Source organism: Heterocephalus glaber, unplaced genomic scaffold (assembly GCF_053883595.1).
Source record: "Heterocephalus glaber isolate CG9 unplaced genomic scaffold, H.glaber_assembly_v1.0 deba00001454, whole genome shotgun sequence".
In the NCBI taxonomy this organism is placed as follows: domain Eukaryota; kingdom Metazoa; phylum Chordata; class Mammalia; order Rodentia; family Bathyergidae; genus Heterocephalus; species Heterocephalus glaber.
The window spans coordinates 7,488,408-7,560,496 of record NW_028258303.1 but is presented as its reverse complement, the minus strand read 5'-3'; the positions used below and the strand labels follow the sequence as shown (position 1 = coordinate 7,560,496).

The 72,089-nt window shown below is 34.6% G+C and overlaps 1 pseudogene; it reads right to left on the bottom strand.

The window, feature by feature from the left end:
- Window positions 1-41,779: 41,779 nt before the first annotated feature.
- LOC101702747 (DNA repair protein RAD51 homolog 3-like) lies at window positions 41,780-44,556 on the bottom strand (annotated as a pseudogene).
- Window positions 44,557-72,089: the final 27,533 nt, after the last annotated feature.

Genomic DNA, 72,089 nt, shown 5'->3' with positions numbered 1-72,089 from the left:
GCACTGCCAGTTTCCTTTAGTTAGTTGTATAACAACTCAGGGCAGTGCTGGCTAGCATCTCATACTTCTTCTAGAAGCCTTTTTCTTTAAGGACACAGCCTGTTACTAACTCGCATTTTAAAAGATGCTTGAGATATATTTTGAAGAAAAGTAAAAATCCCTGTAGATTGGATTTGTGCTTTCTGTGATAGTGCATGCTGACACACAAAAACCAGCATTGATTACTGTAAATTAAATGATTGAACCTGCGGTGAGGCTCCATGGTCTTTGTGAGAAGGTGAGTGTCATGAAGCTGCTTGTATCAAGGCACAATGGTTATAATTAGTAGTTTGAATTATGATCTTTTAGATAGTATTTAATATTTTAATTATTTTTGTATATGTCCTGTCTTGAATTACCATCCTTTAGTGTTTTAAAACCCATTCTTTTAAAAATCCTACCAATAAAACTTCTTGATAATTAAAACAAAAAACAATTCTCAAGATGACTAACTAGCAGGAAAGTGCAAACTACAATGAAATATTACCTCACCCCAATTAGAATGCTTCTTATCAAAAGACAAAATACACCTAATGCTGTTCAAGGAAGTGAGAAAAAGGGAACTCATACATTGTTGGGAATGTAAATTAATAGAGCTGTAATAGAAAATAATATGGCAGTTCCTCAAAAAACTAAAGGAACAAGTTCCTCCTAATTCCTAATATTCATCCTCCATTTTACTTCTTATTTACACTTTGGGTTTCTCACACGAGAGGAACAATGTGATATTTAAATTTATGTATCTGATTTACTTCACTTAAGATTGTAAGGATGGGGAAGAGAAAGGGATTAAAAAAGAGAGAATGGAAGGATAAAATGGAAACCTAGTTTTTGTAAGTGGGAAGGGGAAAAAAGGTTGAAGGGAAGGTAGGGGAATGGGAAAAAAAAGAATTGAGGTATATTATGTACAGGTAAAAATTTCCCATGATAAATGTGATTATTATGTATGGCAAATATGCTAATAAAAATAAAGTAAAATAAAGCAACATTAAAAAACTAAAAGTAGAACTACCTCGTGAATCAGTAATCCCACTATTGGGTTTATACCAAAAAGAAATGATATCAATATTTTGAAGAGGTAGTTGCACACTCATGTTTATTGCAGCACTATTCACAATCACCAGGATAAAGATACAATCTAAATATCTATCAATGGATATATATAATATATAATTATTATATATATTATTAATACATATATATATTATTATATATTATATATGTAATATATATAATTCAGCCTCAAAAAGCATTAAATTTATCATTTGCAATCACATGGATAGATACGGAGGACATTATGTATTTGAAATAAATCAGGCACAAAAGACAAACACTGTATGACCTCACTTATAAGTGGAATCCAAAAACACTTTCTCAGAATTTGAGTGTAAAATAATGTTTACTAGAAAGGGGAGAATGTAGGGGAAAGAGGAATGGAGGGATATTGGTCAACATGCACAATGTTATAGTGATGTAGAAAATTTAAATATGTAAATAAGAATTAAAATTATTAAAACAAATAATTGATAATTTGAAATAAGAAGAAAAGGTCCAAAGGGGCAGGGGTAGTGGGAAGGGAAGGGGAAAGGAAGGAGGGAAAGGAAAGATTATGAGAAAAGAAAAAAAATGGAAACAAAGTCTATGTAATTAGTGAAAGGTGGAGGGGGCGAAGGGCGCACAGGTAATGGGGAAAAAATAAGAACCAGGATACATCATGTACAGGTACAAGCACCCAATGATAAATGTAAATGAACTGTTTACCTAAAATGTACCAATAAAGTAATTTAAGGAAAAAAAAAGAACAATTAAGTATGGTGCTCTATGACACCAAAGGGTGTATATAGATAACAATAATGTATTTTATTTCTCAAAATAGCAAATGTTGAATAAACCCTCAAAGTTATGATAAAACATTTAAAGTAAGAGACATTTAGAAGACATTTAAAGTAATAGTAATAGATCACCTTGATGTGATTACTGCCCACATGAATCAAAATGTTACACTGTATCTTATAAATATGTACAAATATTATCTCATTTAAAAATATAACTAACCAAAAAATAAATTTTAGAATACTAAAGTATTTCATTACAGAAAATTCAAGCTTATAAAATATAAGAAAAAGAATATACAAAGTAGTACCTTATAGAAATGTAGAGTGCTTAAATATATTTTATTGATATTTTGTGTGTGATCATGTGAACTTTGTATTTTAATGTTGTTTTGCAGTTTATATAGTATTTTTCACCTGAGGAATATTTGTTACTATGTCTTGAATACCGTGAAGATCAAACATTTTATAACTTGCCTAAACAATTGTTAGCATTCAATGATTAACTCTTTACTCTGGTTATTGAAGTTACCCCCAAACTTCATGGTTTCTAAGAAATTAGTGTATTAAAATTCATGGGAAATTATCTGATATTGAAGTTGACATTGAATGAAATCAGTTCTGCTAACTGTTGTTTCTGGTCAATTTTTCAATTTTCAGAGTCCATTTTTTTTACAGTTATTTCTAGAAGACAAGTTCTTCTCATTCATAACTCACAAACCCATTTTGTCACACACATGTTATTTTTAGTTCTCTGGGAAAGCCTCTTTCAGCTATAAAGAAAATATTTTAGCACAGTCAGGTAAAGACAATTCAGGCAAGGCTGAATTTTTCACATGACATGCAGTACGGATACACACACTATTAGGCTAGAATAGAACTTAAGATACCTCTATTTATTTTCATTTCACTGAATGCTTTAAAATCTCTTCAATTCTAGTTTCATTAAAGATATTTATAAAGATAGCATCATAGCCACAAATATATTTTCATGGATAAAATTGAACTATTATTTTGGATTACACAAATGACTATAAATGAAGAGCCTATTAACATCTTAAAATTGTTATTAAATAAATTAGGCACTTCTGAAAATTTATGAAAAAACTTTAATTGTTCTCAAATCTATTCCCAGTGTGATGCATGATGGTCAAGTTATCTAATTCTTTTCCAATAAACCTTAGCATCTGCTTTGTTGCCACATAATACATCTTATAGGCAGCAATCTCCTTGTGATTTTTGTTTTTAAATCTTGAGATTAGGTTATAACAACTTGCTTTTGTAGGAAAATACATAGTTTATTATATCAATGGAAATAGGTTATTGGAGATATATATATATCCAATTATCATATATATGTATATATAAGCATTGTGTTGAAATAGTAATTTTTATATTCATCCTTTCATCTTTTTTATACACTTGATGAGTATATCATATTTTCCAGAACTGAAAGGACAGTATGGCACAGTAACTTTTTACTTGTAAATATAGTGATGATATTAAACTATATCTGAACACTATGCTCATAAGAAGGAGCAGCATTTAAAAAACCAATGGCAAAAGCCTTTTCCATTCTGTTATGGTCCAAAACATGAGTACCATAAAACATCACCCTCTCCTCATATATTCTGAGGTAAACATGTCACGATCTTTGCTCTTGACTTCCATAAAATTTGGGATTATAATCTGCCTTTGTAAAACCCCAAGTCCCCTTCCTTTCTTTGAAACCTTCCTCACTAATTTGCATTCCTTCCCTTGAAATAGCATGAATAAAATCACATCATTAATCATCCAAGATATTCTGGCTTTCAAAGTTTTGATGCCAGGGCTTGAGGAGGATTGAATCTCACTGTGGATTTCTTTTTACTCCACCTGGGTCACGAAGCTTTGGAGCCCCCTGTGCTGTGTTTGTGAGTGGCAATCTGGGGACTCAGTCATCAGTTTCAATGATTTGGTTGTTCTTTTTGAAAACTCTTAACTTCTTATAGCGTTATTTGCTTACTCTTTGGTGAACTCTGTAAACTAATGGTTATAGAGACTTTTGTCTCAGTGAAAGATGACAGGGAATCTAGGATGGTAATCTTTTGTTGTTGTTTATTTTATCTATTTTGAGCAAAAGTCAATTGAGCGGTGCATACCCCCTGGTACACCGGGACAGGTGAACATCGTATTTATATTTTTATTATGGACCCATCACAGAAATTGAAACTGTGTACTTTTTCTCTCTTCAAGTTTGATTGTGTGAGTGCATAACATTTTGCTCTCTGTGTTTGGTATTATTACAAATTGCATAAAAGAGATCTACTCACATTGACTGGGAGATAAATAAGGTTTTTTATAAACTGAATATTTCTGGATGTACTCAGAAATCAAAAAAATTGAAACTCAACTTTCAGTGTGAAAATGTTGCCATTAAAATTAACTCAAACATTTTAAAGATTCAATTTTGTGTAACTGAGGTAAATATTTAGTAAAAGGATTAGTCTAACAATTGTGGTTTAATAAAGAAAAAGCTATGTTTTCTCATATTTATCAGCATTAGTTGCAATTGTATAATTTTATTTTGAGTAAGCATCAAAACAACCATAAATTTACTTTATGAATATATAGGATGACTTCTACTTAATGCTTGAATATAAACAATGTAAATTTCTGTTAAACCAAATTGAATCACTGTTCTGACAAGCTTCGCTTCGATAGCAAATGCTTTGTAACATGTCAGCTTGACAATAATTTCCAAAACATTTATTTTACTCAACTTTGGACAAACATCTTATTGAGTTAATTTATGGATATGTATTAGATATTTAGATGATTTCTAAGTAAGGTAATGCTAAGACATTACTACTTAATGTGATTCACGTTTATGCATTTCATTTTCTATGCTGTAAATATAAATGTAAAATACATAGAATATTCCTGAAAGAATATAACTATATATGACATGTTTAACATATATTATTAACATATTTATATCATATATATGTAATTATAAAATAAATATTGGTCTACACTTACTTTCCTTTTTTACATTGAAAATCTGTACTATAAGTAGTATGTACAGAGGTGTAAAATTGTAGTGAGTTTGATGAAAATGATTTTTATCATGTGCAAAACTAGCTAAGATTTCATTCTGGGTATATTGATAAGATTTTTTAAAAAGAACTTATCACTAAATGTAATATTGATATACAAAATTAAAATTTAATTTTTTCTGTTAAAATTTCAATTAATTCTTAGAAAATTATGTCCCTAACAAGAAGTTATAAAATGTTTTTCTTTTCCTATATTATTATTCCTAGGTAATATAGATTATATGTCTCAAAAGAATTTATATATTTCTAAGTAGCATATTAGCTTTATTACATCCTTGATGACTTAAGAAAAAGAAAATCATCTCATATTTAAGAGATTCGATCATGTAACATCTTACATTTATTTCAAAAATTTTTATTGTCATTTGGTTATATAGGAAACCAAGTTTTTTCCCCTGTAACGTTTAATTTTTTTTTTTTTTTTTTTTTTGGTATCGGGGATCGAACTCGGGTCCTTGTGCTTGCAAGGCAGGCAGGAGAACCACTGAGCTAAATCCCGGGCCCTGTAACCTTCAATCTTATCTTAACCAAGATTCCAAAATATACTTTGATATTTTATTTTCTGTGAAAAAGAAAAAAAATAGAGAGCCCCTTGTATCCACAGAATCTGCATCCACAAATTAAACCATTGTACCAGTAATGAAGCTGTATAATTTTCCTCTCATTATTCCCTAAACAATACAATATAGCTACTATTTCAATATAACAAATAAAGAATTTACAATATATTAGTTGTTAAAGCAAACTAGAGATGACTTAAGGCACACAGAGGTTGTGTATATGTTATACACAAATGTTGTGTCATGTAAATGTCTTCAGATTTCAGTACAGTACTTGCAGTGGGTCCTGGCACCAATCCCTCATGGGTGTTTAGGATGACTGTAAGTGGACAGATAGCCCATGGTTATGAATAAGAAGACTCAGTATTGTTAAAATGTCAGTTCTTTGCATCTTGATCTATGGATTCAATGAAATCTCAGAGAGTTGCTTGATGGTGTCAACAAATGATTCTAAAGTTTATATGGTAAATAAGAAGATTCAGAATGCGATAATGAAAGAAGAGAATCAAGTTAGAGGACTGATGTAACCTGATTTATCTTACTCTAAATCTACAGTAAGCAACAGGACAATGTCCAACTGGCAAAAGAATAAATAGATGGGTGGAATAGAGCACAGAACCCAGAAATAGACCCAAACAAATATACTCAGCTGATCTTTGGCAAAGAAGCAAAAACAATCAAATAAAGAAAAAGTCTTTCCAGCAAAATGTGCAGCTAGTTTTAAAAATGTAGCTAGACACTGATCTTACAATTTTACAAACATTTGCTCAAAATTAACCTAAATGTAAAATAAAACCATAAAATTTCTCAAATATAACATAAGAGAAAATCTTAATAATCTTAGATCTGGAAATGAGTTTTTAGGTACAACACCAAAAACATGATCTGTGAGAGCAGAAACGATAGTTTGGACAAGCCATAGACTTTGAGAAAATATGTGCAGAACGTATTTGATAAAAGAAGACAAAAGGTTTGTATCTAAAATATACAAAGAACTCTTAAACTCAACAATAAAATGTAACCCAATAAAAAAGCAGGACAATGAAATGAACAGACATTTAAAGAAAAAACATACATGGTTTTATTTTTATTTTATATATATATATATATATATATATATATATATATATATAGGTACATTTTAGGTATAAAATACATTTACATTTATCATTGGGTGTTTGTACCAGAAGATGATGTATTTTAGTTCTTATTTTTTCTCCCATTACCTGTGCACCCTTCACCCTCTCCACCCCTCCCCATTTACACAGAGTTTGATTCTATTTTTTTTTCTTTCTCATAATTTTTCCTTTCCCTTCTTCATTTTCCCCTTCCCCTCTCACCATCCCCAAACCCTTGGAGCTTTTCTTATTTCAAATTATCAATTATTCATTTTAATCATTTTCATCCTTATTTATACTTTCAACTTCTCACACTAGAGAAACTACTCTGTATTTACACGGGTGTCCTATTTATTTCATTTAAGACTATGGCCTCAATATGCATCCATTTAGCGATAAATGAAACTAGTTTCTCAATCTTTATGGCTGGGTAGTACTCCATTTTATAAAAAAAACCACATCTTCTTTATCCAGTTTCCAGTCGATGGGCGCTTGGGCTGTTTCCAAGCTTTAGCTATTACAAACTGTGCCACTATAAACATAGGTGCACATATATTGCTGTGGTATGATTCTTTTACTTTTTGGGGGAAGATTCCCAGTAGAGGAATAGCTGGGTCAAATGGGACCTGTAGTTCTAGTTCTTCGAGGTATCTCCATACTGATTTCCACAGTGGTTGCACCAATCTACACTCCCACCAGCAGTGGAGAAGGGTTCCTTTCTCTCCACACCCCCACCAGCATTTGTTATTGGTTGATTTCTTGATACAGCCATTCTTTGTGGGGTGAGGTGGAATCTCAGTGTTGTTTTCATCTGAATTTTTCTAATGGCCAGTGATTTTGTACATTTTTTTCATATATTTATTTGCTGTTTTCACTTCTTTGTCTGAGAAATGTCTGTTCATTTCGGATGCCCATTTTTGAATTGGGTCTTTGAATTTGGGGGGTCTGATTTTTTTCATTTCTTTATATATTCTCGATAGTAGACCTTTGTCTGAGGTTCAGCTGCTAAATATTTCTTCCCACATTGTAGGTTGTCTCTTAGCTCTGTTGGTGGTTTCTCTTGAAGTGCAGAAGCTTTTTACTTCAATGAGATCCCAGTGGTTGATTCTTTGTGCTAGCTCCCGTGCTACTGAATATTTGTTCATAAAGTCTTTTCCTATGCCAGTGTCATCAAGAGTTCTACCTAACTTATCTTCCAGCAAGTTTACTGTTTCTGACTTAATATTTAGATCTTTAATCCACTTTGATCTTAGTTTAGTGCGTGGTGATAGGTATGGGTCTAGTTTTAGTCTTTGGCAAGTTGAAATCCAGTTTTTCCAACACCATTTATTAAATAGGCTATCTTTACTCCAATGGTGGTGGTTGGCTCCTTTGTCAAAGATGAGGTGGCTGAGTGTGTCTGGAGTTGCTTCTGCATGTTCTAATCTATTCCACTGATCTTTGGGTTTGTTTCTTTGCTGGTACCATGCTGTTTTTATCACAGTAGCTTTGTAGTATAGTTTCAAGTTGGTCATTGTGATACCCCCCAGCCATGTCTCTGTTGCCTAGAATTGCTTTTGCTATTCTAGGTTTTTTCTGCTCCAAATGAATTTTTGGATTGTTTTCTCTAGTTCTGTGAAGTATGTTGTTGGAATTTCAATTGACATTGCATTGAATCAATATAGTAGTTTTGAAAGTATGGCCATTTTCACTATGATGGCTTTTCCTACCCAGGAACAAGGGATATCTTTCCATTTTCTTATATCCTCTTCAATCTCCTTTTTCAGAGAGCTGTAATTTTCAGTGTAGAGGTCTTTTGCTTTGTTAGGTTAATTCCTAGATATTCCATTTTTTTAGATGCTATTGTAAAAGGAATTATTTCCTGAATTTCTCTCTCGGTGGGTCTGCTATTTGCGTATAAGAAGGCTATTGGTTTTTGAGTGTTGACCTTGTATGCAGCTACTCTACTGACGCTGTCAATTAGGTCTAGAAGACTTTTGACAGTTTTTTGAATCTTCTGTGTAAAGTATCATATCATCAGCAAATAATGACAGTTTCACTTCTTCCTGTCTTATCTTTATTCCTTTTATTTCTTTCTCTTTTCTAATTTCTGTGGCTAATGTTTCCAGAACAATATTGAACAGGAGTGGTGATACTGGGCATCCTGTTTTAGCATGAAACTTTTCAGTTTTTGACCATTTAGTATGATGTTGGCTTTGGTTTTTCACAGATAGCCTTAATCAGGTTATGATAAAGACCTTCTATTCCAATTTTCTGTAGCGTTTTTATAATGAATGGGTACTGGATTTTGTCAAATGCTTTTTCTGCATCTATTGAGGTGATCATGTGGTTTTTGTCCTTGACTCTGTTAACATAGTGTATTACATTTATTGGTTTACGAATGTTGAACCATCCTTGCATCCCTGGGATAAATCCAACTTGGTCAGGGTGTATGATCTTCTTGATGACACTCTGTATTCTGTTTGCCAGGATCTTGTTGAGGATTTTTGCATCTATGTTCATTAGGGAGATTGGTCTACAGTTCTCTTTTTGGGTTGGGTCTTTCCCTGGTTTGGGGGATCGAAGTAACACTTGCTTCCAGGAATGAATTTGGAAGCCTTGCTTCCCTTTCAATTTCCTTGATGAGTTTAAAGAGTAATGGCATTAGTTCTTCTTTAAATGTTTTGTAGAATTCAGCAGTGAAGCCATCAGGACCTGGGCTTTTCTTTGTTGGTAAGTTTTTTATTACATTTTCAATTTCACTCATTGTTATTGGGGTGTTTAGAATTTCTGTATCTTCTTCATTTAATTTGGCAATTCATATGTACCTGGGAATCTGTCCATTTCTTCTGTGTTTTCCATTTTATTAGAGTACAGTTCTCAAAGTAGGTATTGATGATTCTCTGTATTTCTGCTGGATTTGTTGTGAATTCACCTTTTTCATTTTTAATTGAATGAATTTGAGCCTTTTTTTTCCTTTTTTTGATCAGGTTAGCTAAAGGTTTATCAATTTTATTTATTCTTTCAAAAAACCAACTCTTTGATTCATTGACATTTTGTATCATTCTCTTAGTCTCCATTGCATTGATTTCTGCTCAGATCTGTATAATTTCCTTTCTTGTATGAGCCTTGGGTTTGTTATGCTCTTCTTTTTCTAAGAGCTTGAGGTTCTGCATTTGGTTATTTAACTGAGTTCTCTCTGTTGTCCTAATATGGACATTCACTGCTATGAATATCCCACGTAGAACTGCTTTGATTGTGTCCCACAGATTCCTGTATGTTGTACTGGCACTATCATTTACTTGTAGAAACTGTCTAATTTCTTCTTTAATTTCCTCTGTGACCCATTAGTTGTTCAGGAGGGTGTTGTTCAATTTCCATGTGTTTGTGGGTGTTTTGCAGTTTCTTATGTTATTGATCTCCAATTGTATTGCACTATGGTCTGATAATATACAGGGGATAACTTTGATTCTTTTACATTTACTTAGATATGTCCTATGAGCTAGCAAGTGATCTATTTTGGAGAATGACCCATGTGCAGCTGAAAAGAATGTGTATTCTGATTTTGTGGGTGGAACACTCTGTAAACATCTATTAAGTCCATTTGTTCAATAGCTTGGTTCAGTTCTAGAATTTCATTGTTAATTTTTTGTCTAGATGATCTGTCTATTTGTGATAGAGGGGTGTTGAGGTCCCCCAGTACAATTGTATTAGTGCTTATTTGGTTTTTCATGTCCATTAATATTTGTTTTGCATAGTTGGGGGCATTCGTATTTGGTGCATATGTATTAAGGATTGTCATCTCTTCCTCTTGGATTGTTCCCTTCACAAGAATGTAGTGACCATCTTTGTCTCTCTTAATTAGTTTTTGTTTGAAATCTACTCTGTCTGCAAATAAGATTGCTATGCCTGCTTTTTTCTGGGTTCCTCTCACATGGAGAACTGTTTTCCATACTTTTACTTGCAGTCTGTGGATTTCCTTTTGAGTTAGGTGTGTTTCTTATATACAGTATATTGCTGGGTTCTGCTTCTTAATCCATTCTGTCAGTCTGTTTCTTTTGATTGGTGAATTGAGGCCATTACCATTGATAGTTATAATTGAGAGATATAGACTCATCCTTTTCAAGATGTTTTACTGCTGTTGGCGCTGTTATTTCTTATTTTCCCCCCTTTTGCTTTAGTGTCTTACCTAGCATTTTGCCTTCTCTCTGCTGGGCCTCATAGAGTTGTGACCTTCATTGTCTTTTTCTAGGATATTGGTTAAAATTGTTTGGAGTGCTGGTTTAGTGTTCACAAAATTTCTCAGGAGTTCTTTTTCATGAAAGTATCTAAATCTCCATCGATTTTGAAAGATAATTTTGCCAGATACAACAGTCTAGGTTGGAAGTTATTTTCTTTTAGGGCTTGAAATACTTCATTCCAGGCTCTCCTTGATTTGAGGGTTTGTGTTGAGAAATCTGCCATGATTCTGTTGGGCTTTCCTTTGTAGGTGATTTGTTTCTTTTCTCTAACTTTCTGTAGAATTTTGTTCTTCTTTTGGGTTCCTGGGATCTTGACTATTATATGTCCAAGTGTAGATATTTTTGGTCATGGCAGTTTGGAGTTCTATTGCCTCAGTTATCTGTATGTCCAATTCTCTACTCCTGTCTGGGAAGTTTTCTACTATTACTTCTGTGAACAGTTTTTTATGCCAATTGTACTTTCTCCTGTTTTTTCGTGGACTCCTCTGAGTCTTATGTTATTCTTCCTTGCATCATCTAGCAGCTGTTGGATTGATTTCTCATGGTCCCTTACTATCTTTAAGAAATCTCTGTTTTCATGGTCCTTGACTACAATCTTGTCTTCTATATCTGGTATTCTATCTTCAGATTCTCTTAGTCTGCTTTGCATGCTTACAATGGAGTTTTTAATCTCCTGAATATCTTTTGAATCTGTTTCATGAATTCCATTTCTTTCTTATGTTGGGCGATCATGTTTTCCATTTCTTTCTTATGTTGGGCATTCATGGCTTCCCGCATGTTTCTGATCTCATCTATTTTCTTATCTGTTTCTGCTCTAGAGCTTCTAATCATGTCTTTCACTCTGCTCACCATGTATGTATTTATCTGGGAGATTAATTCTGTTTTGAATTTTTCTAGAGCCTCATGCATCTGCTTTATTCCTTCCTGTGCTATCAGTTCAGGGTGTCCAGGTGGTTGATTATCAGACTTTTCCTCCTCATTTTCCCCAGAATTTCCTTTTTGTGGCATGGAAGTCTGTGTTTGTGCCTTGCTTAAGTGTCTTCTCATTTTTGTTTTTGGTACTGTCCTTGGTTTAATTCCTGGGTTGATATTTCAAGATTGCTTAATGTAGGTATCTTTGTTGCTTGTGTTTAAAACCCTTGTGGAATGATTGCTTTTTACAGATGTCTTCCAGATTTAGCTTGTGTTTAGGTTTTGAGACTCTAATGACTCTGAGGCTATTTTATTTTCCTTATACCAGGAAGGAAAACTAATTAGATCAATCACAACATGTTAGCCCAAATGACATAGTCAGCAATACCATAGCATCAAGCACAGCTTAGAAAATGACAATTTGTGGTAGTTATTAATCTATCACTTTTAACTCTGTGAGTTAAATTAAAACCAAGGACCAACCCAACATACATTTATAATGAATAAACTCTTCAATATAGCATCTTTTCCCTTCAGGGTGGGGAGTTAAAAGGAGTTGGGGAGGGAGGGACAGGTAGAAAGAACAGGTAAGATTAGTGGTGAGGCCAGAACACACAGAAAGATCACACAAACTCTAAGAAGTTATTAAAGCCAAGAGAAAAAGGCAGAATGAAAGAACAAAGATGTGAATAGAATCACGTAACAGCAACAGGGAGGCTAAATACTGAATTTACTTTCCTTTAAGCCTAATGATAATCAAGAGAAGGAAAAAGAGAAGAAAAAACAATAAGGGGGAAATCCAAGTTCAGTGCAGAAAGGAACAAATGGGGAGATGAGGAGCAATGTAGGACAGTGAGAGAATGAGTGAGAGAGCGAGAAAAAGAAAAGATAAAAGAAAGAAAAGAAAGAAAAGTAAAACCTTGAAGAGTAGAAAAAAAGTAAAAAATAATTAAAAATAAGAGAAAATTTTTTTTTCTTTTTTGCAAATAGCAATAGAATTTATGGGCCTCCAGGGTATGTCTCTGCTGTCACAGTAGGCAACGTAGGAATCCGTGTGCATATATGAGTCAGTGAGTCTCAGGAAGCCAGCAGCAGACCAAGTACAGTGGTCTAATGTGCTTTTATTGTAGAGGTTCTCTTTAACTTTCCGCTGAGCTTCAGTTTTCCTTAAGGAGCCTGAGAAGCCCTCTTTCTGTTACTAACTTCTGTTCTATCTTGTGGCACTCAGGACAAGGGTCTTTATAATCTCCTGTGCCTCTGTAGTGTGGGTCCAGGTAGCAGAAAAGCAAGAAGGCCAGAGGCACATGGTGGGGAGGTGGTGTGGGGAGGGGGGCCTGGACCTTGGCGATGCCCGTGCGGCTAAGTGGACCTCACCATGGCATGGGTGGGGACCAGGACGACTGTGGAGCTTCAAGGTGCTTGTCTCACCTGGCAGGTCTCAGCTTAGAGAGCGCTGGATGAGGTTGGGGCTCCATACATGGTTTTAAAGAAAAACACACACACACAGTTGTCAAACATAAATAAGATGCTCAACATTGTAAGTTGTAACAAATGCAATTTGGAAAATTTCAAAACGAATTCTTCCAACTATTGAGGAGGATGTGGAGAACAGAAATTATCATTGTTGGTAGGAATGCAAAAATGATATTGCCACTTTGAATGGTCATTTGTGTTTCTCATAAAAATGAGCATATTCTTTATCAAATGACTTGAAAATTTATGTCCACACAAAACCCTGCATATGAATGATTATAGCAGCTTCTTTTATAGTTTCTCCAAATAGAAAGAACCAGGATGTCTTTGAATAAATCAACTTATTAAAAACAAAACATAACTGTGAAACAGCCGTTGGAATGTCATTCAGCAGTATAAAACAAATGAGCTATCAAGCCACTAAATGACTTGGAGTAATGTTAAATGCATATTGTTAAGTGAAGGAAGCCAGTGTAAAAGATCATAAACATTATGATTGCCACTATGAGACAGCGTGGCAAAGGCAAATGTAGAGATATTGAAAAAGTCACTGATTCCTAGGGGCTCAGTGGTGGGGAATAGAAATCAGTAGCCAGAGGACAGGGGAGTTTTAATGCAGAGACATTATTCTGTATGATACTATAGTGGTGGATACAGGACATTATACATTTGGAAAACTTATAGGACTGTACTACACAAAGTAAACCCTAATGTGAAATATAGACATTTGCAATAATAATGTATTAATATTTGTTCATCAATTTTAAAAAATGCACTAGAACAATGAAGAGATTAATAATTTTTAAAACAGGATGGGGAGAGAAATCTCTGGTTTTTTGGGTTTTTTTTTTTTTTTTTTTCTCTTTTGGAGGTTAAGAATAGGAAAAATTTATTGAGAGAAAGAAAGCTTCTGTCTAAGAGAGACAGAGGGGGACTGGAAAATAGGTTGCCCACTCACCCAACTTCTCAAAGGTTTTTTATGAGACAAAGCCATGAGGTGAGGTGGGTTCAACTTTGGACAAAACTATAGTCAATTAGTAAGATTACAAGTACAGTCACTTAGGTAATATTGATCAAATGAGAAAGCACAAGGTGGACAAAACTATGAGCCACCAATAAGATTATGACAAGTATAATTGCTTAGGTAATATTGATTAGATGGGGATCCAATGGGGAAACAATTCACTGTAGCAAAAGTACAAGGAATGAGCAAGGATATTTGGTGGAAAGGGATGGGTCAAGGATCCTTCCTGGAAGATTTTTGTCCCCCACCCAGGTGATTGATACCTATTTAGAATATCAGTCACTGCTGTTCATCCTTAGGGAAAGCACATGGGTGTGGTAGTTTCTCTTCTTTTTCAATGCTGGCTTTCAGTGAATGTGTCTTGATTATCCTCCTTCTTGGTTCCTCTTATTCTCCAAGTTGGCTCAATTGTCATCCATGTTGGCTCCTCCTGTGCTGGGCTTGTCTAACTGCCTACAAGATATCTAATTAACTTACTGTTAGGTACTTCAGAACCCCCACAGAGCAAACCCCCTCCTCTTCTTTCTCCTTGCCCCACTCCAGCTACAGGGAACAGGGAACTTCCACATAACTAAGGCATGACCTCCCTTTGTTAGTGACTCTCTGCCTAGTTAAGGTTTTTCTGCCCCACCAATTTCATAGTCAGATGTTCCAGTAAGATAGGGGCTTCCCGAAAATGATTACTCCATTCCCTGGACTGAAACCTGTTGCTACGTACCCCAGCCCCAATTACCTACTCCTACCAATGGACTAGTGCTCTCCCACCTGCAAAATCCCATATAAGCCTCCAGCTCAGCCCATGCTGTGGCTGATCTCCCTCCTGTGAGTCAGTCTGGACAGGCTGCAGACTACCGCCCCCAATAAAAGCTTGCTGCTTGAATGCCCATGTGTGCCCCCTTCTTCAGCGACCCTTTCACTTACCTATCTACAATGAGAAAGCTCTGTATTTCTGTTCATTTTGTCCTCAACTAAAACTTTTTGCAAAGTCTATAAATTTGAAAATAAATAGAATCATAAATGACATCTTTTATACTTAATAGTATCTATATGATCTTCCTGAAGGCTCCTGGAAAATCATAAAGGATTTATTCCTTCACTTTGTAAAGTGATGAGTTGCAGAAATAATTGGTTTTATTTACTATGTTTCTGTGAATAAGTTGCATAGGAAGAATTGTCAAAATGGAAAAGATCCTTAGACTTTGTTGAGTTAGATTTGTGTTGAGAAAGTTTTATTAAATCTTAGAGTCTTGTGACTGCTTTGTCTGATGTTAGACAATAGCTCAGTAATTTGATTCATAATTCCACTTATTTTTAAAATATTGACTTGATTGTTACTTTAGTTCTTTAATTTAAATAGAGAATCTTCCAGGCCATTGTTGGTCAGCTGTGGATTCACATTTGTAAAGTGTGGATTTTTATTAATTTACAAATGTTCAGAATCTCTATTTTACCTTTCTGGTATGCTGGCCATAGGCTTAGTGTGCTCATTCTATGATGTATCAGATATTCATACGTTCTAATTAAAGACTTTTTTCTGTAAATATTAGGCTCCTTCATTACTATACATGAAAAATTAGTTATTTTTTAAAATAGTTGAATTGTGTTCATAAATATTTGGCCTCAAAGTCTTTGTATTGACTTTTATCTTGTTTGCATGGCATATGCACACAACCAAAGTTTTTTTCACTTGCTTTATTCTTGAAATGAACTCTTCTCAGATATTTCACTTTTAAAAGTTATCAGTATTAGGTTAACCACAGCCCTTTAAAGTAGGCAAGTAGTTTTCTTTGTATTCTGTTGCTTTCGTGAAAGCACTTGCGATCAACTATAAGTGAGAATGACTCAGATCTAACAGAGGGCTATGTCAGTGAGCCTTGGAAAAGGATGATTTAAGGTACTTTTAAAGAGTGTCTTCGGACAACAATGCTTAAAGGACTTTAAAACCATTCCATTGGGTTTCTAGAACTCTGAGTGTAAAGCTTACAGGCTCATATGAAGCTTACTTAATAGATAATAAATGGAATTAATTATATAAGCCTGAGGGAATTGATGGGGTTTTAGTTGAGATATTTTCAATTTTTTATTGTTCCAGGTTTCTGGGCATATCCTGAATCTGCTTTTCTTTTAAAGTATTTATAACAGCAGTCCCCAACCTTCTGGTACCAGGGACAAACTTTATAGAAGACAATTTTCCACGGATCAGAAAGGAAGATTGCTATAGAATGATTTGAACTGTGATGAGTCAAACACAGTAAATTTATTTAAATTTCATTTCTATTATTATTACATTGTAATTTATAACAAAATAATTATTCAATTCTTTATATACAGAATCATTGGAAGCCCTGAGCTTATTTTTCTCCAAATAGATAGTCTCATCTGAGGGGAGTGGAGTCAATGATACCCAAAGTGTTGTTACTTATGTCTACTCTACTCAGTAATCTTGTTTTGTTTACTGTCACTGCAGAAAACACTGGTTCATATAGATATGATGCTGAAAGTGCAGGCTTTTCAGTGCTTTTGTGGAAATCTGGGGATATTCTTTCTTGACTTTAATCCAGAACATAAAGAGATTTCAAGTTGTGTCCAATATACATATAAGGCCACTGATATTTTCTTTTCAAGCAATCGATCCTCTTCTGGCATAGACAAAGCCAATTCATCTGGCCTACTCACAAATGGGTTATGGATTCATTCCTTCACAGTTCAGGGGTCTTTCGTGGTTGAGAAGTAATGATCAAACTTTTTTAAAAGCTATGAAGGCCCTGGCTCAGTCTCTTTCAAAATGTCTGCTAATGTCTGAAACATACCCCAAATACCAGTGTGCACTAGTTTCCCTTAAAATTCCAGTTCGACTTTGAATGCTTCCACTTTATCTGCTCATTTGGACACAGTTGTTTACTTATGAAATAACATATAGAGTTCACTGAGCAGGTCAAATATATCACACAAATAAGTAAGGTTTGTGACTTTATTGTTTCACTGACATGTGCTGTCAGTGGTGACTGTTTTGCCAAAAGAAATTTCTGGAGTTGCTATCATAACTCAAAAACTCTGATCAGTGATTTACCTTTAGAAAGTAATCTCACTTTTTAGTATATGAGAGGGCATATGTATTTTGCATCCATCTCCTCAGACAGCTGGATGAACTGACTTGAGTTAAGGGCTTGTACTTTAATGTGGTTCAATTAATCACAACCTGTAAAACACTGTCAAGTTCAAGTGACATTTTTCGGATAGCCAACATATATATATATATGAGTGACACAGTATTTATACTCTCATTCAGAAGTGACCTACTTGATTTAAGTAGTGAGACCCATGCAGTCATGGCAGCTGCTCCATCTGTGCATATACCTGTACAGAATGAACAGTTCAATTTTCCTGATATGCAATAATTCCAAGACTTGAATAGTTCTGTCATTGTGGTATTGGTTGGCAACAAATGTGCATATAACACCCTCATGCACAACCTTCTGAAAAACATTTTTTTCCTTAAATTATTTTATTGGTACATTTTAGGTATACAATACATTTACATTTATCACTGGGTGATTGTACCTGTACATGGTGTATTTTGGTTCTTATATTTTTTCCCCATTGCCTGAAAAACATATTAAAGAAAAGCAGCCTGGTTGCCTTCATGCTAACATTGCTAGACTTGTCTACCTGAGCTGCATTGACTTGTTAACCCTCTCTAAGAATCATGCCTCAATTTCCTCTGCTGTTTCATCAATTTTTGTAGTTATGGCACTTTCTGAAACTGGAACACATGTCACTCTTTGAACTGCAACCTCTCCTAAAACTCTATGACAAATGCCCTCCAGGGGGTAAGATCAACTCTTCACCAACATTTAAGGACTTCTTAGCATTAGCAGTGTGGTTAGGAACTAAGAATGATACTCTTAGGGCAAACATAGTGATGAAGACTTGGCCTTTGCTAATTGCTGCTGTTCTTTGTATTTATCCTTTTTTTTCATTTGAAATACTCCAAAGGCTTGTATTTTAACGCAAGGCATTTGGTCTCCAGGTGACAAAGCAGTTTGGAAGGTCCCGTGGCTTTGTTGGCTAGTCAATCACCATATGTGATACAAAGCTGGTTTGTGAATCATCTGTTGCAATGAAGTTATAATTTGAGTACAAGTCTTGGTATTTTCTCCAAATTTAGCTTTCTTTTTGTTGGCAGTATCAGAGTCTTCTGCTGTCTCATGATTGGATTTCCCTCTTTTCAAAGAAGCTCTCTGGTGTCATTTGTTTTTACTCATTTTGACCAGAGTTAGCTTCTCAAAACTATGACTGAAACAAGTGCATGGCTTAGGAAAAGTAGAAGGATGGAAGTGATGAAAAAAATAATAGTTGGGGCACATGCAGCCCAAATTAGGTGTAGGATTCTGACTTAAAGCCTGCCACTAATGAGGCTATACATTTGAAGAATATCAACTGATTTGCCACTAAAAAGCCTGCCACCAGATGCAGCTTGCCTCTCACTGAGAAGGTTGTGATATGAACCTGTTGGCAATTGATTTAATATGGATTTATTATTATGAATTGATTTATTAATGTGTTCATTATTATTTATGTGCAGTCAAACCTCTCTGCTCCATTAACCCATATTTGCAGTCACTTCTCACCACTAGCGTCACCGCTTCAGCTCCACCCCAGATCTCCAGGCACCGGATTCTCATAAGGCGCACATCACCTATCTCCATGAACAGTAGGGCTCATGTTCCTTTCAGAATTTAATTCCACTGCCAATCTGCCAGAGGCAGAGCTCAGGCAGTAAGAAAAATGATGCGGAGCAGCTCTAAATGTAGAGGAAGTTTGACTCTCTGGCCTGCAGCTCAGTTTCTGCTGTGTGGCTTGTTTCCTGTGAACAGGTAACATTGTGTGGGCCTGCAGTTAGGGACACCTGATTTAGAACTCATAACTATGTTTTTTGCTGTGGTTTTCCATCTGAGAATTCATTTAATCTTTTTGAGTATTCTTATTTTTGTGGGAATATAATTATTTGAACATTCAATAAGTATGTCTTTGGTGTTAATAGCACATAATTGGAAACATATGGAACAAAAGCCTTGCCTGGGATATTATATTTGAGGATGATGTTCCTTTAATTAGAAATGGCCAGATAATTTTAGGGACTTAAATTTGAATTTATGAAGACAATGATCTTAATGTCCTCTTGAATAAACTAAAGTTTCTAGCCCAGCAGATGAGTAAGGAAGATGAAATCCTTGCGAGACCAGAAAACTAAGATATTTTGGGGTCTTTAAGAAGCATTACCCATATTTTTAGGTATTTCAAGGAATAACTACTTTGTTAATTATCTCTTGTTCCTATAACAAATTAACACAAATTTGTAACCTTAGGACAACATGATTTTATTATGCCACATTTCTGTACTTTAGATTCCAAAAATGGACCTTATTGGGCTAAAACTAAAACAATAGCATGTCCATATTATTTTCTGGAATATCTAGGAGAGAATTTACTCTTTCCTCTTACTAGAATCCATATGCCTTCATTCTTTTGTTTATGATCACCTTTCTCCATCTTCAAAACCAGCAAGTAAAGGTAGATTTCTTATCATTCACTATTTGGGCAGTGTTTCTTCTGCCCTCCTTAAAAACTCTTACAACAATATTGAACACATCTGGATAATCCAAAATAATCTCTTTCATCAGCAGTTTATTAGAAAACTATAAATTGGCATATTTACCTGTTACAGAGATTAGGATATACAGAGATTGTGGATACCTTTGTGGAGGACAGTGTTTTGTTTTGTTCTGTCACTATACCATTCTAATCTTGATTCTACACTTATTATGCTTTTAAAAATCCAATCTTGGCATTTTTAATGAGAATTTCAATGAACACATAGTTCATCCTTTTTTTTTTTTCTTTTTTTTTTTGGTACCAGGGATCGAACTCTGGACCTTGTGCTTGTGAGGCAGGCAGCGGCACCACTGACCTAAATCCCCGGCCCTAGTGAACACATAGTTAAGGCAAGGAGGGTCAAGTAATATTGTTTTTGCCACTATGTAAATAATCAGGTCAAGTCTAATAATGGTCTTATTTTGTGAACAGGAATAAATTCCCTTTGAAATTAATTTCTGAAGGGTTTTCTTTATAGGAAATTACCCTAGAGAGAAATTTTGTTTCAGTGGTATCAGTTATCAGATTCTAGTCCTTTTCACTCTGAGCTACTTTGATTTCACAATCATTTTGAGATATCTTGTACCTTCATATAAATTGCCAGTAATTGACAGATATGTAAATCCTTTCTTGCCTGGTGGAGAGTCAATTGACTTCATACATATTTGTGTAAATCAATTTTTTACTTACCAGCACATTAAATAGATTTTCTTTCCTTACCTAAACTTCCAAACCCTGATAACAATAATAATAATAATAATAATAATAATAATAATAATTTTGTTTCCTTTAATATGTGTCTAAAATCCTCCAGACAATTTTTTTTTAGTATTTCTACTTTTTCAGTGTCACCAAGATATAAATCTTGAGTGCCTATGTCTCTCTCTTGATTCTGTATTGCCTCAAGGCTGGCCCTTTTCCCTAGGACCTGAAGATGATTAACTGAAGCCCAGCTACTTGATATAAATTCCAAAGGAAAAACCTCTACAACAGACCATCCATAGGCCAGGACTCTTCCTGGACAAATTGCTATCTGGACCACTAAGGAAATTCAGTTAAATACTCATGCCATTCACACAGTGGTAATGAAGATATTGGTCAGTACCAATCAGTGCATCAATTTCCTGCCTGGAGACTCCAGCTTCAAACTGATGTGTTCTGTAACTGCTAATGACCTCCTATAATCCATTAGACTGGTTCATTTCAGTTAAACTCCAAATTTTATTTCAATATAATCATTTATATTAATATTTCTCTTTTTCATATTAGGTATCCCTTTTTTAGAATGCATGGTCTACAGGAAAACAAACCCTTGTCACAACTAAAGTTCTCATTCAACGGTTGGTTCAACTACTTTTACAGAAAAAAAAAAACAACAACAAGAATCCTCCTGAGACTATTTCTTACAAACTTCTTTGCCTCATTCAGAAGGTTAATGATCAATTTCAGTTGCTTAGCAATGAACAACATTTGTCTTAACAGAAAGGAGAATTGACAATACCATCAGCAGGATCCCCAGAAGACTCACAGTAACATATTTGCTTACTTGCCTCTATAAAACCCCACACTTAGTTCCTTTCAGATACTCCTCATTAGTGAATATTCTGTCTCTGATGATAGTGTGATTGAAATATCTCCTTAAATGTCTGCAGCACTTTGTGTTTCACAATCTAAACATTTTATATCAGACATTTTTACCAATGAATGATTATATAAATAGAATCATAAACATCATGATGATGAAAACAATATCCAACACTGAAACTGCACTTATTTTACGTTCTGAGTATGTTTTATAGAACAATGAACAAAGACATGAAGTAACTATTTGAATGTCACAGTGTGCAAATTCTATAGCTAGGTTTCATGGTATGTGCTTTTACCATTTATGCGAGAAAATATTTTTTTTTTCATCTAGAGGACACTTCATTGTGCTTCTGTTTTTGCAGTCTCATGTGTGTGTGTGTGTGTGTGTGTGTGTGTGTGTGTTGCTGGAGATTGAACCTAGGGCCTTGTGCCTGCAAAGCAAAGCTCTACCACTGAGCCACATCTCCAGCTCTCTATTTCGATTTTTGAATCCCTATTGTGTTTACCTTTCTTAAGGTGATGCGATGTATCTGCCATATATAATCCGCTCACTGGGTCTGCACATAAGAGAACAAATTGTCACATCTAACTCCTAGTCAGGGAACTGAAGGTGTTGTCTGTGGGGGATGAGTATCACTGCTTTGCAGTCCAAGCAGCCCACAGGGATGGTAAACTCAGTCCTAATAAAAATTAAAGGGACAAAGCTTAACGAAAGGAAGGGAGAGGAAAGGAGAAGACAGATAGTTACCCTGATAAGAAAGAGTCAGGGTAGGTCCTCCTGAAACATGGAGGACCCAGGCCCTTTGTTCCCCGCTGTTTTTATGGTACATGAGTGACGCTAACCACCCCCCCCCCACACACACACTTACACACACAGAACTTGCCATAACCGGATTGGCTTCCTGGCACCTCTGTCTAACATTATTTCTTCCAGGGTTCTACGTGCACCTTCTGGCAGTTTATTTGTCCTTGACCTATGTTTTAAGGCCTTATCTTAGGGGTAGGAGGCTGGTTGGCAAGAGGGTGACTTATCTTGGTTAGCTTAAGAGTTAGTAAGGGGGCTTGTGGATGTCTCCTGTAGTCTATGACCCTAGAGTGAGTACACCTGTATATAAGTGTGTGTGTGTGCGGCAGCACATAGGTGTGAGTACACACTGCCTTAAAGTTACTCAGCCCCCGTGTTCCCTTATATTCTATTGCAGGTGATGGCAACTTATCGTTTGTGCACCTGGCTTTCTCCCTGTGTCCTGCCTGTCAGCTCCTTTTCTGTTGTTTTGGTGCAAGTCCCAAGCCATTTAGTGCCTTTCTTTATCTGGTTTTTCTCTCATTTTTTATTCCTGTCTTTGGCCTGCTTCCCAGGGGAACTCTCTAGTAAAGTTTGCTTTCAAATCCTTCTAATCAGGATTAGCTAGAAGCCCTGATGAGGTCCCTGTTTTTTGGGGTTTTTTTGGTACCAGGGATCGAACTCAGGTCCTTGCGCTTGCGCAGCAGGCATGAAACCACTGAGCCAAATCCCCGGCCCAAGGTCCCTGTTTTATTTTCTCCTCTACATAGCCCTGCCTCTACAAAATGAGACATACTTCTTCCACTGAAGTCCTTTGTGACAGTTTTTATTATTTAACTTTTATTTTCATAATGTATTTTATTAGTCATTGTATTCATATTTGAAAATCATATTTGAATATAATTATTATGAACATTTTCTCTAGAATTTGAATGCCCTGGTTTAAATACCTACTCCAAACAAACCAGGTTCCTACTAAGTTGAACAGTCACTCTAAACCCTTGGCACTATCCTCTGCAAACTCAAAGTGATAATGGGAATCACCTCCAGAAGCAGATGAACTATTTAGTGAGGAAATTTAAGCAGTCAGCAGAGTGCTTAGAACATGAAAATCATGTGATCACAGTCATTACTTTTTTAACCTTACATTTTTCTACAAACTCTTTGAGGTAAGTAGTTAGTTAACATCTCTCTTTTTAACTAAATTTTAAGAGAACAACTTGAATTTACTGTATTTTTAAGCAACAAAATAAGTCAATTTGACTGACAGCAAAGTAAAATTCTTTATAATTCCTACTTAAACTTCTTACATAGTTTTCACACATAAAGTTATATTATGCTCTGTGGTTTATCATACAATTAAATCTTGAAAGATCTTTATTTTTTCTAAAAACTTGATGGCCTTACTGCACATATTTTTATAGGTTAAATACTGATATGCATATGTTGTACATATGTGCACATATATAAAACATGTCAATCTTAGACCAGGGATAGTGACTCCCCTCCCCTCTCTACATCATAGGTGTATTATGAGAAAGAAATTTGATAATGTATATGAAAATACTTGGGTAAATACTACACATAAATTTAATGCACTAATATTTAAAGGATTAGTATCCAAGGATGAAGATAAGAGTGAGGAAGCAGGAAATTGATCTACATCAAGATATCTTCACATGGACATATAACATCCCAAAGATTTCCAAAACTTAAATTGTGTTTATCCCAGATATTCAATTCATGTACCTAGCTCAAAGTATAAAGTACATAAAGAAGAATGGCTCTTTCTCTTACCTCATTCCAATACTATAACTGTCAGTTTTTTCTTATTCTTTATATCTAAAAATCAGGCTTTTAATGCTTTTTATTGATTTTTGAATTCAAGTCAATATTTACCATGGAAAGGCATTTGCTTCTGTCCTTGTGTGTTGCTAACTCTAAGAGGAACATGTCCCCGTCTCAGTGAATCCACATGATTTTTTATTAATTCAATACTCAGTGCTTTTGTTTCAAATAGGTTTTGCAGCTCAATCGCAGAGTAGGTTCTATTGCTTGTATTCATTGGAATCGATAATTTTGTTTCCCCTTTTTATTCTTACCTTGGCCCTTGTGCTACACTGTGACCACACTTTATAATACAATTTACCACAGGCTCCAGTAGGTTTAGGTTGAGTTGCTCTTTGAATGATGCTCCTGCAACAATTTGTTCTGCTGCTTCTACATAGACTGGCTGCCCTCTAGCCTGCTATAATAGATTACGTCAGGATTTCCCTTTATGATTATTACCTGGAAATTCCATTGTTTTCCTTGTGTGTTAGATCCATTATTTCCTAATGTGTATGTTTTCCTTTGTTTTTATTTCCTCATTTACATTATCCTGGAGAATTCCAGAATAAAATTTTGCATTTGATGAATTGAAACTCTCCCATTTTACACAGAATCTGTGTACATAACTCCATGCACTATGCAGCATATATCACACCACTCACACCACCACATAGCACACCACATACACCACCACACATACACACATCTTTGACCCTCTTTCCACAGGCAGAAATGGCAGGAGAGTTTCATTTCCTTCCAGGGACCTCAACCAAAAAATCTTAATGCTGTGCTCACCAAAAAGTAAAAACACTAAAAACAATTCTATTGTTTATTGGAGTGAACATATTAAAGAAAGTATTTGGAACTGAGCAGTGATAAATTGATAATGGACACAGCTGAATATAGAACTCTGGGTTTTAAGAGATTTCATTTTTAAAGTATTTCTTCATTGCCTATTTCAGTATTTATGATGTAAGTTTAATGGCATTCTGATTTGAGAATTTTACTGTGAGTTGATTTCTCCCTTCTCTAGAAGATCTAAGATCTTTATGTATTCTCAAGACATATTTATTGAGTATATAGGGTCTTCTTGAGCCAGAGTCTCTTTGTCTTCTTGTTAAGTATTCTGACAGTTTATCATGATTTCTGTGTCTATTTATTGTTTGTTTTATCTTCTTTCATTCACTGTGCTCAGAATTCAATGACCTTTCCAATCTACAAATATATTTTCTTTAATTCTAGGAAATATCCAAATATATTTATTTAGTAATTTTCTTCTTTCTATACTATTTAATTTTTTTGGATTATCAATTATGTAGAAATTGAACAACATAGACTGGTTTTCTTGCTTTATTATTTCTCTATGGTATTCCAGAAAATTTTTATATTGTAATTATACTTTCTAGGGTGTTCCATCTAGAACCTTTTCACATTTGATTTCCCTTACTAAAAGAAAGGTTCCATGAATTTAGAGATCTTTATTTGCTTTGTTCACTGACTTTTTCCAATTTCTGAAAATATTCTATGCCACAATAGGTGTTCAATAAGTGTTTTTGAGTAACTACTGAGTAAATATTGAATATTACATTTGGTTCTTCAATTTTCCATTCCCAATATTTCTTTTTTACTCTCTGAATTTTCCTTTTATAATATCTTCCTTTTATTATTTGGAACAGTGTCTTTTATTCCTTTGGACTCTAATCACTATTTCAAGTTCTTTTTTTTTTTTTTGTCCTCTATATTGAATGTTTCCTCTAAGTGTCTTCTTTTCACAACTTGTTTTGTTTCTCACTTACATTTGATGTTTTCTAAAATAACTGGTAATCTATGTCTGGCCAATAACATTTTTTCGGAACTTTGTGGGAATGGGATGGGGTTATGAGCAGGTAGAACTTACTCTAAGTTAATAAATTAAGAAGCCAAGAGGAAGAGGAGGGCAATTTTGCTGTAGAAAAAGAAATACACAAAGTTGAAGTCTATCGTGTGATTCATATTTTCCTAATTTGACTTTAACAATGAGTGTTATAGGCTTGGTTTTATTAATAATGTGCTTTCATTCCAATTCTGCAGGTATCCTTTGCATAGAGTTTCCTAATCAGGAAAAATTATTATGACTAATTTCAAAGAACATTCTCAGCTTCAGACTTTATTATTCTAAAATCATTAAAAAATTTTAACATCTAGTAAAATTCAGTAAAAATGAGAAGACAGAAAGTTTTGCAAATTTGATTTTACTGTTACAGAAACTGGGTGAGCAGGTATTCTAATGGTGCTACTCAGAAGATAGATGATGTATGTATGAAACACATTAAAAACTCTAGATTTCGATGCTGGACTTAGAGCCATAAACATGGGACTAAATAATATTATAGACACCAGATGTGATTCCCAGATGTGACCATTTCCTCTGACATACTGTCCTGCCATTGCCATTCATCACTGTCCATGGTCCATGCACCATGCCTTAAACCTCCAAACTTAGAGCTAAATAAGCATTTCCTCTTTATAAAGTTATTTGTCTCAGGCACTTCATTGTGACAATGCAAAGAAGAGTAGTATATTCTTTTTGTTATGTAAGGCAACATATTCCTAGACAATTATTAGGATGAGTCCATCTGTGGGCTGCCATTACTCAGCCTACTAACATTTTTTAGTCTGTATTTAAATCAACAGACTAAGGCAAGATTATGCATAAACTAAATTATCTAGATACCATTCTATCTTCTTATGTTTGTAATTCTTAGAAACTCACACTGAATGATGCAGACCAGACATTTAGGGAGGACCTGAGGATGAAATTCTAATTGTTGCTTATTCTTAGTACTTTGAACCAACAACCTCAGGACCACAATGTTAAGAGAAATAAATTAGACAGAGATGCACAGCTTAAATATCACATAGTTTCTCTTAAATGTGAAACTCGCAATATAAATGAAGAGCAAAAGCAAAGATAATAGGAAGTAGGGTGGTAGATCTTTTTCAAGGGAGAAGGGGTCAAGGGATGGAGGGAGTGGGGAGGGAAGGGGAGAAGAGAAAGAAAACAGAATTAACGTGTGTTACATACCTGGACCAACTCCACACAAGGAATGCAATGTTATGTACTACACACATGGACTAATAAAAACATAATCTAAGGTGCAATGATAGGAATTTGTTGAGTACTTTTCCTTTAGTTCTTGTAGTATTATTACTTACTTATTTGTTCCTTAAAACTGTACTATGAAGTTATATGTCAAACTCAGTACCAGATGCAGAAAATGCAAATATATGACATGTTACTACACTCAAGATAAACTTGCTACAATGACAAAAGTATTTCTATAATCAAAAGTTACAGGTTGGGGATTTAGCTCAGTGGCACCACAACTGGGTCATAACCAAGGTCTTGGGTTTGATCCCCGGTTCTCCCCCCCAAAAAAGTTACATTGCACTGCACTTAACATTCTAGATATGCAAAAAGGTCCATTTTTAGTTAATTTTTAATTTTGCCTTCTTTCCTTTTTGATTTTTTTGTCTTTTATAAGCTGTATTATTATTCTTTGATACTTAAGTGTTTCATATTGTGTATTTATTATCTTTATATGAAAATAATATTGTCCAATAATAGGAACAATTTACTTTAGGTTAAATTCATCTCTGCCTCCTCTTTGAATGTTCACTAGCTAAAAGCTTGAGTTATTGCATCCCACTCTCATTGTGTCTCATCAGTGCCACCCTTGAGAGAACAGTGCTGATGGAGTCAAATATCTAGGACATATGAAGAAAGTAGGAGAACTCCTGCAGGGAGAGTTAACGGCCTAGTGCCCCTCCCTCTCACCATCAACTCCGATGATTGTTGTGCTCTGACCAAGTGTACATTTGGCTGAACTGCTGAACACCTGCCCCAGTTGCAGTCTCCCTGCTGAGTGTGCCATGCTCGAGTCACTTTACTGATTAATTATTACAATTCCTTAATGTTTTATCTCCAAGGCAAGCTTTGAGGATAATGCAGGTTTAAACAGATTCAAATGTTATACAGGGGTAACTGAAATATACAAAAGAAATGTAAAATGAACCTTCCCATTTGTCACCTGTCAGACAGAAAGCAGCATTCCCTGTGACGATTATCAGAATTATCTGACTGCAAAAGCAGAAACTCGTTCTATCTAAATGAAGCAAAATATGGGCTGGGGATTTAGCTCAGTGGTTCTGCCACCTGCCTTGCAAGTGCAAGGTCCTGAGTTCGATCCCTGGTACAAAAAAAAAAAAAAAAGAAGCAAATAGATGTTATGGAAAGGACACTTGAAACACAGAGTCTGTTGGATACTAGAAAATTAGACCTAAAATTATAGAAACTAAGATATCTCTAAGGTCCAGAAAATAGATAGAAAATAATACTTTTTTAGTAAAATGATTACAGTCAATATTATACTCTTGAGATAAGTGTGAATCCAACCATTTTCAGTCTCATTGCCATTCTGTCCACTATCCAGTTTTCAGAAGTAATAACATATTAGTGTAGTCCAGGAAATGTGCCATTGGTTAGTGGACACAGAGGGGAAGAGTAAACTTTTCTAAGTGAATTTGGGTGTGGTAAATAGCAATATATCTTAGATAGAAAAAATATTAAATGTATACTATGGAAAACACATACTTCCATTTTCAAAATTATACTCTAGATAAAAAGATTCTCTTGTCTGTAAGAGTAAGCAGGGCTCAATTAAATATATACTATTTATAAATGTTTTACATATCCAAACACAGCTTCCAGTTTAATCTTAGAGACATTGTGAGCTAAATAAAAAGAGAAAAACTCCCACCTTTATAACAAGAAAACATTGGACTTTCAGTAAATTAATAAATATTTAGGGAGCTATTAAATAAGATCTATGAAACAAACAGCCATAACAAAGGGAGACAGATACCCACAGATAGAGAAAGGAACCAAGCATTTGCCTAACTATGGAAAAAAATTGGATTCCACATCCTCTGAGAGGAATATTCAACTAAAAAATTGCATGCTGTCATGGTGGAGTATAATGAAACTGAGAATATCTTGGTGTATAAACAAAGACGGATCCCACCATTTTCCAGGGTTTTCTTCAAGAACCCTACCAGACCTTCACAGGAATGACAAGGAAATGCACTGAGACACTCAGCAGGGGAGGGTGGCCACTTAAATCCTTGCCTTCTCAAGCAAAGCTTCAGTCTGCAGGAGAAGACAGACTGAGGACACATACTATATTCACTCTCAGTTAAACAAGGCACTTCAGTCAAACCCCCAGTCTCCTGTCTGTAATGGTTTGCTACAGCTTTCATAACAGTGACCACAGGCTGGGTGGCTTAAACAATAGAAAACTTATTTTCAATACAAAATTAGTTCTGGAAGCTAAGAACCCAAGATCAAGGCATTTGGAGCTTTGGTTTCTTCTGAGGCCTCTCCTTGGCACATAGATGGCTACCTTCTCACTGTATACTCACAGGCCTTTTCTCTGTGAATTTACATTCCTGGTGTCTCCTTGTAAATTCCAATTTCCTCTTATTTTAAGGACACCAGTCAGTCTGGATGAGAGCATCATTTTAACTTAATCAGTCTTTAAAGCCCTGTATCAAATGCATTCCCATTTGAAACAATAATGTTTGCAGTTTCAACATATTAACTTTGGGATGACACAATTCAGCACACAACACTGTGTTACCTAAGAAGAAAGCTACAAATGCTTCAATCAACAGAGAAGAGCACCTCAAACCCATTTTCTAAGAGTAGTGATGGACATGATTGCAGCTGAGTGAGAAAATGGGACAGTAAAAAAGAGCTGTAGCTATGGAGGAACATTTTTGAACCCCATGCTCCCAAGACACAAGCTCTTTTTTACACCATAGACAAGAAACTTATTCAGAACATTAACTCCCTCTCCTATATATTTCTGCTGCATTAATAAGCCTTTAGCAGAAATACCAGTGGTTTATAGTTGAGAGGCCTAAAAAGACAGATTCTGTGTGAGTAATGGTGGGAGGGTAAGTCCCAAAACTAAGAACAAATATTAAAAATAGTCCAAGAATATGTGGCCCACAGTGTTCACAGCAACAACATAACTCAAACACAGCACAAAGTTGGACTAAATTAGCATAATTTTTTGCTTAAGAGGCTGATTACCTCAGTACCTATAACCAAATAAAACATATCCAGCCTTCATCAAAATATGATGAGGAAAACCAAAGAACAGGAAGAAACAAAAAGGTAAAGCAATTGTCAGAACCAGAGTTAGATATTACACATATATTGAAAAGATCATATTGGAATTTTAAATAACTGTAATTCATAGTTTTAAAAACTAATACAAAATGTAGTCAAACATGCCAGGTCAGCTATAATAATTCAAAACAAAGATGAAACCTCTAAGAAATAATCAAACAGAAATACAGAAATACTAGAAAATTTTGTGTGTGTGTGTGTGTGTGCATGTGTGTGTATAGGGAAAGAGAAAAAAAGAGACAGAGAGAGATATTAAAAATTCATTTGATGGGCTCATTAGTATAATCATATACCCATTAAAAGAATTAATTAACTAGATGAGGTCAGAATAAATAAAATAAAATATAAAGTGAAAAACAGCAATAAAAAGAGCCTACATGGCCTGTGGTGTAAAATAATATAGAAAATGTAGTTAGAAACCAAGAAGGAAAAGAAAGTGAGAAAATAACAGGAAAAAAAGTTTGAAGAAACAATCACTCTAACATTTTCAAACCTAGTGATATACACAAAACCTCAAATTCAAGAGGTCAGAGAACATCAAAGAGGAGAATAATGTAAGTATCAACACATGTAAACAGAACAGGTATATCATTAGAAATTGCAAAAATAAAGACAAGGAAAAAATACTGAAAGCAACTAAGGGAAGACTGAGGTGGGATAATGGGCTATTTTACAAACATGAGGAAAACAACAGATAACTTTTAACCCGAACTTCTTTATCCAGAAAAATTATATTTCAAAGTTGAAAGAGAAAGTATAGATTTTCTTCAGAAAATTAAATCTAATTTCATTGCCAGAGTAATCCTAAAGCATATCTTGAAGATATCTTGAAGAAGTTATTCAGAGTAAGGTCTCAAATAAAGCAATGATCTGATAGCTATCAATGGATAAAAGTGCCACGGTGGGAATTTTGGCATCAAGGAAAGATATTATGAAAGCTTAATGATGTTGAAGATCAGAAAGACTCTTTTGAGATGGAAGAACCAAATCTTAGTGGCAGACTCACCAAATATGGCCCCAGTTGCAACCTGATAGCAGGTTCATCTGCTGGGTCCATAATTCTAGCTCCACTTGGCTGAAGTCATGCAACTTGTCCCCCTTCCCCAGGGACTTAGGAAGACCCTTGATCTGGTCCCCTGGCAAGGATTTGACTGCAGATCCTGAAGCGACCCTGTAAACAAGATCCATCCCCACTCTGCTGCCAGTCAGAGCTTAGCACCACCCATATAGGGATGTGGCAGAAGACACACCTGTGCATTTCCCCAATAACACCCCATCAGTGTGGACTCAATCTTGGATTCTGAAGTATTCCTATGATGTGGTCCTAATCTCTTTACAGTCCTGTTATGTGGTCCTAGTCCCTGGAATGAGTTCTGCCCTCAGAGAGACCTTGCAGGAGATATGTACATCTGTATCCCTGATCACAGGTTCACTAACTTGAAGCCTAATTATGGATCTTGAAGTGAACCTGGGACTCAGCTCCAGTCCTGCTCTTAGAATTGTCCCCTCAGGGACTCAGAAGTGTCCATCTATATCCCTAGCAGTACATTTATGACTTCTAGTCCTGCTGTGGACCCTAACGTCAGCTCTAGCTATGAAATTTGAGGAAGTTCTGAGACTCATTTATAGTCCCATTCAGCCATCATTTAGGACAGTTCTGATCACCAAAGGAACAAATGGGGGTCATGTTTATCTGAAACTCTTCCAATCCCACTGCCATAAGTGTTAAAGGGAGCCTTTGACCCAGAATCAGCCTTCCCTTACCACTGATCTAAAATCAAGCTACCTAGTTCAGAGAGCTAGAATTCAGTTATCCTCACACCTGGCATTAGACCCACCGTTGATGAGCTCAACCACAGAAACAAGAGGAGGTCTAGGAACACAAGTGGAGCTCAGCTTACCTATGAACCCAGAGATAATACTGTGCACCAAGAATCTAGGAGATACTACATCTGCTCATATTCCTAGTAATAAGAATGCCAATTTTAGCCCCAACTTTGGATTTGGCAATAGTTAAGTGATCCAGCTCTATCTCTACTTGACTGTCACCTCAGAAAGGTGTCATAAGTCCATGGAAAAGGCAAAAAAAACTATTTAATTACCAAACACTATCTTTGAAAAGAGTAAGGGTTTATACTTTAGCACACAGAGACATCATGCAAGCAGATATGGATCAAAATTAATCAAGCAAGCAAGACATCCAAGGAAGCAAAGTTCCAGTTAAAAATAAATCATAAAAAGTAGAGATCTACAAATTGCCTGAAAAGAAATTCAAAATAACTGATGATCAACAACTACAAGAGGATACAGACAACACAATGTCAAGAAAGCAATACAGAATAAAAATGAGTTTCAATAAAAAAAAAAATCAAAGTCATTTAAAAACAAAGAAATTCTAGAATAGACAAATAGAATAATGAAGCAAAAATTGCAGTAGAAAACATCAATAGCAAACTTGATCAAATACAATTGTGAATTCAAAGACATTTCAGGAGTATTTATCCAATCAGGAGAGAAAAGAAGAATGGAAAGGAATAAAATAATCCTACAGAAAATGAGATATAATCAATACAATTATGTACTTACTATAGGAATACAAAAAGGAGAAAAACATAGAAGGGATAAAACTTACTTGAAAAAATAATGTCTAAGGACTTCCCAAATATGGAGAGGTGTGGAAGTTCAGATCCATCAAATTCAAAAGTTCCCTAAAAAGTCACCCTATAGAGTGCTTTACTAAGACACATTGAAACAAATTGCTAAAAATCAAAGAAACAGATCTTTGAGAGGAACAAGAGAAAAGTGAGTCATCACATGCAAGGGAACTTTGATAAGATCATGGGCAGAATTCTTACCAGAAACCTAACAGGACAAAAAGAAGTGGGATAATGTATTCAAAATGCTGAAAGGAAAACTGTTAGCCAACACATTTCACTGGCAAAGCTATCTTTCAAGATGAAGCAGAGACAAAGTCTTTCTCAGACAAATATAACTGACGGAGTTCGTCACCACTAGGAGGAAAGGTTGAGCTGAACGCAAAAGATGGTAATTAGTAACATGAATACACGTGAAAATGTGACGGTTAAACTGAATTGTCAACAGGACTGGCATTGGAGCTACCTAGCGAATTAGCAGAGCACATTTTGGAGAATATCTGGGTGAGGTATGGAGGCATGGAGGCATGACATTGGGCTTTATGTATAGTCCTTGGTCCCTTCCTCTCTGGCGCTGCTCCCCTACTTTACTTTCTAGCTGTCATGAGCTCAGCAACTTTGCTCTGCTGCACCCTTCAGCCGTGGCAGGCCTGTTTTGGAGCTCGCTGACCATGAAGTGCACCTTCTAAAATCAAACAAATAAACACCTTCTCTTTAATTTGTGAGTGTAAGATATTTTGTTTAGGCAATGGGAAAGTTGACTAATACATAAAGTATAAAACTTGCTGGTAAAATTAAGTATATAGTCAAATTCAGTGTACTCCATTGATGATGTGTAATTAATTTTTAACTCTAGTTAAAAGTTAAAAGATAATGGAAATAACTATTACTATAATTATAAAATTTTTAATGGATACATAGTTTACAGAGCTATAAATTGGTATCAAAAACATAAAAGTAGGAAGAAATATAAGTAAATTCTGTAAATCATCCAAGTTAACTTTTTATTAGCTTAAAATTTACTGTTATAATGATAGTATATTTTAGGTAAATTTCAAGTAAACAACAAAAAACCCAAATCCTATAGTAGATATGCAAAAGATAGAATAATTAAAAACATAAATAATGCATCAATTCACAAAAGATGACCAAAAAAGGGGAATGAAGGAACTAAAAATGATTAACCAATAGGCAATAGTAATTTCTTACCTCCCAATAATGTAAGTGAAATAAATTCTACAATAAAAGACATCCAGACCCTGAATCAATTAAAAAATGAAAAATATCATATGGCATATTATATATTTTATGAAGAGCTAGAAGAGAGAAGCACAAAGGCCCCAACCATAAAGAAATAAGCAGATAAAAACACTACCATGATTGGATCAGTGTGCACTGTATACATATGTTAAAATATCACATTGTGCCCCATAAATATGTACAGTTATTATGTGTTCAGAAATAAAAACAAGACTCAAATATATGCTCCCTGCAATAATCCCTCCTTTATTGACACACAAAATGTAAAGTCACAGGAAAGATATTCCATTGAAATGCAAACCACAGGAGTCCAGAAGTAGCTATACGTACATCAGACAAAATAGATTTTAAACCAAATAATTTAACCTCACACTTTTGGATTTTGAAGCATAAGCAGATTTTGTATTTTTGAATAAGGGATGGTTATATATTATACATATAAATATATTATACATGTTATACATATACAATATATTATACATATAAACATATATCAAGTATATACATAGGAACATTGTATTACATATTATAAAATATATATTATACACACACTTAGATATTCACAGAATGAGAATATTCAGCCTTTAAAAAGAAAGAAATCTTGCCACATGCAACAACTTAGGTGAACCTGGAGAACGTTATGGTAAGTAAAATAAGCCAGGCACAGGAAGACAAATACTGCAGAATCTCATATCTCCAAAGTAAAAAAAAATTAAAACTCACAGAAAGGGTAGAATATTTACCAGTGGTTGAAGAGTGGAAGAAATAGGGAATGTCAGTCAAATGATAAACACTTTGAGCTACAAGATAAACAAGTTCTGGAGACCTAATATATAGTATATGACTATAGTTCAATAATTGAAATTTGCAAAGACAGATTTTAAGTATTCTCACTACACAAATGAGTCTAGCGGTAATGATGTGGGCCTCAGTGTGCATCAGCTTGATTGTAGTAATTAGTTCACAATGTATACATATATCAAAACATCACTTTGCACATTTTAAATACACACAAATTGTATTTGGCAAATCACTCCTCAGTAAAACTGGGTTAAAAAGAAGTGATTAAGACAGACACAATAGAATAAATAAGGTCAGAAATTTAAGTATAGTCATGCTGTGTCTATTTATTGGTGTCCCTGAATGCCAACAATAGAAAAATATTTCCTTGACTTAATATATCCTTAACTTATTAGTATATCTAGGATTATAATTTGCTTGAGTTGATTTTGAAAGTTTTCTTCTATTAGTTTCTTTCTATAATGTGTTCTCATTCTAATTGCATAGATCTTTCACAATGTGCTTAAGTGTGACTCTCTTAAGAACGCATGTTCTCTTGGACAAAATAACACTCTGGCATGTCACAATTAACAGCGGTTTCTGAAGAAGTAACTCCCTATATTTCCCTGTCTTGCCTATTAAGAGCATTATAGCCATCTTTTTCCAATTAAATAAATAGAGCACTTTATTAATATGTAAAAAGCTATTTTAAATACAATTAATAAAGATGTCATAAAATACTGATTTTGAACATAGTATAACCATTATATTGATCATTAGAAATGATTTCAGTCCTTTCTCAATCCAGTTTGCACACATCTTAACTAATTTGTGCTTTATTGAAAGCATAATTAAAAGTAATTATGAAAATTTAAAATGTCATTAAGTTTGTCCTTCATGGGTTTAGCAGCCTAGTAAGAATAATATAATTCTTAAACTTTCCTTTAAAAACAGCTAAAACATGAAAAAAGCAAAACTTATACATGCAATCAGGGGCATTTATTCTTTTCAAAATTATTTCCTCAAACTTATCTTATTTATTATTTTATTTCTTTTCTTTTCTTTAATTTTCTAATGACCAGCTCTACTGAACATAAGATCTGACTTTTTCTTTACATTGATAATTTTGCTATGTGTAGGTATTTGTTGCTGTGGAAGAGTTAAAGTGAATGAAATATTAGATTACTAGTAGAAGAAATTGGCAAGATATACATATATATATACATATACTATATTCTTCATAGATAATGTTATTATATGTACTATTGAGTTTTGCCTCTCATATTTTACATCAATTTTTATTTTAACCAAAAGTGGAAATAAGTACTAAAATATATAATAGATTTTGGGAAATGGGAAGAAAATGTTCAAATGGGAAAGAGAACAAGGCAGGGGGAATGGTTGGAGAAGAAAAAAGTGAAAATAGAAGGAAAAATTGGAAACAAAGTTTTTGCATATGAGAGGTCAAGGGGAGGGATGGGAATAAAAGAAGAAGCAGGATATATCATGTATGGGTGTAAATTCCCTACAAGGAGTGTTATTATTGTGTATATCTAAAATGCACCAATAAATGTTTTGCTACAAAAAAATAAAATTTGCAGAGAAACAAAAAAAAAGGACAGAGAATTCTGAATAAAATCGGCAATGCAATTTTGAGGAAAAAAATGAGCCATTTTTCTTATTTTACTTGTTGAAAATTAATACTATAAGATTTCAATTTAATGTTGGATAGCAAAGGCATTTTTCTTTGTTTCTATTCTTCAGAAATAACCCAAACTAGTACAAAATATGAAAAATAGCAGGAGAAACAATCTTTTTGAATGGATAATGGTCATAATATACAAACTACAACTTGTGATATTACCTGCCAAATGCACCTCTACCTAGAAATCCTCTCAACAGTATTAAAGACATCATATTATAGTTACATATGTATGCCCATGTGTATAGCAGCTTGTATGTCCATCGACACACTAATGGATAATAAACACACACACACACACACACAGAGGAGTATTAAACCATAAAGAAAAATAAATTTGAGTCACTTGTAGGAAAATAGATGCACCTTGAGACCATAATGCTAAGTGAAATAAATCAGAAGCCAAAGGGCAAATATTATATGGTTTCTCTTATGCGAGATACCCAAAGTATAAATAAAGAGCAAAATAAAAGACAGATGATAAAAAAGAGAGAGGTAGACTATGTGAAGATAGAAAGGGGATCTGGGATGGGGAATGGAAGAGACAAGAAGGGAAACAGAAGTACAAGGATCCAGATGTGATATGTGCATGTACCAGGTCCCCATGATGATTGTATTTATTCTGTATCATAAACTTATGCTAATAAAAATAAAGAGCCCAGAGGTAAGCACAAATAATTAATTTAAATATGCAGAAAAGCAAATACTCTTCATGTAATTGCAGAGAATGGATATTTGCCATATTTTGTGTGTTTTTATGATTGTCCCAGCTTTAAAAGCCTAGAGTGACAACTTCAACATCTTAGAATACACTAGGTACTTGCACACACATATCACAAAACAAAACCTTCATCTACTTTTATACTCTGTGCTCACTTTTTCCTTGGTTTCCTTAATTTTTTCTTGAGTAAGTTTATCAGTATTTTTTTGTGTGTCAAGTTGTTCTTCTCTTACTTAGTCAATGCTGTGATCTTTTAAACATGGAACACTTCATGTAATTCAAGTTTTTTCTCTTAAATCCCTTTAATAATTTCTGCATTCATCTCAATATCAGAGTATCAATTGATGTCATGGTGAAATGCTTACTAACATTTTTGAATGCCTACTGTGTACTAGTAATCGGCAGATACCTTAATATTGAATGTTCACAATAACATATTTTTATCCCCAATTATAGAAATAGAGATCAGACAGTAAATATCTAAAGTAACCATAACTTACTCAAGAGTCAATGATTGTGGCAGTCTGTTTTTAAATTCATCTAAACACCAAACTCGTACTTTTCTGTTATGTTTACCGGCCTGGCCCTATGTCATCAAAGAACAGTTAGATTATCCCCCATACCTCTCATTTAATGAGGCATGTCGGTATGTAATTCATTTTAGAATGATATTTATCAAAAATGGTTAAAACAGAAAATAATTGTGACCCTTAATGGGGTAAATGTCAATTATCTAAATTATTCATTCAGGTAGAAGAGTTATTCCTCTGAAAAAGCCAGGTAAACCAGGTGCCTCTGCCTATTAGTCTTTTTCCTTCTGCTTCTATGCATGGTTTTGATTAATAACCGGCACACCATTGTTTGATCCATTTGTATTTACTGATGATTTTAGTCCATGTTAGAACTTCAAGCGCTTAAAAATTCTTAGCAGTTTTGCTTCACAACAACAAATCTCCAAGTTTCCACTCCAAGTGATAGCATTAAAATTGCCATAGTGTAATATGTGTTTTGTTTCTGACTGATCTGTAGAGCTAGACTGGCTTTGGCTTTGTAGAGCCCTCTTGAAAAATTTTTGTCTCACTAATAGCATTCTTCTCAACCAGGCTTTAGAGCTACTTAAATGTTTTGGGTAATTTATTCACTAATCCTCATTTAAAACTGTACTTCAAATTTTAAAACTAAGATGAGAATCATTTGCAGGATTACATAAAGGCATTTTTCTTTCAAAGTCATCTTTTCTATCAATATTTGAAATGGTCAAGTTTTATCACAGGAGTTAAGCACTACACAATACCTTTGCTTTTCAATTCTATTATTTTCTTTCTCTATCATATTTATACTTTAGAATTAAAAAAATACCTTTTTAGTCAACCCATGCCAAACATAATGATAAAATAGAAAAGTAACTTCTGAAATTAAGGTAAAGATTGAAAAGTATTAGATATTTTGTAACTGAGCTTTTAAGGTAAATAAGTATGTAGATGTCATTACAAGCACCGTTTCCAACATTTTCCTAGACAAATTTTATTACGATTTAATATTACCACCTAAAATATTTTCATTGTCTGCAACAATTGCATAGTTCTTTGAATAAATTTTATCAAAGGACACAACCAAGATTTTAATTGGCAATATTTAAAGGATAGATTAATTTAGTGTAATTATGCACTCATGTCATTCATTTTCCAGAGGCATCTCCATATTCCCAAGTAAAGTCTGGTGGTAGGTAGTACGAATATGTCTAAATTTAGGGTATGATAGTTATGTGGAAATAATGCAAGTTTCATGAAATTTGATGTCATATATTTCTGTTTTCCTATCATACCTAGCCATTTATTTCATTTTGACTTCTTCATATCAATTCTATAGTCCTCAGTTTATTCATTTGTACAATAAAATAATATTTATTTTGAGTAATCATTTTAAAATAGTGAGGTTTTAAAATGTACTTTGTAAAGTAGTCATATTAAGCACATAGTAAATGGAAGGCTTCCATGTTTAGCTAATAACGCTATCAACATTTGTGTTACAGAAAAGGAAAAGCAGAGATAAATGAAAATGAGTGAAGGAAAAAGAAAGGAAAACAAGAAACTAGAGATAAGAGATTTTTTTAAAATTCAGGGATCATTAAATTTATTTTAAGATCATTCATGTTTTCTAATAAATGTTTAATGACATTTCAAAGAGGTATAAAATTTATCAGGAACTATAGGTAGCTTCACATTACTTCTGGGGGAGTAAGAAAAATTAAAATAAAACAAAATTTAACCAGATGAAATCAAAGAGTAAAATATCTATGCACAAATATGAGAGAGTTCCATAAATCCATTTCAGAACTGTGGAATAGATTGTTCTCAACTAGGGAAACACGGGCAATTTAAAAAAATAATAATTTTTGGTATTGGTGATGCTTTATTTTTATGATAGAATACCTGAGAAAATAAATGCATGCATAAACCAAGAATATCTTGAGGGCCTGCTGATGATCTGGTACTCTGGTATCTAGAGAAACAGTTCCTGAGCCAGGCTCCTCTCACTCACTGCTGCACAGAACCGGGTTGTACCACACTGAAAAAAGTGTATTATAGCTGCTTGCTAAGTTGTTTTCCTAGCACAATGTAAGCCAGTGTCAAAGAGAATTGTATACATACTATTCTGCAACACAAATGTCAATATGCGGATATCATTATTAGCAAAGGTAAATATGTATACATATGCATATATATAGTACATATTTATATACACGTATATACATATATGTATACTTTTTAAATGACCAAGTCATGCAGTGCTGAGAGTGATCTAAATCATTAATAGCAATTAATAAATACTGTTTAGGAGCTATAGTAGTAATTGATTTGAAATTGAAGAACTTTGGATTTTATTTTGAATATTCACTCTCTTGATATTTAATGTCAGAAACAGAACAGACTTTTCAACTTACAATTTAAAAATTAACTAAGAATGTTCATAAATATGAACAATATTCCAGAGCAAAACCTGTGCCAAATGGCAGTTCTAACAGGACAATTTTGCTGTATCCATTTTACTGAACACATTTCTTCTCTTTTATATTTAGTGCTAATAGATTTGTTAATATTAAGCATAACACAGTTGTGTTAAGTGCTAAATAATAAAAATATATAAAGTGTCTACTAGGAGGCTGCCTAAATTGTGATCATGGGAAGTGGTGATTACTATGAACACTATGGTTATCACTAAATGACTCAGTACAGCTCAACTTTAACAAGGAGACAAGTTTTATTTTTATACCAATTAATATCTAAGATTCCCAAGGTCCCTATTCTCTATTGGAAGGCTATTCATCACTAGTCATCATTAGATTATGGGTTATTAACAGAACAGATTTTGAGGCCATGGGATTGTTCAAGAAGTCCTTAATGTGATCCTCAGGGGAACAAAAATGTAGACAGATTTCCTTCATAGGTTCTGGAGCTTTTTCTTCAAAAACATGCAAATGTGAACCCTTTCTCTACTACTCTGAGATAGAAATTTTTACCTAGCCTCCTGCCAGAACCCAGGGACATCATTCTGGTGGATCTGGGAGCCATCTCTCTGAATTGTAATCAGCAGAAATGTGTTTCCCCTGTCTCCCAGTCTCTGTGAGAGAGTGGGAGCGTAAGTTCAAAAAGCACCAGTTAGCAAACAGAGGGTCTGGGGACATCAGTCACTTCCTCCCTGATGAAGTCCTCTGGCTCCTCTCTGCCCACTCTGCTGTGTAGCTCCACTGCCTTTCCTTTCAGCAGAGCTCAACCTCTCTCTTTGGTTGCATAGTCTTTCTCGCAACTGCAATCACCTTGAAGGAAATACTACCTAACTTCTCCAGTGCAGTTTTTTCTTTGACAGGTTACATGGGCTCTTTAAACTTTGCAATATTATAAGTGTGGTAGATGACAGTTGATGGTCTTTTTTGGACTGGAACCAGAGGTAAAGCTTAAAGCTGAGTCATTTTTTCTTTTTCCTTTTTTTTTTTTTGGTGATAAAATCTTTACCTTTATTATAGTCTAATTTTTAATTATCTTTATATATTTGCTTGGGATAAATACATGTGAAAATTCAGAATAATACTGATCATGCCCTTATTCTAGTCAGCAGATGCCCATTTCTAACCTGGAGGATTCATCAAAAACAGCCAGGTAACTGGGCCTGTAATCCCAGCACTCTGGGAGTTTGAGACAGGAAGATCAAAAGTTCAAGCCAGGGCCGGGGATTTAGTTCAGTGGTTTTGCCGCCTGCCTCACAAGCACAAGGACCTGAGTTCGATCCTTTTGGGGTTACTGTTCTTCATCTGGATCTCGAGACCTTTTTCGGGAATTCAGTGAATCTTCTGTTTGCAATAAACACGCAGTGGGAACAGCATCTCTAAATCCCTGAGGTGTGATTTGAGACAGTACTGTGCTTTCTTTCTGGTTTGGTGATTTGTACAATGTTGCCAACCTTAATTTTTGGTCCCAGTGAAAAATTAGCCTAATTGTAGCAGTATGACCCCAACTCTCCCCTAAAGCAGCAACCAGTAAAGTCTTATTTTTATCAATCTTTGATGTCATTTGGTAGGTTAAAATTTCCTGGGAGCACTGGAATAATTTTACTTTTATAATTGAAGTTTTATATGGCTGAGGCAGGAGGATCACAAGTTCAAGGCCAGCCTGGGTTTCACAGGAAGTTCAAGCTGGCAGCTAATCTGTGATGATTTCCCAGGCTGATCATTTGCTGTGCTAGGCCATTTAGTCATCGAGTACAGAAGGATAGGTCATCAAGGTCATGATGAAAAGGAAAAGCAATGCCATCTACTATCACTAATCAAACCTTTGAGTGATCTGAAAGGAAATCAGGAAGGACATAAACTTGTGCCAGTAGCTCTGTGTAACTATGACAATGAAAATAATAAATATGGGAAAGAATATTTTCAAGAATGAAATCCTCCAAAGCTTTTTGGTGTTCTTCTTCCATGTGTGTTCCTGCTCTAAGCTGAGGGTGTTGAATGCAGGCAGTAGCAAGTTCTACCACCCTCTCAACCATAAAACTTCCCTCTGTATCAATGCAAACAGCTTCACCTGCCACTCCTCCAAAACATTCTGATATCTGCACATCTACTGCCATTCGCATACATAATTGGGTTTTTTTTTTTCAGCACCTGGTGCACCACAAATTTCTGTTGTTTTCATTAAGGGTACACCACCCCCAAGAATATCATCTAGTGCTGAACAGAAGGTAACTATGAAGCCTTGGGTATGCTCATGCTCAAGAAGGACCAGGGCTGTATACTTCCTGCATGAAGTACCAGATGTACTATCATTTCTTGGTTTATTTGTGAGACATTTTCTTCTTACAATTTGCAGAGTTTCTAAGGCTCCCTCTTTAGATATCCCAACTTCTTTGCTGAGTTTGGAGGGTTTCGCCTCTAGGAGTTCCTCAGCACTCTGGAAACCTGCAGACACCAGCTTCCCCGCACCACTGGAGACAGCCAAGTCATTTTTTATAGAAGCGACTCCTACAATTAAGTGAAGGTGCTTCGTTCAAATCTTCTCCATTTGCATGGTCACTTTGTTTTTTTCTCTTTTGTCCTCAACCAATATCTGTTTACCTTCAGAAAACTGACCATAATCTTTTCAAGTGTGTATCTTAGTCTTTTCTCTGAGCAGCTTCATAGTGGCTGCTTTCTAAGGATTCAATCATCTTTATTTTAGTTAATTGGAGATACCACACTGCTTCAGCAGAGAATAATAATTCTACCACCAAAAGGTGGAAACGACCCAGTGTGGTAGGAAAATAAGCAATGTTCAGTCTGGAAGGAATGATTTTAAAAGACAAAATAAGCAATTGTGTCGAACACCATCTTTAGCAATCTATGATAATTATCAAGGAATGAGAGGAAAATTTCCACTTCACTACATTTCCATTCACTACATTACACTTCACTACATTTCCATTCACTACACTCCAACAGTCCTCACCCTCTAGGGCTGGGAGCAATAATGCCTCAACCTCCCATTTCCGTCTCTGTCGGAACCCTACCTTACCTTAAATGCATGTACACATCACTTCCTTGAAATTACTATAATTATGAGAAAAGGAAAAAATGGAAACAAAGTCTTGGTAAATAGGGAAGGGTGGAGGGGTGAAGGGCACACAGGTAATAGGGAAAAAATAAGAACCAAGATACATCATGTACAGGTACAAACACCCAATGATAAATGTAAACATATTGTATACCTAAAATGTACCAATAAAAGAATTTAAGGGAAAAAATTACTATAAACCGTCCTGCTTATTTATTACTCTCCTCTCTCCCGAAAAATATCAGCTCTGGTTAAAACAACATTCTGCGATCTTTTACCTGAGACCAGGTAAGTGAGCCATGTGGGTAACCATGCAGGACCATGCGAACGGGGGCTCATTTTAAATCATGGCCAGTAATCTCAGGTGGGCCCCAGGTGGTTGTCTGCTTTTCTGCAAATTTTCTCTAATTCTTCACCTCTCCCACTCCTCTTTCCAAATCATTCTCTCTCAAATTTGAATCTGCATATAAATCTCCTGAGGATCTCATTACAGTTTCCCGTTCAGCAGGTTGAGGGTGGGATCCACTGCACTCTGCACTGTTACTGACCCCTGGTGGTGACCATGCAGCTAACTGGGGACCCTCTCCAGTCACTAATCTGAAGCGAGTTTCAGGGGCTTGTTTCTGGCAGCTCCACCCTGCTGCACCGGTGCACAAGGGCTCCACTCCCCCGCTAAGAAGGAGACATATGCTATTATTCTTATATGCTTACTAAATCCACCGTGTTTTTGTTGGATCCGATATCTCCCCTATTTAGGGCAACTGCTTTAGTAATTCACCTTTCATTCATATATAAGCAATTTTTTAGTACATATTCAGAAGCATTCTCAAATGTACTTTATCCCATTTGGAAAAATTCTATTTTAGTCCCTTACCCTCACAGGTTACCTCCCTATATCTCTGCTTTCCCTGTAGAAAGTCCTTGAAAGAGTTGTTTATATACTCTTTGTCCAATTCTACACTTTCTCTTTCATCTTGAATTGATGGAACCATCTTTTATAAATTTACAAAGACAGCCACATTTCTATGTCCAACAACCAACTTTTATTACTCATTATATAGGCCTATTAGTATCACTTGATATAATGTTTGACCACTCTCACCTTCAATCAGGTTTTTTTTTTTTTTTTTTTTGCTCTGGGTTCTCTCTCTCTCTCTCTCTCTCTCTCTCTCTCTCTCTCTCTCTCTCTCTCTCTCTCTCTCTCTCCCTCCCTCCCCCCCTCTCCCCCTCCTCCCCTCTTTCCTCCCTCCCTCATCAGTCTTTTTAGTCCATGTCACTTCTGCAGCCTCTAACAATGATTCTAATAATTAGCTGAACATTAGATTTACTTGAAGATTTAAAAACAAATTTAAAAGCCCAGATATCTGTGTGTTACCTCCAAGGAATCTAACACAAGTGGTTTGCTAAAGACCCCAAACAGTGGAGATTTGTCAGTCTCTTGAAGTGTTTCTAACATCTACCCAGGATTGAGGAAATACTGCCCAGCCTCAGTCTGAACCTCCTCTTCTTGTAGATTTACTCCTTAAGTGATACAATTTTGGTAAACTTTTCTTATCAAGGGTTCAAGGTAGTCAGACATTAGAAGTAATGAAGGTTTGTAAATAAGGAGGGCAAGAGGGGTTGAAAGAAAGCGAGGGGAAGGGGAAACAAAAGAAGAATCAAGATATATCCTGTACAGGTACAAATCTCCTCTGATGAATGTTATCATTATGTATATCTAAACTGTATAAATAATATTAATTTAAAACAATTAGAAGTACCAACTTACCAACTAAAATGCACTGCACATTAAAAGGTGACTAATTGTACTGGAAGGTGAGGCATGTCTTAATTTTTGCTTTCTCAAACCTTAAAACTTGAAATATTATTTATGTATAAGATTCCCAATCATCTGTATCTTAACATAGACAACTCTTCTAAATTTTTCACTCTCATGTTCCATTGCCTACTAGCACTACCATCTACTACTGAATATCTAATCAGCATTTCAAATATCATTTCCCAAACTGATACCTACCCTCAACCTATTTTCCTTATGTAGTATCTAGATCAATAAATAGAACTTTACCTTTTTAGATTCTCAAGCTAAAATGTGGGAGCTCTCCTTTCTTTTTCTTCTTTGTTCATACCCCACATTGTATCCACCAGAAAATTTTCTTCATTTAATAGTTCAAATATAAGAAAAACCTGCATGTGCCATCATCTTTGATGCTGGCACCTTATTCCATGCTACATTGCCCCTCACTGAATTAGTAATATTTCCTCTTATTTCTGTCCCTTCTTCTTCTTAATAATCATTTTCAACAGAGTAACACAGCATTCTTTTTTAAATGTAACTCATAACTATGTTTAAAACAGCACAACTTATCAATACCTAAATCTTGGAAGTGGCCTATTTGTCCATCAACACATATATGGATAAAGAAAATACACCCAAGTCAATTGTAGGAAAATGGATTCACTTTGAGACCATAATTCTATGTGAAATAAATCAAACACACGAGCTTAAATACCGCATGATTTCTCCTATGTGGGAATACCAAAACATAAATTACAGAATAAGATAAAAGATAATAGGAAACAAGGAGACAGAGCTTTGGCAAAAGGGAAAGGAATCAAGAGATTGAGGGAGAGGGAAGAGAGGGCAAGGAGATAATTAGGCTATGTACCTATGCAATTGTGTAATCATTTTGTACTACAAACATGCAGCAATAAAATCGGCAAGTCAGATCATGTCTTTCTTCTGCTTGTATTATATTTCTTAAGTAGTGTCCTGCTTCAGACCATGAGGATGGCTATTCTTCATCTTCTCCTTCCTTACCTTCTTCACTCTACCAGTGTCTCTTGCATGTTCCTCAAACATCTCAGAACACAATGCTACTTTTAATCCTTTGTACTTAACTTACCTCATTACTCTTCTTTCCATCTGAAAAATACAAGATACACATACTGTTTTTCTTCTCAGCTCCTTCTCCTTTCTTGAGAAATACATTTTAAAGCTGCAACCCATCTTCTCCTTTTTTGGCTCTTTCTTCCTTATTTTCTTCTATGGCATGTATCACCATTTGACATTGCCATTTTTAAGTTTGTTTGTATTCCATCTCTTTCCTCTACTGCTACATTGTAAGGTAAGCTCCAGTGATGACAAGGACAGATTTGTTGACAGCAAAGTAAGACCCAGATTTGTACCCAGAACACAGTGGACTGCAATCAGTATTTCTTTACATATGTGGAAACATTAATCTATGGAGAGATGATCAGCACCAACCTCAGATGCTACAAGCCCCATGGCAAAGAAGGATGAAGGGAACTTCATCCTTGTTTAATATGTTTCACTTTCTGAATTGTACGGCTGCCATATGCAAGGGAATAGAAAGAATACTTAAGTCATTGGCAACTTCCTTTCCTCAATTTCAATCATAGCTTTAAAACAACAGGTAGCTTATTTATCTTTTGCAAATCATTAGACATCCAGCTGCTCTTCTTGCTGGACTCTCCCCAGCACATGCACACACCCAGATCAGCACAGAGCTCTTAATATTTATGACAGAGACTTAGAATAAATTACTAGATCAAGAAGAAGATACTGCAGAGAACAGGCAAAGTTGGGGCTTTCTCTCCCTTTAGGGTTTTCCCATTTTCTAGCTTTCAAAATATAAATTCTGAAGTTGAAACACATTCCACCTCTTTTTACAATTTCCTAAGAAAATATTTATTTTATTAAGCATTGAAAAATGTTCTTGGAACACAAATGAGGTGGGAAAATGCTGTGGTAAGTGCTCTCTTGTTCCCTTCTGAGTTTCCTGGGACTCCAGTATCAGAGGTGAGCTGCTGCTGCTGCTGAGGCCCTGGTACTGAAGGTGGATTGCAAAATGGTTCCCTGCGATGGAAGGTTTGCCTGGCAATGTTGTTAAGGAGGATACAGAAGGGGAAAAGGTGGAACCATGAACCATTTGCTCTGCCAGATTTAAACCCAACAGAGCTCAGCAGACGACACCATCATATTGAAAACAGCATGTGGTGACTGGAGAAGAATTTGTTCTGGTTGGCCAAAAGATTTTCCAGAGAGCATGGCAGCAGATGGCCCCTTTGTTGATGGAGTTTCTATCTCTGAAGCCTAGGATCGGCACAGGCAGCATCAATTCTTGCTCACTTAGCACTCTGGGGTTGGAGAAAAGGGGCAGAGGTGAATTCCTTTCTTCATAAGAAGCTGATTTGTTCACATGCATCCTCTTCCTTAAGATGAAGAAAAGCTCTTGATATTCCTTCCCACAGTGTCTTCTGCTCTGCCCATGTGGCTAGCTGGTGGCAAAGTGCCTCCCAGAGAAAACAAAAGCCGAAAGTGGTCGTTTTGTGAATGGCACTTGTTCCTCTTCTCTTTTTAGCTCTGTTAGGCTCTTTATTTCATCCTGCTTCTCATGCACGTGGATATATCTCCATTTGTCAAAGAGAAATTGCAAGGTCATTGAAACTCATCTTTCAAAAGTCCCTGACTTGCATTGTCAAATCTTTGGTTCTGAAGAAATCTGCCCTTGCCTTCCTAATAGATATTCCACAAGATCTATAATGGCATTTGGCAGAGAAAAAATGCTTTATTCGGCTGTCTTTGAAAAGCTATAATCATTGTTAGCATTGCTGATACTCCACCAAATAGTGTTTCTAAGAGTGACTAATTCTGTCTACTTCATGATTTAAGTAAGCTTCATTTCAGAAAATTGATAAAGATTTTTAAATTCTATGTAAATATTTTGTAAAATATGTATGTTTTGCTCATATCTTACTGTCTGAGTGTGGAGACACCAAAGGGGGAGGGGAGGAATAGCATATTGCCATTTTGGGATGTGGATCCATCTTCATTTTCACCAGCATTCTAATGCAGAAATAAGTACACACATACAGTGAAAGCAAATGCAACTGAACACTGAGCATCATTCTGGCAGCCAAAAAAGCTTGATGTATGTGCTATTGAAATTAGAAAATTAGATTTTAACCTCCAATGTATTTTTAAACATAGCTAACACATAAGAAACCAGCTGGGCTTATTATAGGTCCAGAACCTTCTAAATTACACAGTCTGTGCTAAAAAAAAAGAATTTAATCATGCAGAGACAGGGTTTTTTTTCCCTTTAACCTTATTCAGTAATATTTAATTTCCAACAAATACAGATTGCCAGCTGTTAACATCCTCTTACTACAAAATGAGGATAAGAAATTTAATGCTGGTAGTTTGTGTTTATGACTGTTGCCCATAAATTACACACCAGTTATGGCTGCCTATTTGTTAGCATTTTTTTCCACTTGAAAATTTATTTCAAATTTGACAAACTGCCTTATTCCCTTGTGAAATAGCATCAGTTGTTACCTTGAGAGACTACTCAGTTTGCTCTCCCTAGAATCTCTATAAGCTACTAAATAAAACTAGAATTGAAGCACTTAAGACAAGCTCTACAGTTCTTCATACACACTGCCTTATTCCATTTTAGTTGTATCTGAACCAGGAAATTTTGATACAGAAAAGAGGTGCTACATTTTAAAAACCAATTACCAAAGTTCTGGTATATCTTATACAGTTTAGATAAATAGAAGAAGGATGTTATAATTAACTTGAGAGTATAGTTTAAAACAAGAACTGACTTATAGGGGGAAAGAAAGGAATAAACTGTCACCTTAAACTAAGTCAAAGATATTATAAGTTATAATATTATGATATTATATATTATATAATACATAGTTATATATTATAATATTATAAATCTACAAATTTCTGAAGTAGAAGAACTTTTTGTGTTTTAATTGGAATTTCCTAATATTGTTAATTACAATCACATATATAGAATTCTCATTTTAGATTACCATTATTTGAATCGTTGCCAGAATTATCACACTAATTGAATAAAATGATTGAATCAACAGCAATAAGTATCCACTTTTGAAAAGGATCTTAAGAAAATAAAAAAATATGAAAAAAACAAAAAATTGATTTTTTTAGTACTTCTGATATCTCATTCATTTGTTTTTTAATGGAAAATTTTCAACATGCATTTATTATTGAGTATTTATTTTGTGTCTCTCTACTGAACTCATTCATTCTTACAAAAGATGGAAATTTGTGAAGAGAGATGGAAGGAAGAGTCTGAAGAAAGCTGACCTTAGGATCCAGGTGCTGCCTCACCAGAAAGGTAGGTCAGCAGATCTATCAACATGCATGACTTTTCATGGCCTTCAAAGGAAAAAAATGGCCACTGAGTCACTTCCGTCTTCCAGCACTGGCCTAGGTTTTGTCTTGCCACCAGTCTCAACTGGGAACAGTCACAGAAGGGAATTCTGAGAAATAGGGTTTATCTTGATACATTGAAAGCCAATATTTCAAAATAGATTTATCCAGAAGTGTTGCCACTTTCTAAGGAAAGTTCTGCTTTAAAAGTATCTATGCGATATCCTGGTTGCTCTTTGACAGAATCAGAAGCTTTTATGAGATACAGAACACATCCTGGTCTCAAGTGTCCCTGAAGTCACTAGTATCTTTGTTATAAATGGGTTGAAAGGTTTTTATTGACTTGCCACTTCAGAATCACCAAATGAGAAAGTTCAGCACTTCTTTACTTACGGGCTAGAGGCTACAGTGGCTGCAGAAAAGTCCTTTGTTTTCTGTTTCTTTTCTCAGATAATCGATATTCAAATATACGGTTTTTTATTGATGCTTTTATCAGAAATTTTTAGGATGGCGAAAATTCCACTTATTAGATAGCAAATACATTATCTTTATCCTTTTGCTTTTCCCTTTGCTATTATCCAAGGGTCACTAGCTTCTTTTTATTGTGTTGTCTACTTACTTTTTCTTTCATCAAAAGAAAGAAAAAGAAGAAATTTTAAAACTACAATTTTCCTACCATATAGTATTCATTAATCTGACCTAAATATAGCCTGCTTTCCTCTTATAAGGATCCAAATTTACTTCCATTCCTGAAGAAATCCATAACTTTCAGCAAATGCATTCTCATCCCTTTCTCATTTCCAGTAAAGTCTCCGCTGCTGGGGTACACTCCGGTGTAGATCATTTCACTAATTGAACTTGGTTCTGGACCTTGTAGACTTCTAAGGAAATGAAAGAAAAACAAATTGGTCTCAGAAGGAATTGGTATGAGCACAGAGAGTGATTTCCATGTTCCTTCTCTCTTCAAGGCTGCCTACACTCAGGGTTGAAACTGGATGGTCTGGTGGAGCAGCAAGTCCATGCCAAATGGCTTCTTACCAACACACTGTGATTTGTGAGATGAGATCCTTTCCAAGGTCACTTCATGCTAGTGACACACTTGGAAAAGGATTTCAAAATACTTAAATTCATTCAGTCATACTCTCTCATTAAAAAAACAAGGCAGCTAAAGTGAATTCACATCAAAGGTACTAACTAAATCTAATTCATAAGGAAGAAGGAAAATTCCACTCTTTCTCTAATAAGAAATTTGATCCCCAAATCTCTGCAATTAATATTAAGTGAAAAATGTTATAAATTGTATTTTTTTCCAAGGGGCTCATCTAAAGCCTCTGTCTCAGTAAATGTACAGATATTCTGTAGAGACTGTGTCTGGGTTAAACAACAAGGGAAGTTTTGTCAACTTTATGTTTTGAATGACTAGAAAAATCTGTGTTAGTGTACAGTAGAGGAAATTATAAGACAAGATTATATGGTATTTTTTCTGAGAGGATAAAGATAGTCCTCTCATTAGGATTTTTTCTTATTCTTAATATTTTCTTCTTTTATATATCATTTTTCTCTCTGTTATGTCTCAACACTTTTTTATTCCATTTTGATAGCACCCAGGTGAATTTTACCTCATAGAATATTTTTTTTTCTTTTCTCTTTGCCAATACGGACAACATTCTCTATTTTAGTACACTTCCAGGTCTGCTGTTATGTGACAATTTCTTTTCCCTCTTGTTCCCTATTTCCAACATATAAGACAGCCATTCTGGCATAGATATAAAATTTTTGCTCAATGGATTTCTTGTCATGCATGTGCACAAAGCTTCATTTACCTTCAATTTAGATTTTTGTTTTCCTATGGTGACTTATTTTGTGGGATCTGTGTTTATTCTATAACCTGTGGCTAAGGCATGTTTCCCTGTCGGGGAGCTAGCTGAGCACTTGCTGCTGGCAGCCATGCACTAGCAGTTCCTGAATGCAGTTCAGGGGCTCCATCCTCTGCCTTAGATACCACTCCTCTCTACAGAATTCCTAAGTGATGATGGGCTTAGATCTTGTTGCTTCTAAGGATTTGTTTCTGCTGTTGATGTCATAATTGTTGTTGTTATTGATCCACTTAGTACATCACAAGTGGTTTTGTTATATTCTCAGTGGTAAATGAATACAAAATTGTGGTGATACATGTCAGATACTTAGTGTGGTTGATGCCTTGCTCCTGGCTGAATCTCAATGTGGTCACAATGCTTTGTTCTCTGTCCTTTCTAAAACTTGCTCCTATATGTTCCAGTTTTTTTCACATGACACTGCAAACCTGTTCCAGCCACAAGCTTTTTCATAAACAGTTGATAGGCTATTATTTTAAACATAGTTGTCATTCATAGGTTACTACTCAAATGTAATTGAGACTTTTTCCTTTCTTCAGAAATGACTTAACTCTTTATGAATTGGTGTCATTTTATAACTTCCTAAGACAAGAGTTTGTTTCCAAGTCCAGTTAGCTAAAATGTGGGGGCAGTAGTAGGACAAGAGAGCAGTACCGCATGCAATGAGAATTTTCACAGAGGAAAATTACTGGCCAGTTTTGGACCCTGCTTAAAACTTGTGTTCCTGATGTTTCAGAGAGCAATGAGATTTGAAAATAATTATATACCTTCCTTGTACTTAAGCACAGTTACTAAGCAAGACCTTTTGCATACATTAAGGCAGAACTGTTATTAGGTAGTCTGCATTGTTCAATAATTTCCTTTTTTTTTTTTTTTTTTTTTTTTACAAAGACTGACTCTGAGAGAAAAATAACAAGTTTCAAATTATTCATTGCTTCGAAATAACCATAAACAATTTAGGGGAGCAGAAACTCTCCAACTGCAAAAATGGGGATTTGATGGCACACTTATGCCCATGGTGACTTCTGTTTCATTTTCTACACTTGTCCATCTGATACTCTTTCAGAACACTTGCGTTTGCTTTTGTTTGAGGTGATACTAACTGATATACTGAACAGACCAAAAAAGGTCCACACTAACTTAAATAGTATATCACTTTCCCAGGACTTCTCTAGCAAAGTTTACAGACTGGATGGGTTAACACAAAGCACATTATTTCTCTCGCAGTTTTTCAGGCTAGAAGTTTGAGAGCAAGATCTTGTGAAGACCATGCTCCCTCCAGAGCTAGGGGGAATAATCCTTTCTTGCCTCTTTCACTTTCTGGTTTGTGGATCTACTACACCAGTCTCTGCCCCCACCTTCCCATGGGCTTCTTCCATCTGAGTTTGTCTTTCTATGTCTTCACATCACGTTCTCTCTCTGTCTGTCTCTGGGTTCCAATTTCTCACTTCACATAAAGATATCAACTGCATTGTATTAATCATCATGCTCCAAGATAATCTCATCTGAACTAATATTTCAGGGTAATCATATTCCAAGGCAACCTCATTTTAGCATGTGGAAAAACCCTATGTCCAAATAGGTAACATCCTGGGATATTGCTGTTTATTATTTCAACATGTCATTTTTGGAGAACACAATTCATCCCATTAAAAAACCCAGAAAGTTTGTTTCTTGCTAAAGTGTCATGCTAGATATACAAGCAGTCAGCAGAGTTGGTCTCCACTATGCCTTCAAGATCAGAGTGACAGAAGCCTTGCTATCTTTGGCGCGTCTTCTCACAGATCACCCTAGAATACATGGCCATGGCAGACATCAAGAAAGAATAAAGAACACAGAGGAGCAAGAATAGAACATTACAGGCTACATATGGAAATAGCACATTGAATTCTTGTCCACAATCCACTGCCATCATGACAAGGAAACTTGGCAAATACGTTCTAGCTGTGTTCATAGCACAAAAAGAAGAATATGGAGTTTTCTGAGCAAAAAGACACATCTCCCTCTCATCTATCCAATTGTACAATAAGATTCTTTACCATAGGAGATGTGTATTTTCTTACATGATGTGAGTAACCACACCCTTTGGATTCCCTACAACTATTTTAGTTTAGGCTTATTTTCTAAAAAACAAAACAAAACAAAACTTATATAATAGCAATTCCTTCTCAAAAGTGACCTGATTTGGATATTCAGATAACAATTTACTTTGTAATCCTAACAAAGAAGTCACGTTTCCCAAGATAAGAAGGCCAAGGGGAGGATTTCTCTTTGTTATAGAACAATATATTAAATGCACCTATGGAAAATAGAATTCAACCTGCTGTGCTTCTCCAGGAAAAACATTTCATTTAATGTTTCCAATTCCATGAGAATAAGAGTTGGCAAATTCTCAACCATAAGTCTTTAGCATCCTCCAAATCAGAATGATAGAAAAAGTATTTAAGACATTTTAATAAAGCAGGAATATATATACCTGTTTTGAAAATGTGTTCTCTGAATTACTCAGTAGCCTGAGAAAAGCAGATTTTGTGGTGCCTATATGCTATCTTATCAAAATAAATGTGTCTTGGGTACTTGGTTACTGAAAGTTTCTGATAGGTGCTCATTGTATTGACTATGAGGCCAGGAAAATGTTGCCTAACAGAAATTGGTACCAGACTCCCAAATTATTGAGATGCTGCTTTTCTGAGTTGAAACTGGCTTTATTTTGTGAAACCACATATCAAAGTGTTCTTAAGATTATTATATTAGTCTGTTTGAGTTGCTATAACAAAATACCATAAGATTGGGTTGCATAAAAATAACAGAAAATTGTTTCTGACAGTTCTGAAGATTGGTAAGTCAAGGCAGTGGCTGATTTTCCAACATTTAAAAAATTTATTTATTTTTATTTTTATTGGCATATTTTAGATATACATAATGATCACATTCATCATAGGGAATTTGTATCTGTACATGGTATATCTTGCTTCTTTTTTACCCATTTCCCTCCCCTCTCTTCAACTCCTCCTCCCCTCATTTACCAAAGCTTTGTTTCCATTTTCCCCTTCTACTCTCTGTTTTTCCTTGTCTCTTCTTCCTGCTCCTTGTTCCCCTTCTCATGTGAACATTTTCTTCCCATTTCCCGGCATCCATTATACATTTTGGCCTGTAATTATGCTTCTAGTTTTTCACAGCAGAGAAACCATGTGGTATTTAAATGTGCATCCCTTTTATAAGGGCCCTAATCCCATTTATTAGAGCAGAGTCTCCCCCAGCAAAGCTGACCACCTGACACTAATACTGTCACACTGTGAATCGGGATTTCAACACATTAATGGGGGTGGCATCAGTTTCATAGCATCATGCTTGGGATTTCTTCATTTGGCCTGAAATTCTTTAGCAACATGAAATACCCATTCGTTTTATATATAAGATTTAAGAAACAAAGTGCTTTCTTCATTGTTAAAATGAGTCAAAATGCAAAGAGAATTTGAAATAATTCATTTTCTGTTACACTGCTATAGAGTGTTTCCATAGCTTTGTTGTCAGTCCCAAATATTCTGGAATTTGATCTTTAATTTTCCTGTAGATGATTCAGGGAAGCCTGCTTATATTCATGGATTGGGTAATAAGATTAATAGAGCTTTCATAAAAAAGTTCATTAATCAATTCTCTATATGCATCTTTGCCTTTATATAAGTAATCAGATAAAAATTCAAGTACACTTGTGAATAAATGATTGGGAATATGACTCCTATTAAGTTTTCCTGGGGTCAGTGCATTTCTTCATGGTGACCTTTGTTAGATGTTACATGTAAATACTTATAACCATGGCACATTCTTTTTAGTATCTGGAGATCGTTTATAATGAAACATGATTACAGAGTCCTTGGACTATTCATTGGCCACACATTGAAATTTTCTGAGTATCCTGTTGAGTCTTAAGAGAATCCACTGGTATTAAAAGTAACTTACTCCAGTGCTTTTACTATTGCTTAAAAATGCAAAATGTTTTGACTGTCCTTGACAGCTAGCCGAGAATATGTATACCTGTGTTTGGAATACTAACAATTATAACACCAATGGTTTCAAATGTAAGATTCAAAATAAGATTCGCATTTGATCATAAATATTCACAAGTTTGATCATAAATTCACTTATCATTTGCTCATAAAAATATACTCAATACATGTGCAGAATATTTCTTTTAGAAGCATCTAGACAAAGTCCTGTTTGAAAAAATAGAGGAAGAGAGGGAGAGGGGGAAGGAGGGATAGGGGGAGGGGATGGGAGGGAGGGGGGAAGGGAAAGAAGAAGAGAAAGAGAAAGAGAGAAAGAGAAAGAGAAAGAAAGAAAAGGGAAAGAAAGGAAAGGAAGATCAAATAACCAATGGTAATGGTAATTTTTTATGCTTTTGCTTTTAGCACTGTAAGTAAAGCTAAAATATTCCACCAAAAAGAAAAAATGACCTTATATGAACTATTTAATTGACATGTGTTCAATATCAACTGTGATGCCAATTAATATTTTATTTCAGTGATACAATTTTCACCAAAAGATTATAACTCATTGAGATGGATGATTTGCACTTGATATGTATTAATGGGTATATTTACAATCCATAAATTAATAAATTAATAATTAATAATTAATAGTTTTTAAGTTACTTACTTAAAATCATTTTATTCTGCACAAGTTTCTAGATTTTCTGAACACATATTTTTGGAAGAGCATTTTATAAAAGAAATTTCCCATTTTTAGTAGCCTAAGTGACCCTCACAGAGGTGCAAGGTTTTTCAAAGGGTGTAAATAGAATCAATTAAGATGTGAAGAATGAGGAATGTGTTTGAGTCCCAAGGAAACATTAAAATAAAGCAATGATGAACATCTGTTTGATAAATGGTTCACAAATGGATTTTTGATGCACATTAATAAGGAAAAACTAAAATGCTACTTTGCAAGTTTTTAAAGAAAAAATTGTCAGTTTTAAAATCTTATTTTCAGACACTCAAAGTAAGAGACACTGCTGAATTTTGGACTCTAAGACCTCATGAGTAAAACTGACTATAAATTTTATCTTTTTATTATCTGTCAGTTGGATTTCATAAAATATTTTGCAATACCTCCCAATGTACTCCTCTCTAAACTCACAATTCCCCTCTATCTATTCTGTCTAATAAAAAGCCATAGTTATGAATGTGAAAAATAGCATCCTTTTTGAAGGGACAGGGTGGTGCTGGGAATTGAACCCAGGGCCATTACACTGAGCTTTTTGTTTTTATTTTTGAGATAGATTCTTGCTAAGTCACAAAGTTGCTCAGGTTTGGCTCAAACTTGCAATTCTCCTGCCTCAGCCCCACAGAGTGCTGGGATTAGAGGTGAGCACCAGCTGGCATTCATCTTTAACTCAGGGCTAATCACTGCCATGATCATGTCAGCACCCCTGAATGGGCACTTGTTTGTTAGTATCATGGTGACAGCAGCACTGCTAGTATTTATTATGTACCACTGCGGTCCAGCCACTCTGCACAGGGTGTGAGGGAGGATGGCAGGCCGGCTTCCATCCCAAAGTCAAAGCCTTCATTCCCAGGGTCTGGGTGCTCTGGGTCACTGAGTTTTTCCTGAGATTCTTTGCATCTCTGTTTCTCATCAGTAGTATATTAATTACCACACAGGTAGGAGTGTCTAGAGAGTAAATGATGTACATACTTAATGTGCTTCCATAGAATAAACCTCAACCTTAGTCCTAATCCATCTGCTTTCTTTTTTGTTCATTTCATTTACTTCTTTCCATAACTGCACTGCAGAGGTTTGTAGATGACCTCCCACTCTGCTTATTATGTATTATATGACCTCAGAAGAGTCAGAGGATGCTCATTCTATTTGAAGAACTTTCCCATCAAAGGAAAGTTTACATTTTGTCCTGAAATGCCACTTCTGTCGTCCTGTAGTCTACATTTGTTTTGCTCCTTTTCTGTTTCATATCCTGTTAGTGTGGAGTCTTGCTCATAGTGCCTTCTTTTCTATGTCTGCACATAGCAGGATTTGTGCTCATTCCTTACCTGTCAGTATGATTTAGGTTACCTGATCCTTTAAAGAAAAATCCCATGGCTTCCTAGTTCAATGGATTAATGATCCATCGATTTCACATATCATGGCTTTCTTCTTCTAATGCTTCCCCTGACTACATAGAAAATATCTTTTGACTTTTTCTTAGTTCTTTCTGCAGGAATCAAGTTGTAGTTATATTTTAGAACCTTTTCATAGTGTTATACAATAAACATTATCAGAGGTTGTAAATACTTCTTTAGTTTACTTAATTGCTACACATATATGATGCGTTAAATAATGAAAACCAATTAATTATACATGATTTTCTCTTGTTATGACAAATACTGATATAAAGATCTATAAAGCTAAACTTTGCACATATTTAAAACACAGTTTATCAATTCAGAACATTCTCTTTTATTAAGGACACATTTCATTTAATATATTTCCAAATATTTTTAACCTTGTCCTTTGTCTCTGCTTGATTTTGTTTCTGTTGTTTCTGTGATTAATTTAATAGATTAGAGTTGAAAATGCTTTCCTTTCAATTCTATCAATACTTTCTGCTATATTTTAATATTGAAATGATAGAAATGTTCTCCTTATTTATGATTATTTAAATATTCCCCATATATTGTTTGAATAATTTCATGATTGCATTTCTAATCATCTATCTTTTTATCCAAAATTTCTTTTGATTTATAACATAAGTTGCAGTATTAGGTCCCCTGTATCAACAAAAGCATTTATCTTTAATTTTCAAATTGAAATTTATCTTTAATTTTCAAATTGAATTTAAATGTAGCATTAAATAATTCTGTGTTTCTACTCATGTGTAGATATAAATATATATCTACTTTCATAGTTTCTATGATCTATTTGTTCCATGCCTATTTTATCTCATTTATTATTATTTTCATATATATATATATATATATTCCTGTTCATTTTCAAGTTTGTTTTCATCATATTGTTTACATTGTGAAAAAGACTTACATTTAAAAATACAAAGGTTTACATTTAACTATTATATTTGAGAAAATGATATTTTTGCAATATTGTATTGTACTTTATCTTCCCATTTCATCACATTCTCATTACTTTTATTTTTTTCATAAAATTTTTTCTTAGGCTAATTTTATTTTTTTCAATGTCATAAAAGTCTATTTTTTTAGTGTTTAAATATAAAGAAAAGCAAGATATGCAGATGTTGTAATTGGTATCAGCAGGCTGAATCAAGAGTCACACTGCTAACAGTTCCAACAAATATACCACACTGCCCTTCTTCACGCCTGTCACACTGCAGACCAGTGTGCTAGCAGGAAAAACTTAACCAGAAATATCTTCCAAATTCTCATTGCAGGCTCAGCGCAAAAACAAAAACAAAAAGCAAAAAAACCCCACATTTACTAGCTGAATGATTTGGGGCAACTTGCATGGCTTTTCTATGCCTCTGACACTTCATCTGGAAAAGAACATAACAGAAGTGCCTAATTCTTAGTTTATTTCTTGCCAAGATTAAAAGCACCATAAACCAGAACACACACACTAGCGTGTGAAAAATTGTTTCTTGATACTAATAGGAATATCACTACGAATACAGTAAGTCATATATATTGAATTATATATTGTCATAGATATAAGTCATATCTATTGATGTAGATATAAGTCATTTAATAGATATGTCATATCTATTGAATTATCCACTTGGATTGTTTTAAGACATCTGAGTTCAAGAGATAGAAATTAAACTCATAATTTCCACTCCAAAAGTCTTAGAGAATGATATGAGTAGCAGTTCAGGTAAGATACTTACCAATTATGTCCAGAGGAGAAAGATAATAAAATAACATTATAGCATTTATTAAAATAATATTACATTGACTATATATATTATACATAGTTTTAACTGTAAAATAGTAGATTTTTGATTTTTGATTCTTATCTTTAACAATTCTACTTGTCTTCTTTGGATTGACAGTGTGGCTTTTTTATTACTGAATTGAATGCTTAATAGATTTATTTTAATTATTTTTGATATTAAATGTACTTAGTTACCATTTTTCAAATACAGCTATTATGGCCAATCATGTTTAGATATGAAGATTTCTCAATAGCATCATTACGTAAATAAGCTGAAATTGCAATTCCAATTTCCATTTGAAAGGAAGAAATATTTAGGAGAGTGACTTTATAAAATTTAAAGTCATTTAAAAATAGTCACTTCTTATTTCAAATTTTATTGTATTTTTCCAGAAATTGGGTTACTGTTTCAAGTTGTGCTCATAGTTTAGTTCTCTCTCCCCTTTGAAAAGCATTTGAATTTGAGCCTTGCAACTTTGCCTTTCCTTGTGTCTTTTCCCTTTGAAGGAAATTTCCCAAAATATAATGATCTACTTTAACCATTTACTAGTCTACGCAGAACTTAGAAACTTGAAAACTGCATTATCTCCACTTTATAACATCTAAACTTTTAAGTGTCTTGAACTTGGATGAAAGATGATAACAATAATGATAATAAATAGCTATAAGATACGTGTTTTAAATCTTGTCATACTCTGTGTTAGTCTGTTCATATATTTCTAACAACACATGAAATACTATTTATAGGGACAAGTAGCCACTCTTATGGAAATTAATGTGAAATTATTGGAACTAGGTATTTTTTACAAAAAGTTTAATCATAACCATAATTTCAGTATAATTTAATATCACCAAATGTAAACTATTCAATAACAATAATTATCAATAGCAACATGCACTATTTCTATTCTATTAGCCACAACGATTCTACTCATCCCCAGTAGAAATGCTCAACTTGTAATTAAAAAACAAAACAAATAAAACCCATGTATATAGTAGCAGCTAATTCTAAAAAAAAATAAAAATAAAAATAAAACCATAAAATTGAAAATCCAGGGGCCGGGGATTTAGCTCAGTGGTTCCACTGCCTGCCTCAGAAGCCAAGGACCCGAGTCTGATCCCTGGTACCAAAAGAAAAAAAAAAATTGAAAATCCATAAACTTTCCCTGGGCTGACTAATTTTAGCACATGCATTTATTTTTCACCATAATTTTTATTATTATAAACACATATAAGTCTAAAATAATTCTGATGGTGAAAAATTCAGCCTTCTGCTTGTTTTAACAATTCCTTAAAATTACTTGTTTACTAAAAAAATGCTTTTCCTGTTGGTGGATTGGAAAGTTACAACCAATGACTTAATTGGGAGATGATAATTGATCAACTAATACATTTTCAAAGTTCTTTTAAACAGGCTAACATTCTAATGCTGATTATCCAAATGTAAAGAATATTTCTGCAGCTCATTATTTACTGCTCTATTTTCTTTATGAGTAATTTCTTGCCCTTAATCTTTTTCTTTTTTTCCTTCTATTCTTCTTTAATTGGAATCCTAAGGTAATGAATTAGATGGTTACACTTTGAGATACTGAGTAAATTGTTAGATTTTTTTGGTTATTTTTAAAAGTAAGTGTATCAGTCAGTGTTTACTAGAGAAACACATAATACAAGATATACAACTATATAAGAAACTACAGACTGGCTTACAGTGGCTGCTCACAGTCAGGTGTGGAAGCATCCAAAAGGTCAGTCTGCACAGTGGGAATCTGAAGAATCCAGTGGAAGGCCTGGAGCTCCCTGTAATATCCCATCTGACTCTGTATCAGGAGGCTGGAGGGTCTGTGCTGGAAGCCAGGAGACGAAGTCCGAAGTGAATGTGAACCGAAGCTCCTCTGAAGAAAACAGAAACAATACTTTTGTCTTCATTTTCCTTTTTATAGCATTCGGATGATAATCCTCCCCAGGGTGGGTCTTCTACACCCAGAACTGTGCTGAGCCAATTAGGTTGGGCGTTACTTATGCAAGTTGACACAATCAATCAACCATCACAGTGAGTTGTGCTTGCTACTTATTTTTATTTTAAAAATTTCAGAATGGAAGTAACATTTAATTTCAGTTCTCTATAAGATAGTCAAGCTCTCATCTCTACCAAGGAGTAGGCAGTTAATATTCACTTTGCTTTATCACCTCTCTTTATAATTTTAACTCAATTTTGGTGCAAATTCTTTCAAACTCAACTGCATTTTAGTATTTTTGTGTTCCTGAGAATTCTTACAATCATTTCCCATGTGCTACTGATAAGAACCATGTTTTCCCATTATATCCATAAAATGCTTTCCCTTTTGACATAGGCAGCTGTTGACAAGACACACAGCACACAAACTTCCTTTCTATAAGCTTTGAGTGGTTACTGCAGTTGCCTCCTTACTTCCAGAATTCTATGGTTGCAGGTTTTTTTACTCTTCATTTTGTGTACCCTTGAACATTATCTCTGCTTGAAGAAACTGTTTACAGCTAACCTCAGGAGGTATGCTAATACTTGTTATTACTAAAGTCTACTACCTGGAGACACTAGCTAAGGTAACAAAGAACAAGGGAAGCTGCCATTATTATGTGAAAAATATTCCTTTTTACTCTCTTCATCTCTTTTCCCTTCAAATACACTTCAAATTTCCTTTGCATTATGTTATGATAGGGAAGCTTCTTTGATGCAGTGGATAGAATGAAAATAAAAATCCTTTATAATGAAAGATAACATTTGTCTAAATTCAGCTGAGGCAATGTCTCCATGGTAAATAATACTTCAGAGAGCTTAAATTAAAAATTGTTTTACTATAATATGCTTCTGTTTTTGTGTGACTCCAACTACATTAACCATTTCAAAAGTCTTAGGCTGAGGATGTAGGTTAGTGATAAAGTGCTTTGTCCCATGTGCATAGGTCCTGGGTTTGATCCCTAGCATTGAAAAAGAAAAATAAATCATAACAAAATATTAAAATTACAGAGCTGTAGTTCTAGAATACAAAATTTAGTATATTGAAAATCTTTTCTTACATACTTTTAACAGTATGCCCTCAAAAATTCTACCCTTTAGAAATGACTTTATATTCATTAGCAGAGCTTTATTTACACATATAAGTAACCAGGATGAATGCTATTTATTTATTCAAAAATTTTAATAGTTACATCATTAAAATATTAATTTCAAGATATGCAAGATAATTTTTATTTATTCTTGTATTTTTAATTAAATTGTTCATACAAATGAATATATCAAAATTTTCAGTAGGGTATAATCCAACAATGTCTGAGGTTAAAACTTTCTCATTTTCCCTTCTATGACACACTTTGTTATCTGTGAGACATCATCATGCACTAATACATAGATAAAGTAAATTTTATCTTAAGCACAATTTCTTACCCAGTATCTCTAACTTTATCCTTTTCTCCTAAGTGAATTGCAACATATCAGAGTGTGTAGTTCAGTATTCACAATCACATTGCTCCAGGTATTCTCATAATCCTTTGAGGATATCCCTGGCACTAAATTACGTATTCTAAACTGCATAGGAACCAAATCTTTTCCTCACAACTAACCTAACAGCTATATTTGGACATTACTCGAAAATTCTCCTATCAAATTGGACAAATTGGATCTATTTGTGAATTGTTTTCTGTTGCTCAAATTGACAGTGGTGTATGTGTAGGGATTCATCTAGGTGGCAGTGTACCATGCCACAAATGGATTGCTCATTTACTTGATGGATGGGCACAGAAAAGCAAGCAGTGTATGGAAGATTTCCCTGAAGGAGGCCGCTGCTTATGGCTACAGGATATGAATGGGATCATTTTGTCTGGCTAAGCCACTTGCTACTGAATTGGAGGCCGTAACTGCTATACTCGGGAGGAGATTTAGAGATGCCATACAGTCTCTGCTTCTGTTCTCTTAACTAGAAAAGAATCCACTGCACCCAGAAGAAACACAAATTTACATCCCCGTGATGGCATTATGTCATTAAGTCACCTCAAAAGTCCAAAGTTTTTTATTAAACATCTAATAATAAATATCCTCATACTACAATGATCATTTGATATCTTTCTATTAAGTTTGCTTCTCCCTGAAGGCTTCCAAGTCATTTCTCTATGCAAATCCTGGCACAAATCTATGAGGATTCTAATTCATTGACCTTATGCAATCAATGCTCCTCCTGAGGGTTACTTAATGGTCTAGAAATCATACTTATGGTATTACTTGGCTCAGATATGTTTGCTTGGAAGAAACATACTGCATTTTGTATTCAAATGAACTGATTATGATGTCAACCTGCTCTATCAGTTTCTAGTTACTTAGGCAACTGTGTTCATGTGTGTTTTATAATGCTTAAGTAAAGTTATCAATCTATTTTTTCAAATTAGGAACATTACAGCACCACTTCATCTCATCTTCTCAAATTCTAGCCAACTTCTCAATTAGCAGTTTTATATCTCTAGACATGAACAGATTTTCAATACTATATCAAATGTACAAAGCCATTGATTAATTTTTATGATTTCAAATGTTAATTTTTCCAAAAACATTTCAAATTCTATTACTATTGCATAGCTTTCTCTGTTTCTACTGATGAGACATTTAGTCAATCTATTTTATCACCCTCTCCTAAAAAAAAGAGTCATTGCTAATCTTAGATGCCCTGAAATAATTTGTTCATATTTTATAATACAGACTATTTTATTGAATACATGTACCCGTAATTTCCTATTAACCCAATGATACACATAAATATGCTTGTCTTTAGGTACTAACTGCTGGTAATTTACAGGTATAATTTTCAGTTAGATATTGCACATAGCAATTATAAGAATAGAAAACGTAGCAAAATTTATATAACTTATCCCAATCACACTAGTAATGAAAATCAAGAATACCTCATTTACATGTTGCAAAAATAAATAATAATAAATTTTATATGTTGTCTCTTGTTTATTACTATTTAATAAAATAATTTTCTATAAAGAGAGACAAAAGATTATTCTTGAAAATGTTACATTGGGATGACCTAAGTTAAGACCATGAATATTTAGAAATTTTAAGAAAAAATACAAGTAAGTGATATGCATTAGAGAAAGTTTGTGTGTGTTTGTGTGTGTGTGTGTTTCTTTAACTTACTGGAAAGATATGCTGGTTAATTGGCATATATATTATCAAAACATTTTATTTATTTTAAAATTCCATAATTAAACTGTGAGGATACTTTTTTTGCTGTAGGTTTTACTACAAAATATCCTATAGAGCTTCAAATTGCAAAATTAAAACCAAAACCATAAAACCAGTGTTATCTGTATCACCCAACAGGATTTTGTATAGAGTATAGGATTCAATTTCAATTAAGGGCAACTGTAAACTTTTGAATGGCAAACAAGTTACTTTCAATATCCTTGTATTCCTCATAATGTACTACACATAATAATCATGTAGTAATTACTTTGTGGGCAGATCAAATTTGGGACAAAATAATGTGCCTTTTCTTCTATGTCACATCATAGTAAAAAATAAAGAGAAAGGTCGAAACAATTAGCTGAATATCCCATCAAGACAAAACATTTCTGAATGTGAGATTTCAAGTAGTATATCTCACATACCGGAAATGGACAAACACCTATCTCTCTGCTGCAGTCAGTTTTCTCAATGTAAGAAATAAATCCACACCTATTCAGCCCTATATATACTCACCATTTACTGGCTATCATCCTGAGATACAGTCTGTATTTCTTTTGATCTTGGTGAAATATCATATAGCATGAAGATAAGAGTAGGTTAATTATTTTAAAAAGGAAATTTTTCTAGGAAGTAAGAATCTCCCCAAATCCACCCGTGTAAAATTCTGTTGTATTACTATGAGCCGTGTCCACCTATGTTATTTTTCAAATGCATGTGGACGGACAGAGCATGAATCAGATGATCCACTATTGAATCTTTTAGTTGCATCAGAATTCAGGTCTATGAGTTCCAGAAGACCAGCTCCAAGTTGTACCTAAAGCAAATTTTTCCAAAATTTATTCACAAACATTATTTGTAAAGGGCAGGAGTTAAAGGAAAATAATTTACCAGATTTGCACCACTGAGAGAAAGAAAGAGGCTGTCCTGTGTCAGGGCCAAGTGTTTGTTTTGAAAGTGTTGGTGACTTGCCACTCCATAAGGTATGGAAAGTGGTCTCTGCCAAGAAATGGTCAGCGTCCTGTTATAAACCTCTCACTGGAAAGAGGCGGCGATCAATGAGGGCTTGGCTCTAGGGCTCAGGCTCACTCTCATCCTTCATGTCAATAGAGCTCAACCGGGCAGAACCACTTTTTATTTAGTTCTGCATGACATTAACTATAGATCTTGGAAAACTTTAATCTTTAGACATAGTAGGAAGGGGCAGTGGAATTAATGTTCAGACTGACTAATGCATTTGACAGACTCTGAGACTTTATAGTCAGCAGAGGAATTGCTCTGCCAAAAATCAAATGAATCAAAGAACCTGCCAAGAAGCTAGCTAGCCAGGAGAGGGTTGTGGACAGCTATCGTAGAGCCCAAGTTGGCTCCTAGAAAATCTGTTCAAGAGCTTGGCATCTAGGTGCTATCCCACCAGCTGCCAAGGATGTAGCCACAGCTGTTAGTCTGGAGGGAGATGCTGAAAGCACACAAGGGCAAAAGAGAAGAGTGGTCAAGAACACAAAAGATGCCAATCCCAAATAGATCCTTTCAATGCAAAATGGTTGGTTTTGTTGCTGTCTTCATGTTCAACAATGTTTAAGTGGAAGTAGTCAGTTTTCTGAGCTGTTATGCACAATAGGAAATGAAAAGCAAATGTACAGCAGTGGAGAAAATTGTACAATACTCTTCAAAAATATCACCCTTGATATTTTGGCAAATCCTTAACCTGTGCAGCAGGCAAAGAGAATCAGGGGTTCTCTTTCTATTCCTCCTTCCTCATAAGACCTCCAGCTGAGGAAATGCCAATCTGCAATATTTCAGGGGCCCCCTTGGGTTTCTGTTTACTCTTTCCTTCCAAGGGTAAGCCCTACAAGATAAATCTTTTTCTATGTCATCTATATTCTCAAAATAATCTTTCATAAATCTCTTCCTCATATATTTGTTTTTCTGCACTGAATTGTTATAGAAGTAAAGTATAGAATGTTTATCATTAAGAAACATATTAATAAAGACATCTACCTGTTTCTAGGTCTGCCAGTATCCTAGAATTTTGAAGGTAAATGTAATAAAGTATATGTTATTAAAATCAAAACAGCTACATCTTTTATGTTTAAAATAGAGATCAAAATCAGACTCCTTTTGAAATCACTTAATAATATTTAGGAAACTTAAATGCATACCATATTTTATCAGATTCTACAGCCAGATAGTGCTTCTTGAGATACCATGCAGTCTGAAAGTACTCTGAATAACTTGGAGACTTTGGCACCTTGGGTTCTCAAAATGTGGGAAAGATAATTCCTCACCTAACAAGTTCAGGGAAATCCGAGTTTACATGAGCACAGTACTATCCAATAGCAGGTAGTCCAGGGCAGGCTGCACTCTTTGCAGATACCAGGGTCAGAAACTTTCCCAGAATGCCAAGAGGAGATAGATATTCTCTTTATAAATTTTACTGGAAATATTTGAGCTTATAATTAAAGGTCAATATCTATTTCTTACTAAAAATAAATTCAATTAATGCCTACTGCTTTAGGCAAATAGCTTTTGCAACTCACTAAAACATTCTCCAAATGGATGCCAATTCTTTTATTTTAATAAAGCAAAATTACTTCTACAAAAATATATTTAAGGAAGCTCAGATTGTCTAAAGAAGGAAAAAAGAGACAAAGTCTTATGAGAAGATTAAAATACTTTGAAGCTGAGTGTGGTAGTACATCCCTATAATCCCAGCACTTCAGAAGACCGAGGCAGGAAGACTACCGAGCCCAGCCTGTGTAACTTAGCCACTGAGCAAGACCCTGTCACAAAATAAAAAATAAAAAAGAGAGCTGGGGATTTATCTCAGTGACACCATGCTTGCCTGGCAAGCACAAGGTCCAGAGTTTGATTCCTGGTACCAAAAAAATTTTTTTTAATTTTTTAAATAAAAAAGAACTAAAAATGTAGCTCAGTGTAAAGGCATTGGTTCAATCCACTGTACTGAAAAAAATTTAAACTTCATTTAAAAATTAATAATTTTATTATGGACCTAGAATGCATCAAACACTAGGAATATCATGGAAAAAACACTTCTTTTTGGTGTAATAGGTATATTTTTGTTAAATTATAATAAGAAAAACCCTGCATTTTTATGTATGACTTTTCATTTGATACTTCTAAGTATCTAGTGAACTGGATTCTATTTCCATTTAGCCTAACATCAAATTCCATAAGTCTATTTTATTGATGAAAATGCATTATAAATTTTAATCAGCCCTAATACAATAGTCAAATACATATCATACATCTTGGGCTCATAAAGTGTTTTATGGTGATAATTTAAATGTCTTATTCTCATTTTCATTATAACCTTACATCTAAAAGAGTTTCTTTTGGTACAATACTAATGTTCAGATCCCAGTTTGTACAGAATTTCAATTGGCAATACTATGGAGAGAATCATATTCATTCTCTCTCTCTCTCTCTCTCTCTCACTCTCTCTGTCTCTCTCTGTCTCTCTCTGCATTTGACCTTTATATATGTACTCTGAAAAATTCATCAGTCATATCTGTCCTGGCAGAGGTTAGGATTAGTTAGAAAATGAAAACACAGAGAATGATGAGGTAATATTCCACTTCTGTATTATGAAAACAGAATTTTGAGGTAAGAACATAGAAGTTATCTTCAGAAAAGGAGGGATCACTGACCACTCTCTATATTGTTAGCTTGTGAAGGTCTAAGTCTACTATATCTGGTTCATACAGTTCTTCTAGAAAAATAACTCATTTGCCTCTAGTAACAAAGCAAGGAAACATATTCCTCTATTGTAACAGTATATAAGAACACATCACATGCACAGTGATAATTATAAATGCCTGTCAGCTGCTGCAGCAGGGAGTCTAGGTGTTCAGAGTACACATTAGCATGGTTCAAGGGCAGCCCTAGTGAGGCCTGCCAGATCACAATTAATGCATTTGTTTATGAGCAATTGGGTCTTCCAGTAGTCACAACAAGGAGGATAGTTTTTTGGGCGGCTGAGAGGCATTTGAAATTCAGAGCAATTACTATTTATCAGACTGTATGGAAATATTTTAATATTTTATCAACCGGTTAATACTACTGTTTGCGTGCCATTTTAAGTAAGAAAATACTATGCACTAAATAAATGAAATAAATAGCTTACATCTCTGGGAAAAATAAAATAGAAAAGGCATAAGAGATACATCACCAGCTACTTTAAATTTGAATTCCTGGTCTTTGAATTAAAATTTGGACAACAAAAAGGAAAGAACTGCAAAACTGTTGGGAAGAACATTCCAGGCAATGCATCCAGCAAATATACTATGTAACTGTAAAATAAAAACATAATTAGAGTAGATACATTCATAAACCCCTGAAGACTTAGTGATGAATGTGAAAATAGTGCATAATGAAAACGCTGAGTTAAACCACTTTGTAAAAGTTGAAAATACAACCTGAATTCGAAGGAAATTGTCAACAGGAGAAAGTCCATGACATTAATAGATGAAAAGTATACACCCTTATGGAAATTTGAAGGCAATCTCTAATTTCTTAATGAGCTTCATAATTTACAATACACATAGGCTAGAAAACAAGAATTGTACATGAATCAGGTGCCAGTTTCCAATGTGTCACATGTGGTACTTTGAGGTATGGATACTTCATGCTCAAAGACACTTTAAAGGCAACCCGAGAACATGAAAAATGGATCTAACAACTGCTAGATAATGAAGAAGATTAAGAATAACTGGAATAAGTGAAAAATTAGAAGACAACACAAATGGCATAAAAATTCTGCTCACAGAAATAATGGCAGAAAACTCCCCAAATATAGGGAAAGGAATTAGCATACAAGTAAATGAGGCATATAGAACCCCAAATAGCCATGACCAAAAGAGAACTCCTCTGTCTTAATTTTTAACCATAGTATGGTACAAGGTTTACAGGGAGATATTAAAACAGAATTTACATTTAGTATGGAATTTTTGGCTATGCTGAAAACAGGTCTGCATAACGATTTTGTGATTACCCTGCTTTACAAATGAGCAGTTCTCCATAAATGAGCTGTGGTATAGAAGAAAATTCATTTCTGTTCCAAAATACTATAATTGAAAACACTTCAACACATTTCTATAAAATAGAACATTTGTGTCTTGCTCTTACATGTATTGTTTGACTATTTGGGAAGGCAATCATTAGAATTAAATTTAATTAATTTTTGAAAAGTATTTTTATGAAATTGGTTTGATCTGAATCATAGAAGCTAAGAAATTACATTTTTTGAAAGAATAGTTTCAAAACTAGTGAGATATTTCGAGGCTATGTCCGATCAAATGATTTAAGGAATAAATTTTCTTCTGGTTTGCTTAAATGCTGGTGGAATTTACTAAGGATTTACTATAATATTTACAAGGATTAGATGAGCAGGTGTGGCATGTTATATTTCATTAATGTTAGTGACCACCTGTGGCTTAAGGAAGTGCTTTTAAACTTGAATGTTATTCAGATGTATTTTTCACATCTTTATTTCATCCAAACTCTCCATAGATCATTAGGAAAATATGCTTGTCATTAACCAAGAAGGAATCATAACAAACAGTAAGAACAGGAAGAGACTGAGGTGTCATTGCTCTGCTTAGTTTCCTCGATTTTATCCAGGGAAGAACATATCTTACTGGATTCCTGTATATTTGATCTGATGTGCCTGTGAAGACAATTATTTAAAAAATGCAGACTCCATGCACCATTCTGATTGATAGCCTATGTTTAACTTCTGTAACAGTGAGCAAAAGTCAGTCTGATCCAGCAAATAAATGTCCAGAGAGATATTAGTCACACAGTGTTAGGACTGCAAGGGACTTCAGGAATCACCTCATGAGTGTCCTCACTTAATAACTTAGTTATCCAAGTCTCAGGGAGATCACCTCTTACTCAAGGTTTCACTTTGAGTTATTGGAAAAGCCAAGCCAAAACTTTGTATTTCCTCCCTCAGTTAGCAATTCCTTCCAGTTTAGGAATTGTATCCAAAGGTTCAAGCATAGGAGGAATGGTTCCTGAGAAAGGGATAGAGAAGCAAAGAAAAGGAAGAAATGTGAGAGCAAAGATTCTTATATCCTGTGATATATAAGGAGAACCTAAATATTTACCTACGAGAGCCTAAGAAATGATCATTTGTTAGATGTTAATTAAACTTTCTAAGTGTCATTTACACTGCCATTCAATTAATTCAATCATAACAATGTGGTTTTTAATTTTGCAAAGGGTATGCTTATGTCACCATTTTTACATTAATGCAAGGAATTAATTTATTCAGTGGAATACTGGAGCTGGCTTTACCTAAGTGAGCATATTGTTAAATGCTCAGGTGTTTCCTGAGCTAGATGTTAAAGGTAGCCATTACTAAAAATTAAATTATATAAACTTAAATTATATTAAAATGAGAGAATATTTAAAATTCACCTGCTCCTATTTATTTTACTATGTTATACTGGTATCTTTTAATAGTTATTTGTAATTATCTATTTTATTACCATTTTCAGGTTAATTATGTCTATTTTACCTGTGGGCTAGAAATATATCATATACTAATCCTTTTCTAGCTTTTTATTCAGTCACTGTTATGGCTTGTGTTTAGATGTCCCCCTAAAGCCTCATAAGGTCATAGGTGGGGCTTTTCAGAGGATCTAGAGTGTGTGATGCTGGGATTAAGGGTGTGAGATTACTAAATTAGTTCACTGATTGGTATGGTTTAGTTCTGGGTGTGGATAATGGGAAAGCTGGATATAAAAGGAGAGAAAGAAGGCAGGGCACTTCCTGGCTACTTCACTGCTTACTGCATTGCAGCCTTCAGACTACCATGCACTATTTCTCCTCTTCAATGTCATGTCACTGCCTTTGAGCCAGCCAAGAAAGTATGAGTTGGAACCTCTACAAACTGTGAGCTACAATAAACCTTTTCTCTATTAACTTTGGATGCCAGCTATTTTGTCTCAGCAAAAAGAAAAGCAATTAAGACAGTCACATATACTTGACAGTTTGAAATGTCAGTAAGAATATTTAAATCATAGGAATCAGCAAACACAATTATGTAGGACTTCAAATTTTTTGTACCTCAACAGAACCAATCATTGACTTTTTTCCATTACACAATTGTATGTAATCTACTTGACCTCTGCCTGATCCCTTCAGAAGTACTTGAGACCTCAAGTCTGATATCACTTGGCCACTGCTACATTGACCACTCGGGTGTTTAAATTTGCTAATAGCCCAAGATATACTTGTATGTTCTTTTATTTGATGTCATTGTACTCTGTACAGCATTGCTTCTGATCAAGGAAC